Source organism: Panicum virgatum, chromosome 9N (assembly GCF_016808335.1).
Source record: "Panicum virgatum strain AP13 chromosome 9N, P.virgatum_v5, whole genome shotgun sequence".
Taxonomy (NCBI): Eukaryota; Viridiplantae; Streptophyta; class Magnoliopsida; order Poales; family Poaceae; genus Panicum; species Panicum virgatum.
This window is the reverse complement of record NC_053153.1, coordinates 49,627,734-49,688,757: the sequence shown is the minus strand read 5'-3', so window position 1 is coordinate 49,688,757 and position 61,024 is coordinate 49,627,734. Positions and strand designations below refer to the sequence as shown.

The 61,024-nt window shown below is 49.4% G+C and overlaps 3 protein-coding genes, 2 long non-coding RNA genes and 1 pseudogene across 6 annotated transcripts; 5 read left to right on the top strand and 1 right to left on the bottom strand.

Annotated features, from left to right (window-relative positions):
- The first annotated feature begins 2,287 nt into the window (after window positions 1-2,287).
- On the top strand, window positions 2,288-4,275 carry LOC120687510. Its single transcript, XR_005680766.1, has 2 exons — window positions 2,288-2,875; window positions 4,064-4,275. It is a non-coding gene; the product is annotated as an uncharacterized LOC120687510 (long non-coding RNA).
- Window positions 4,276-10,347: 6,072 nt separating this feature from the next.
- LOC120687511 lies at window positions 10,348-12,008 on the top strand. The gene is made up of 2 exons (XR_005680767.1): window positions 10,348-10,607; window positions 11,797-12,008. It is a non-coding gene; the product is annotated as an uncharacterized LOC120687511 (long non-coding RNA).
- Window positions 12,009-24,918: 12,910 nt separating this feature from the next.
- LOC120687507 lies at window positions 24,919-27,724 on the top strand (annotated as a pseudogene).
- Window positions 27,725-28,807: 1,083 nt separating this feature from the next.
- Window positions 28,808-31,919, top strand: LOC120687993 (ADP-ribosylation factor-like). Of its 2 annotated transcripts, XM_039970111.1 has the most exons (7): window positions 28,808-29,158; window positions 29,842-29,932; window positions 30,085-30,200; window positions 30,642-30,701; window positions 30,789-30,854; window positions 31,121-31,174; window positions 31,297-31,912. In XM_039970111.1, the coding sequence occupies exons 1-6, from the start codon at window positions 29,102-29,104 to the stop codon at window positions 31,157-31,159; spliced, it is 429 nt and encodes a 142-aa protein (XP_039826045.1). In that variant the 5' UTR covers window positions 28,808-29,101; the 3' UTR covers window positions 31,160-31,174; window positions 31,297-31,912. The 2 variants fall into 2 exon arrangements, with proteins under 2 accessions (XP_039826045.1, XP_039826044.1); XM_039970110.1 differs by lacking the exon at window positions 31,121-31,174 and having other exon boundaries at window positions 28,821-29,158; window positions 31,297-31,919.
- Window positions 31,920-32,018: 99 nt separating this feature from the next.
- LOC120687994 lies at window positions 32,019-32,922 on the top strand. The gene has a single exon (XM_039970112.1). It carries the CDS (start codon window positions 32,186-32,188, stop codon window positions 32,714-32,716), a length of 531 nt encoding a protein of 176 aa, XP_039826046.1. The 5' UTR covers window positions 32,019-32,185; the 3' UTR covers window positions 32,717-32,922.
- A 148-nt stretch (window positions 32,923-33,070) lies between these two features.
- On the bottom strand, window positions 33,071-35,079 carry LOC120687992. The gene is made up of 2 exons (XM_039970109.1): window positions 34,866-35,079; window positions 33,071-34,694 (listed from the first exon to the last, which is right to left on the bottom strand). Exon 2 carries the CDS (start codon window positions 34,650-34,652, stop codon window positions 33,399-33,401), a length of 1,254 nt encoding a protein of 417 aa, XP_039826043.1. The 5' UTR covers window positions 34,653-34,694; window positions 34,866-35,079; the 3' UTR covers window positions 33,071-33,398.
- Window positions 35,080-61,024: the final 25,945 nt, after the last annotated feature.

The following is a 61,024-nucleotide window of genomic DNA, read 5'->3' as shown; positions in this document are numbered from 1 at the left end:
GGACCTCCACGTGTCTCCCGGACCTCCTAAGTATGCACATCAGCACTCCGTCCAGGGGGTTCGGGACCGCCGCGTGCCCCGCTGCTACTGGAGTACACAAGATCCTGACCCACTGGGCCTACGGAACGCCACATCTGGAGAACTGTACGCCCTACAGCGACGACCACTCCGCCTACGGGGGTTGGCAGGACGCCGGCGCGATCTCCGCGAGACCAAGGACGATTTCCAGGACGATCGCCACGCCCAACGCCATGCCCCATAGCGTACTTTCTACAGTGTTTGACCACTGCACACCCGCGATTCGGGGGAGGACGACGACTTCCACATTCCCTCACTCATGTACGCCGCCCCTCCTTGTGACTATAAAAGGGGGAGGCGGGCTTCCTTTAAGGGGGGACGTTTTGTTGGACATCAAGGACCCAGTCATCCACACTCGCGATCATCGCACTCATCTCAACCAACTCCTTTCCTTGCAGAGACCTGGGAGCTTTCCTCCCTCTCTCGCCTCGCTTGTACCCCCTACTACAAGCACTCCGGGTGCAAGATAATACAGTGCACTCGCACACCCCCTTTGCTGGACGTACGGCCCCGTGGCCGGAACCAGGATAAACCCGTGCGTTACTGTGTTGCCTCTTGCATCAACATCTGGGACGAGGAAACACGTGGCATTTAATAGTTGGGGTCCCGACCCCCGGGTCAGGACACCGACAGTTGGCACGCCAGGTAGGGGCTCGCTGCGTGACATTTTCTCTTTTACTCCCATTTGATCTCCAGGGATAGCGGGCAGATCCAACCCATATCCCATGGGCGTTTCGGATCCGCTCCCAGCGGGGTTTGTGATCTGGTTCGGGAGTCTCGAGTTCCGAGCAACCGGCAACGATTACCTCATGCAGCTCCTCTCGCCCAGACGCAACCCCGTCCCTTCAACTTCACCAGCCCAGCGCATCAGGCGCTCGGGCCAGCGTTCACGACAAGCACACGCGGAGCGGCGCCGTGCGGCACGCCACAGCTCCCCCGCGTGGGTTGAGGCTGGCATGTCGCAGCTTAGCATCGCGGCCAACGGGGCCACCGCCTCGTCATCATGTGCCTCGGCGTCGTCCGCGCCGCCACCATCATCTACTGCAGCACCAGTACCTCCCAGGGGGGCTCGACCTCGCCTTCGCCCTTCCCCTTCGGGATGCACAACGCTGCCACCTACGCCTCTTCAATCAGCACTAACTTCACCGAGTATGAGGATCTGCCGGGTTATCATCTTCTGTCGGTCCGCAACCTCATCGCATCGTCTCCCGACGAATCCTACCCCGAGACGGCGAGCTCGATCGCCGATGACGTCAACTTCTTCATGAACAACTTCACGGCCGAGGAGGCCGAGGACTACTCCGGGGTCCGCGACCCCGACGCATTCTGCTCGTTCTAACTCGCGACGGCCTATTGCCTCACTTGCTCTGAGGACTCCAGCGAGGAGGATTATGATCCCGCCCGGGAGTGCTTCATGGCAGATCTTGCGGACGAGCAAAACGACAACGCCTTGGGCGACGACGGGGACGGCGGGGTGGACGCACAGGCGAACCCACCGGTGGTGCCGCTTGCGGCCCCTTCTTCTTCGTCAAGCTCAGCGGTGCGGCTGTAACACCCCAGGTGTTAATTACCTGTAGTTAAGGTTAATCATGTGTTTGTTATCGTCATTAACACTAACCGTGCATGCATAAAATATTTTTGATTAAATTTTGCTAGTACTTTAACACATGAAATGATGTCTAGGTTTCAACCCAATAAAACATGCTTTAAAAACAACTTTGAAATTCTTGTTCAAATCAACTTTTGCCTAAAACCAAAGTTGTAGAGTTTGGTGTGGTGAAAAACTTTCGTGTTATGATTTTTCAAGTTTCAACACAAACTTTGAAGAAAACTTTTGATTTCGCTTTGAAAAGAACATTAATGAGTTGGTTTCAAAATTTCAAATTTTAAACTATGATTTAATTTTCAAATGAAGTTTTGCCTGAAACAAAAGTTGGAGGAAATTAAATTTTGAACAACTTTCATTCTTGGAATTTTTCGTGTTTCTATATGAAATTTTGAGTTTTGGACAGTCAAAATCGAGCTGAGTTTCGTTGAATCATTTTTTTTCTCCAGTGTTTATCTGCTCTCGGCGCTCATGCCGCCCACGCGTCGCCGCCCGGCGATCCTCGCCCTCCATGCCACGCGTCGGCCGTCGCGGCAGACGTCGTCGCGCCTCGAAGCTTCGCCGCTCTCCTCGACGTTCCTAGCCTTTTTCCATTCAGTTCACCTCCTTTCCTCGAGCTCAGACGGAGCCGAAGTCGTGCAGCGCATCGCCGAGCCCTGCGCCGGCCACCCCTCACCGTCCTGCCGCCGATTTGCTGCGCCCTAGGCCGCCTCGCTTCGCCCCGCACCTGCTCCACTCCTTCTAGAGCCGGGCCGAGCCCCTGCTCGTGCGCCAGAGGCGCCGCCGCACGCCATCAGCGCCGTCGCGCCCCTGCTTCCGTGGAGACCCCCTCTCCGGCCGCCCCCAACCTCGTCCGAACCCACCAATGGGTAGCTCTCGACCTCCTCGTGCTCATCCACCCCTCCATCGCCGCCGGTGAGCACCCCACGGCCGGAATAGGCTCAGTCACCAACCGCCACCATTGGAGCCGCCCGGAGCTCCTGCTCCCCGTCGACCCTCCCCTCCAGACCACCTCCGCTCGAGCCGAGCCCCGGAACGGGTCCCTCTCGGCCCACTGAAGGTCCCCAACCCGTCCCTGCTCGCCCAGCCTCGCCGGACCGCCGCCCCACGCCGCCACCGCCGCCGCCAAGCTCCTGCTCCCGCCGAGGGCCCTCCTCCGGCCACCCCGGCGTCAACCGAGACCACCCGCAGGTAGCTCTCGCGTCCCTCGTACTCCCCCACCCTTTCCTCGTCGCCGGGAAACCCTCCCCTCGCCTGAATCGCTGCTCTCCATACTCCTCTGCTAAAAAATCGCGACCAGGGACCCCACGCAGCAATAGGGACAAATCCAGGGGGTTTTCTGCACAAGTATAGACTCAAAGGAATAGTGCTGCGAAGGGCTCTTTTGCAATAAATTGGCTGAAACTTTGAAAAATTGTAGTAAATCATAGAAAAATCAGAAAAATGCAAACTAAAATTTGTTGGATTTCTTGTTCTAAGATCTACAACTTTCCTTACAGGTTGATCTTCAGTTTCTAAATAGTTTTTGCTCTAGTTTAAATGTTAGTTTAAGTGGTTGCAAGCTTTGAAAATGCTTAGTAAATAGTAGAAAAATGGTAAAAAGGTAAAACCAGTTGGGTTAGCGTTTTTTTGACATGTATAACTTAGGAAAAATAATTAAGCTGCTAGTTGTTTAATGTTTCTGTGATATTTTGATTTAATCATGATTAATGCTTGTTTTAGCTTGTTTATTTAATATCTGCAGTTTTGGAAGTCGAAAAATTATGAAATTTATGCATTAGCTTACTCTTTGCATATTTAGTTCACTGTAAAAATTTCATGTCCAAAAGCTATGCACATGTGTGTAAATCTATTTTTTTGTTCAATTTGTCTTGTTTAGGCTAAAATTAATGCTTTATGTTAGCAATAAATGTTGGTAAATTGTTTTTACACTCTTTATCAGTATCTTGTCATGCTAATTAAGTTGTGCTATCAGGTTCTTGCTGCATGACAAGTTTTTACATTTATATGGTTCCTAGATATAGTTTTTCTTTTGTTATTGCTAAGAAATGTTTTCTTGCATAGATAATTGCGGCAACTTGTTTTGTTCATGTGCTAACCTTGTGAAATCATTTAGAGCTAGTATGTTGGTGGTTTTTATAAAACTTGCTTATGTTGGCTTGTTAGCTAAATAAAGTCTTTAGTTGCTCTCTCGTGCTTTGCTTACCATACTTGATGTTCCTTGCTATCTTTCTATGGAAGATTTGAGTAGTATCTAATTAAACACCTTTTGGTGCTTAAATCGGTGTGGTGTGACTCGGTTTATCTTGTATGCCTTTTAAATGCCTCGTGTGTTGTTTTCTTTACGTTCATGCATTTGCATCGTTGCATATCATATAGGTACGCTAGATGTACGACGCGTGGAGCTAAAGGATAAAGTCGGAGCCGAACCCGAAGATGATGTTTGGTTGACATATCCAGAAGATGGATGGATGGATCCCGATGTGCACGACCGAAGGCAGGTGCTCGTCAAGCGAGTGTCATCTAACCAACACTAACTAATTCAGTGTTAATCCCAGGCAAGCCCCGGAGCATAACCCTTAACTTTAGTATTTAATGTTTATTTATATAATTATTGTGCATTTACGTTCTAGGAGTTGATTGGAACCGTAGATGCATGATCCCTAGGTTTCCTCAGTTACTCCACTAGTGTGCAGGTCGTTAGTATTGCAATGCTTAATTAGGGCTCGGTAGAAGTCGAGTGATTCCTGTCACTCGCGAGCTATAGGTCCTGGTTGCTTATGGAAAAGTGGTTTGAGAATGAATCTGTGAGGAAAGAAAAATGGAGACCGGGCGGAGAGGAATTGGATTATGGATATGGAATGTTTGGAAAGTGGACCTCCGCCTGTGTCGATTGAGGACCGTTCCGTTGTTGGCAGTGCTGATCGAGGATTGAACAGTACTAACCACATACCGGGAGTAGAAGGTAGTCGAAACCGGTAAGCTGTGTACCACCTTACAGCGGTGATTTGAATTCCGCCATGCTACGCTGGGCGTGGGAGTTGGCGGGTGTTGGATAGGATGCCGCCTCCGGGTTCTCCGGGAGTTCACTGCGAGGGGCCCATCACCTGGGTTTTAGCAGGCGTAGTTCAGATGCCGTGGTAATGTGGAAACAGTTGACGCGCGTGGCCCGACAGGGCTTGCATGTGTCGTGTGAGTTAGGTCCCCCTTGCAAGGTTAAATTGGATCGATTCGCCGTGACTCGCGGTTATGAGAGCCTTGATCTATTTGTCACATCGTAGTAAGAAAATGGAATGAAAGAGGAATGGAAAAGATTGGTTTGTGAGTTACTGAAGAATAATCTGCTCCACCATGTGTGCTCTAGATGTTTAGGCGAATTTAGTTAATACTCGCTGTACTAAATGGAGCTAAAATATTGAAAGTAAGGATTCACTCCTAGCAGCATTTCAGCAAAAGAACTCCAGAGCCAAAAAGCCTGGCATGTCTAGATAATGGGCTAAGTATACCCAACGTCGGGTAAGCCTTGCTGAGTATTAGTATACTCAGGGTTTGTTGTCACCCTGTTTTCAGGTAACTGCTGCTGGTTGGAGCTAACCAGGATTCACATCGGTGGGCTCGATGTGACGTCCTCACGTCATCGTAGTAATCGTTCTTTTTCTAAACTCAACTTCTAATTAGTTTCCGCTGCATTTTGAACTCTGATATTTTACGTAAACTTGTGTGTAAAACTCCACTTTGTAAATTAACTTTGAGAAATTTTGTCTGCTTGTAATCATCTGTGCTCGTCTTCGTGCGAGACTTCCAGTGTTTTTCGATCCTTAAACCGACAGACGTCCGGATTACACCGTTTTAAGTGCACAATAACTTGATTAAACATTAAGATGATAGTTAGCGCACTTAAGCCGGTTTAATTTGGGCGGTCCTGTTACAGCTGGTATCAGAGCCGAAACGCACTGGGGATGATTACTTGCATGCTTAATTAAGTTTAAAACTAACTTTTTGGCTTGCAAAATGTTCGGTTTCGAAAGTTTGATGCTAGTTGCGCTAAGGAATAAGATAGATAGCTCGTATGCCCTATCTAGGTTTTATTAGTTATGGTGGCATTTATGTATCTATTTTATTCCAGCACTTCCAGCATTTACTTTCCGTTAAACCTTACTTTGGTGCACAACTGTTATTCTGTAACGACGCACCTACGCTGAGGTAAGCAAGGTGAGTGTTCTGATAGTTCTTAGAATAGCCCACGTGTTTCATACGTGCGCGGGTCCCGTATGTTGAGCATACGAGGAGGTGACAAGGCTCAATTCAAACGAGCCTGTCGCTATCTGCCGCCTGATATGGAGTGCGGATTTCATGCCGTGTGATTGTGATCACGGCCATTTCGTAAGGCAATGTTACGAGATGTAAACCTGTCATGCGGTTGGCCATGACCGTGACCCTTGGGACACGTCTACCCTTGGATGTCCCGTAAGGCGAGTGTACGGGAAGTGAATACGTTGTTATGACGTATGCAGCGCTGCCCATTCAGCGTCGAACGTCTGGGTTCCATCTCTATAGTGGATGGTAATGTATGTGTGAATATGTGGAAAACTGCATATGCGTTACCCGTGTGGCGTAGGACACATGGGGGCCGTTCGTGTGTGCTGGCACGAAGGGTCCAGAAATGGATATTTATATCTATCTCTGTGTTCTTTTGCAGGAAACTAACCATGTTAAGCGTGTTATAAAATCATTGATCGTAGGAACGACTAGTCTATATATAGGGAGAGAACGTAATTGTGCCACCGATTGTCCTCGTATACCATATTTTGGTACTTGTTTGGGTGAGAAACGCTAGAACGTGCATGCATCTTGGCATAATCTTGAGTTTGATTGATTGTCATGCTTGTCGCGTCGTTTGCTAAAATGTGATGCTTTTACCTTAAGGTTCATCTAGATTTTGTGTTGTTAGTAGTGAGACCTATACAATCTGCTAGTCTGACCCTGGTTGAGAAGATCTTTCTCAGCGGCTTTGGATCATGTGAGAACCTTTCCAGTAGATCTTAGCTTGTCATTCAAGTCAACCTCTTGATTCATGTCTTGGACCAATTCCAACAAAACCACTATTACTTTTCATGGCAAAGCCTTGAATTTGCCAACAAAGTCTTTCAATCCATCGTTCAATGATCGGCCTATCATTGATTTCGTAATCTATATTGTTGGCTATTTTGATTCTAACACCGGAACTTTGTACATTCCATTCTTGCTCAGTAGTTTTGGATAAATTAAAAAAAGTTTATGACAAAATAACTTTTTGAATACAGTCATTGCAACAATCATGCATCACGTCATTGGTCAGTGCATGGTGTTGCATCATCGTCGAGAATCCATAGATTGACTAACGGGAATACGTTCGAGTGTAACATCGTGGGTTGTCTTGGATTCCCTCTAACCTATCTTGACTCTTCTGGCCTGTTGGGTTGCTACTCTTGTTTTCTCTTGTGGTGGTGTTTAGTTGCATGACCCTGATGCCGCGACGGAACCTAGGGCCTCATGTGTGTTGCAGCCACATGATGGAGCCACTAGGAGCGCGCTGGTGTCTCGGTATATGTGACATACCTCACCTCAATCCATTCTTATGCAACCCTTACTAGTGTCCTAACTTCTAATACTTACTCAAGGGTATGGGGTTAACGCGAGTTTAGTCACGAGGGAACAGTCATAAGACGCGTGTTGCATTGTGTGCATCGCAAACTCACGTGTGTATGCATCATATTTTATGCATCTCATACATGCATACATCAAGAGCATCATCATTTTTGCATCATGGTGTATGCATCATTGGGCCAGCATCATGGCAAATGCATTGTGTCATATGCACCATTTCATCCATCATTTTATTGCACTGGCATTGCAATCATCCATCTCTAGGGTGCATCATTATCATGGCTATCGAGCATTTGCACTCTGAGTTGGAATATATTTTGTCATTATTCCTTGATTGCATCGGCATAAATGGACATGTTTTGCAACTAGTATCGTGCAACTCATTCAAATAATATAATTCTGAGCAAGGATGTTCCGAAATTTCCATTTAAACCCATCTTCCGTGCTATCCTCACTTGTTCTCCCAAGCCTTGTGCTGAATCTCACCGACATCCGCTTTCTTCATGTCATGATCTCAGCATTGTGAGAACTGACCATCTTGTCTCATCATCATTCCTTGTTCGGTTTAACTTTTCTTTTAAGATCTGAAAACCTTATTTTGACTCAGTTATCCTATCTAGCTGAAGAACCGTGTACGAAACGAGTTTGATGCTTTCTTAAAAACGATCATCGTCATCAGGAGGCGTCCCTGGCTGCATGCAAGGAGGAAGTTCCTTTCGCTTTAGTGGCAAAATCCTAGATCTGGAATGCGTTCGTAATCTTTGGAGTTCCATAAATGACCCTGATCAAGGTTTGGAGCTAGAAATCTTAAACGCAGTGCTAGTTACTGGTTGTTTGTGTTGTAAAAATCCAGGATCTAAGCGTCCTGTAGACATTTTCGTTGACCCGCTTACCCTAGCCAAGTTTCACCAAGTGCTTGTCTATGTCTGTGGTCTGCTCATGTGCCTGATGGTCAAAAGCCATACCTACAATCATGGTGGAACCTCTCTGTCGCTTATTCTAAAGATGAGCTAGTGCAATGCTAATCTCTTTTTCTACCTTGGCGTCAGAATCGTTCCCTTGCGAATCATACCATTGCTTTATCAACCAAATCTGTGGATGGTATCTCTATTTTCTTATATGGGTCATGCTTGTTTCATCTCTACTTTCCTCAGGCATCTGAATGGTTATTGGGCTTGATCTCATGTTGCTGTCCAACCGGACCAAATGGCATGTTGATCGTTTATCAGATAATTTCGTCGATGGACGCAAGCTGTATGTGGATCTTAACTTAAGCTAGAGTTTTATTTCCTGCAGTCTGCGGCAGCAAATCCCTATTGCTCTCATTTTATGCCTCTGTTTTTGGATCATCTCCTTGCTATCCCTCCGTCTTGTAATGCTTATCCGTGCATGATCTATCTGTGCTACAAGGGATTTCTCGTTGGAAGTATGCTTGACGGTGTCGCAAGGAAACCAAGAGCCTACGCTGAGCAATCAACACATGCTTATACTACTCGACACACACTAGGATTGAGGTTGCTAATCATGATCCCTTGTACAACTATGTCGGTGTGATATCTCATGGGCATTCCCCATATCTATCGTTCGCTGTTCTGCCTAGAAATCTCTAAACCGGACCTAAATCTAGTGTGTCTTTCTTCCGAAGTTACCAAAGGGATGATCTTGAAAGAATTACTAATGGACGAAAATATTAGAAGACTGCAAGAGGTGGTAGACCAGGGACCCTGGTTGATCTGGCGAGATGATCATGCAACATGTGCCATCACTGTGGGGACAAGAGGGCATAGAAAACGTAAAGTTGGACAAGTTACCAGTCGGACAAAATTTCGGAAGATATCGTGTTTCTTACACTTTGCTTCTTGAATTTTCTCTAAGTTCTCAATCCTTATTTGCAACGGCTCCTACCATCAACATCGAGCTTATCTGGTTGGATTGTTTCCTGCCGTTTTTGATGGTTGGTCTGCTCCTCTTCCCTTAAGAGTCTTCCGTTCTGAATCTCGGGACGAGATTCTTTTAAGGGGGTAGGGTTGTAACACCCCAGGTGTTAATTACCTGTAGTTAAGGTTAATCATGTGTTTGTTATCGTCATTAACACTAACCGTGCATGCATAAAATATTTTTGATTAAAATTTGCTAGTACTTTAACACATGAAATGATGTCTAGGTTTCAACCCAATAAAACATGCTTTAAAAACAACTTTGAAATTCTTGTTCAAATCAACTTTTGCCTAAAACCAAAGTTGTAGAGTTTGGTGTGGTGAAAAACTTTCATGTTATGATTTTTCAAGTTTCAACACAAACTTTGAAGAAAACTTTTGATTTCGCTTTGAAAAGAACATTAATGAGTTGGTTTCAAAATTTCAAATTTTAAACTATGATTTAATTTTCAAATGAAGTTTTGCCTGAAACAAAAGTTGGAGGAAATTAAATTTTGAACAACTTTCATTCTTGGAATTTTTCGAGTTTCTATATGAAATTTTGAGTTTTGGACAGTCAAAATCGAGCTGAATTTCGTTGAATCATTTTTTCTCTCCAGTGTTTATCTGCTCTCGGCGCTCATGCCGCCCACGCGTCGCCGCCCGGCGATCCTCGCCCTCCATGCCACGCGTCGGCCGTCGCGGCAGACGTCGTCGCGCCTCGAAGCTTCGCCGCTCTCCTCGACGTTCCTAGCCTTTTTCCATTCGTTCACCTCCTTTCCTCGAGCTCAGACGGAGCCGAAGTCGTGCAGCGCATCGCCGAGCCCTGCGCCGGCCACCCCTCACCGTCCTGCCGCCGATTTGCTGCGCCCTAGGCCGCCTCGCTTCGCCCTGCACCTGCTCCACTCCTTCTAGAGCCGGGCCGAGCCCCTGCTCATGCGCCAGAGGCGCCGCCGCACGCCATCAGCGCCGTCGCGCCCCTGCTTCCGTGGAGACCCCCTCTCCGGCCGCCCCCAACCTCGTCCGAACCCACCAATGGGTAGCTCTCAACCTCCTCGTGCTCATCCACCCCTCCATCGCCGCCGGTGAGCATCCCACGGCCGGAATAGGCTCAGTCACCAACCGCCACCATTGGAGCCGCCCGGAGCTCCTGCTCCCCGTCGACCCTCCCCTCCAGACCACCTCCGCTCGAGCCGAGCCCCGGAACGGGTCCCTCTCGGCCCACTGAAGGTCCCCAACCCGTCCCTGCTCGCCCAGCCTCGCCGGACCGCCGCCCCACGCCGCCACCGCTGCCGCCAAGCTCCTGCTCCCGCCGAGGGCCCTTCTCCGGCCACCCCGGCGTCAACCGAGACCACCCGCAGGTAGCTCTCACGTCCCTCGTACTCCCCCACCCTTTCCTCGTCGCCGGGAAACCCTCCCCTCGCCTGAATCGCTGCTCTCCATACTCCTCTGCTCAAAAATCGCGACCAGGGACCCCACGCAGCAATAGGGACAAATCCAGTGGGTTTTCTACACAAGTATAGACTCAAAGGAATAGTGCTGCGAAGGGCTCTTTTGCAATAAATTGGCTGAAACTTTGAAAAATTGTAGTAAATCATAGAAAAATCAAAAAAATGTAAACTAAAATTTGTTGGATTCCTTGTTCTAAGATCTACAACTTTCCTTACAGGTTGATCTTCAGTTTCTAAATAGTTTTTGCTCTAGTTTAAATGTTAGTTTAAGTGGTTGCAAGCTTTGAAAATGCTTAGTAAATAGTAGAAAAATGGTAAAAAGGTAAAACCAGTTGGGTTAGCGTTTTTTTGACATGTATAACTTAGGAAAAATAATTAAGCTGCTAGTTGTTTAATGTTTCTGTGATATTTTGATTTAATCATGATTAATGCTTGTTTTAGCTTGTTTATTTAATATCTGCAGTTTTGGAAGTCGAAAAATTATGAAATGTATGCATTAGCTTACTCTTTGCATATTTAGTTCACTGTAAAAATTTCATGTCCAAAAGCTATGCACATGTGTGTAAATCTATTTTTTTGTTCAATTTGTCTTGTTTAGGCTAAAATAAATGCTTTATGTTAGCAATAAATGTTGGTAAATTGTTTTTACACTCTTTATCAGTATCTTGTCATGCTAATTAAGTTGTGCTATCAAGTTCTTGCTGCATGACAAGTTTTTACATTTATATGGTTCCTAGATATAGTTTTCCTTTTGTTATTGCTAAGAAATGTTTTCCTGCATAGATAATTGCGGCAACTTGTTTTGTTCATGTGCTAACCTTGTGAAATCATTTGGAGCTAGTATGTTGGTGGTTTTTATAAAACTTGCTTATGTTGGCTTGTTAGCTAAATAAAGTCTTTAGTTGCTCTCTCGTGCTTTGCTTACCATACTTGATGTTCCTTGCTATCTTTCTATGGAAGATTTGAGTAGTATCTAATTAAACACCTTTTGGTGCTTAAATCGGTGTGGTGTGACTCGGTTTATCTTGTATGCCTTTTAAATGCCTCGTGTGTTGTTTTCTTTTACGTTCATGCATTTGCATCGTTGCATATCATATAGGTACGCTAGATGTACGACGCGTGGAGCTAAAGGATAAAGTCGGAGCCGAACCCGAAGATGATGTTTGGTTGACATATCCAGAAGATGGATGGATGGATCCCGATGTGCACGACCGAAGGCAGGTGCTCGTCAAGCGAGTGTCATCTAACCAACACTAACTAATTCAGTGTTAATCCCAGGCAAGCCCCGGAGCATAACCCTTAACTTTAGTATTTAATGTTTATTTATATAATTATTGTGCATTTACGTTCTAGGAGTTGATTGGAACCGTAGATGCATGATCCCTAGGTTTCCTCAGTTACTCCACTAGTGTGCAGGTCGTTAGTATTGCAATGCTTAATTAGGGCTCGGTAGAAGTCGAGTGATTCCTGTCACTCGCGAGCTATAGGTCCTGGTTGCTTATGGAAAAGTGGTTTGAGAATGAATCTGTGAGGAAAGAAAAATGGAGACCGGGCGGAGAGGAATTGGATTATGGATATGGAATGTTTGGAAAGTGGACCTCCGCCTGTGTCGATTGAGGACCGTTCCGTTGTTGGCAGTGCTGATCGAGGATTGAACAGTACTAACCACATACCGGAAGTAGGAGGTAGTCGAAACCGGTAAGCTGTGTACCACCTTACAGCGGTGATTTGAATTCCGCCATGCTACGCTGGGCGTGGGAGTTGGCGGGTGTTGGATAGGATGCCGCCTCCGGGTTCTCCGGGAGTTCACTGCGAGGGGCCCATCACCTGGGTTTTAGCAGGCGTAGTTCAGATGCCGTGGTAATGTGGAAACAGTTGACGCGCGTGGCCCGACAGGGCTTGCATGTGTCGTGCGAGTTAGGTCCCCCTTGCAAGGTTAAATCGGATCGATTCGCCGTGACTCGCGGTTATGAGAGCCTTGATCTCTTTGTCACATCGTAGTAAGAAAATGGAATGAAAGAGGAATGGAAAAGATTGGTTTGTGAGTTACTGAAGAATAATCTGCTCCACCATGTGTGCTCTAGATGTTTAGGCGAATTTAGTTAATACTCGCTGTACTAAATGGAGCTAAAATATTGAAAGTAAGGATTCACTCCTAGCAGCATTTCAGCAAAAGAACTCCAGAGCCAAAAAGCATGGCATGTCTAGATAATGGGCTAAGTATACCCAACGTCGGGTAAGCCTTGCTGAGTATTAGTATACTCAGGGTTTGTTGTCACCCTGTTTTCAGGTAACTGCTGCTGGTTGGAGCTAACCAGGATTCACATCGGTGGGCTCGATGTGACGTCCTCACGTCATCGTAGTAATCATTCTTTTTCTAAACTCAACTTCTAATTAGTTTCCGCTGCATTTTGAACTCTGATATTTTACGTAAACTTGTGTGTAAAACTCCACTTTGTAAATTAACTTTGAGAAATTTTGTCTGCTTGTAATCATCTGTGCTCGTCTTCGTGCGAGACTTCCAGTGTTTTTCGATCCTTAAACCGACAGACGTCCGGATTACACCGTTTTAAGTGCACAATAACTTGATTAAACATTAAGATGATAGTTAGCGCACTTAAGCCGGTTTAATTTGGGCGGTCCTGTTACAGCGGCAAGCCCAGCTGGCGCAGCTCAAAGAGCTCCAAGCCAAGCTCGACGAGCAGCGTCGGCAGACCCAGGAGCTGCGCACCGCGCTCGAGTAGCAGCGCTCCGCACGTGGTGCACATGCCCAGGCGGTGGCGCGCGTTGCCCGGGAGCGCATCCTGGCCGACGACAACATTGACAAACCTCCGGAACTGAAGACGGCTGGCGAGAAACTCGTCGCTGCGTCCTACCTACTCCAAGCCATGCCCGAGCCATCGACACCTTCGGGCCGCAACCTGCGCCGCGAGGCCCAGGCGCTAATCGAGCAAGCTGCTGTGCAGCAAGCCGAGAGCTCTGCGTCTCACATACGCTCGAAAGCCCTGCAGCAGCCTGGTGGGACTGCGCACCAGGACCACGAGGTTTTGGTACACACTCCACCAGCCGCGAAGGGCAAGGCAGCCATAGCGCCCGGTGCGAACGCACCGCCCGGTGCGAACGCACCCTCGGTGCACGACCACATTGGGAGGCCTCCCGCGAGGGAACGGCTCCTCGACACGCGCGGGCACGCCGAAGACAGGGTGGACGCTTCGACCCCGAGCACGACAGGGGTGAGTCCCCGGAGCCTCCGGGCACCCGGGTGTTCAGCCGGGAGATCCGAACTGCTGTTTTTCCCCCGCGCTTTCGACAACCCGCCACCCTCATCAACTACTCGGGCGAGACCGATCCTGCAGTCTGGCTCAACGATTACCGCCTAGCGTGCCAGCTAGGCGGTGCGACGGAAGACACGGTCATCATCCGTAATCTGCCTCTTCATCTTGCTGACGCCACACGAACGTGGCTCGAGCACTTTCCCGCGGACCAGATCCACAACTGGGCCGACTTAGTCAAGATCTTCGTGGGAAACTTCCAGGGCACCTACGTGCGCCCTGGGAACTCCTGGGACCTCAAAGGGTGTCGCCAGAAGCCCAACGAGTCCCTGCGTGACTACGTGCGGCACTTCTCCAAGCAATGCACCCAGCTCCCCAGCGTCACCCACGTCAAGGTCATCAACGCCTTCCTCGAGGGTACGACGTGCAGGAACCTGGTGCTGGGCCCCTCTTCGCTCGCGACATCACCAAACCCTCCGTCGAATTCAAGGATCCGGCGGAGCTGGGCCCCTCGACCGCCGAGCCCTCCGGCGGGAATCCCCCGGCGGACGAGGCCGAGTCCATGGACATTGACTCCGGGACCACCTCCGCGGATGAGGCCGAAGCAATGGAAGTCGACGAGGACCTCACTTCGCAAGATTGGCGCGTCCAGTACCTTGACTGGATGATTTGTGGGGTCCTGCCCTCGAACCGCGCTCAGGTGCGGCGCCTGGCTAGGCGGGCCAAGTCCTTCGTCCTGATCGACAACGAACTGTACAAACGCAGTCCCTCGGGTGTGTTGCAGCGATGCATCCCCATCCCCGAGGGCAAGGAGCTGATCCGCGACATCCACGCTGGTGTCTGCGGCCATCATGCCGCACCACGCACCCTCGTGGGTAACGTGTTTCGGCAAGGTTTCTACTGGCCCACTTCGGTCGCCGACGCCGTCGACGTCGTGCGGACCTGCAAGGGCTGCCGTTCTATGCTCGAAAAACACACCTCCCCACGCACGTTCTGCAGACCATCCCCATTACGTGGCCTTTCGCTGTGTGGGGGCTGGACCTCTTTGGTCCGCTGCAGAAGGCGCTCGGGGACTTCACCCACTTACTGGTGGCAGTCGACAAATTCTCTAAGTGGATCGAGGCTCGACCCATTTGTTAAGATCAAATCCGAGCAAGCGGTTCTATTCTTCACCGACATCGTCTTCAGGTTCGGGGTCCCGAACTCGATCATCACCGACAATGGCACCCAGTTCACAGGCAAGAAGTTCTTGGCATTCTGTGACAGTTTCCACATACGTGTGGACTGGTCGGCTGTGGCGCACCCACAGACGAACGGGCAAGTGGAGCGTGCCAACGGCATGATCCTCCAAGGACTGAAGCCACGAATTTTCAACAAATTGAACAAATTTGGCCGGAGATGGCTCACGGAGCTACCCTCAGTCATTTGGATCCTGAGGACGACACCAAGCAGAGCCACGGGCTTCACCCCGTTCTTCCTCGTCTATGGCGCTGAGGCCATACTCCCCACAGACCTGGAATACGGGTCGCTGAGGCTCAGGGCATACCAAGAGCAGCAGAACCAGTGAGCCCGCGAAGACTCGCTGGACCAAGTAGATGAGGCTCGAGACGTGGCGCTCCTACACTGTGCGCGCTACCAGCAGTCTCTACGAAGGTATCAGGCGTAGAGAGTCCGGCGCCGAGACCTCGACAAAGGGGACTTGGTGCTGAGGCTTCGACAGGACAACAGGGGCCGCCACAAGCTCTCACCTCCATGGGAAGGACCGTACATAATCGCCGAGGTACTCAAACCCGGCACGTACAAGCTGGCGAACGAAAAAGGCGAAGTCCCCTCCAACGCTTGGAACATACAACAGCTACGTCACTTCTATCCTTAGAATTCCGAGCTATTTGTACATCGTTTGTACTCGCATTTCCGATTTCCCGAAATAAAAAAGAAGTACGCTTTACTTGTTTATTTTTGGGAACCTTCCGGACCCTCGAAGTCTCGGATGCGCACGAACACTGAGGTACGCCTGGCTTTACCCGCGGCAAAGCCATGCCTCCCTCGGGGGCTACTATGGGGGGAACCCCCGAACGTCCCCAAAAATCGCCAATGTTTTTTCAAAATATTTCCGTCTCGACCCTAAGCTTCTCGTATCCTTGGAAAAAGCGGACGCGAGGCGTAAGCAACTACGGTACAGGGCCGGCCGGGTCGTGGGGCCGCCTACGCCTCCGGGATACGGCACCCCCCTCACCACCCCACGCCTACGTTGCTTATGAACGCGAAATTTCTCGCAGACGTTTATCTAAGTCGCATATGAGAACACGGAAATAAAGTAAAGAAAACGTAGGCTCGAACGCACAAGGCCTCGATGGGCCACACAGTCGATTTAACAAAAATAAATTTCTTATATTCATAAGGTACGATTACAAAGTGTGACTACGATAATCACTAATCTATTACATGGGCTTCGAGGCCTAGATTTCCTACAGGCTACCATCCCCCCATTGCGGGTCTTCAGTGGCGTCGAATTCAGCAATGGGAGGGATGTCGGCTTCAAGCTTCTCGGCAAGGATCGTGGCGAACTCCTCGCGGCTGCGTCGGCTTCGTCCATGATGGCCGACGCGGCGTCCGCATCAGCATCATCGGGAACGACGTACCCCGACGACACCCTCTGGAGATCCATGAGGTAGTGTGTTGAGGCCACAGCGAGGGCCCGCAGGACACCGAGACGGAAGGTGCTCTTGGCGTGTTTGGCAATCCAACCGCCTAGCGCGCGCAGGCGGCTGATCATCGAACTGCCCGAGACGGCACCCTCCCCCTCGAGCGCTTGACACACACTCACGGCGGTTTGCTCCAGCTCAGCAAACTCCATCTGCGCCGCCGTGAGTGCGGTGTGGACTGCTTCCTTCGCCGCGGACTCGTCCGCCACCTTCTGCCTCAGCTCTGAGCAAAGGAAATCAACGTGAGCTACGAAAAGAAACAAAACAACGAAAACTCGAAGGTACTGACCCGTGATGTTCCTCTGTGCCTCCTCCCTCTGGGCTCGGGCGGCCTCTTCGAGCGAGGACAAGGAGGCTTCCTTCTCCCTATGGGCGGCCCCACGTTCTGGAGGGCCACCTCCTTCCCCTCGAGGGCCTCGCCCTTTTCCCGGAGGGTCCCGGTGAGCGTAACTATGGCCACCTCCTTGTGGAGGAGCTCGGTCTTTTGCTGCTCGAGCGATGTCCCGAGGCGCTGTAGCTCGGCGCTTTACGCCTCGGCTTTCTGAGCCTTCTCCTCGAGTGCTGCCCGGAGGCATTGCAGCTCGGCAGCCTGCGCTTCGGCCTCCCGAGCCTTCTGCTCCGCCGCGGCCCTCTGGACATCCCGCTCACTGGTTACCCGCGCCAAGTCCTCCTCAAGCGCCTGCTGACGCGCTGCCAGATCTGCCATTTTAGTGTTGGCTTCGATGTTCTTGAGCACTAGCTCGGCATTGTGCTGCCCAAGCTGGCTCATCTGGGAGTACATCCGGGACATCTCCGTGCTCTTTTCGCGCGAGATTTCCCTCAGCCGCTGCAAGTGGAAAGGTGTGGGTAAAAGCACATTAAAACCGAAATCGAACCCGAACAATTTTCAGGGGAAAATATTTACCTGGCTGACCTGGTAATCCACCCCCTGATGGAGCTGGAATGCGCGGTCGAGGGCTTGTAGGATCTCGCGTCTGACGCTGAGTTGCGTGTTCCAGGCCTCCTCCTCCTCTTGCTCCTTGCGGAGGAACTCCGAGGGGAGCCCGGACAGGACGATTGCCCCGTGATGATGCCCCTCGGACGTCCCAGCCTCGAGCACGTCCGCGCTGGCCGACACGAACTCGGCAATGTGCGCGGCGGCGCTTAATGCAGCAGCGGGGTCGATGTCCATCGAATCCCCGAATTCCTCGCTGATGTCCGGTAGCTCCACCACCGCCACCATTCTCCCTTGCGCCGTTGGCGCTGGCACCACCGCGACGATACCCTCGTCCCGGGCCTCGGTGGGCTCCGAGACGGGGGCTCCTTCCACCCCCGGCGCCCCTAGCCCACGACCTCAGCCCTTGGGGGCTCGAGGACGAGGGTCTCCACCTCCACATGGTCGGCGGGGCGCTCCTGCGCGCCCCCACCAGTTTCTCCTCCTGTATCCGGTCAGGCGGCGCTGGCCGCGTCGCCCTGACCGGCCCTAACCTCGACGTCCGTCCGGGCGGCGCCATCCGCATCACCCCGGCCGGTCTCCTCGACGGCATTAGCCGGAGCGGCCGCCTCAGCACCGCTCTGGCCAACGCCGCCTCCATCCTCCTGGGCTCGAGCTTGCTGGGCCGCCTGGGCCCCTCGAGCCATTGCCTCCCGCAGCTTCGCGGCCTCCGCCACAAGGTCCACGGCAGGCCGGGGCTGCGGCGCCGTGTGTGGCGTACTGTGTGCCCCAGTCTTGAGGGCCTTAGTCGGGGCGAGCTGGACCGCGTCCTTGGCAATGGCCCTGGGGATGGAAATCGAGAAACAAGAGCTGAAGACAACGGGATCGAGAAATCGACCAAACACGCAACAGAAACGAAACCCAAGTTTACTGACCCGGATCGAGCACTCATACTTCGCTTCCTCGTGGCACTTCTTCGGGCCCGCGGCACCGCGCCGCCCCTCGAAGACTGCCCCGAGGGCGCCCCCCTCGTGTCGGCCTGGTGACTCGAGGCTTCCAGCACGGACGACTCCGCGCCCGCCGCAGACTCGTCACCACGGATCAGCACCTGGGGCGCGGGCGTCTCCTCACCGGCTGCCGGAGGGGACGACTCCCGCTCCGCACCCTCGAGGGACGGATCCGCCGATGACTCCACCACGGCCCTTGTCTCTTCCGGCACCGCCGGCGCCCCCTCGTCATCATCCCACTGGTAGGTCGGCGGGGAGCCCGCACCGGCTGCCGCCCCGTCGCCCCCCAGAGCGTGGTCCTCGGCATCCGAGGTTTCCTCCTCCTCCTCATCCTCCGTGGACTCGGGCGTGGCAGGCCGCGGCTTCCCCTCCGCGCGAGCAAGCTTGCACGCCTTGTCGTGCTTCGCCTTCCTCTTCCTCTCGACCTTTGCCTCGGCCGCGTCCTTTCGCCTTTTCAGCTTCTCCGCGTGGAGGCGGTTGATTTGGCGTTCTTCCGGGACCGGGGGCACTTCAACCCCTGCAAAGCATGCCCGAGTTGGATTCAGGAAAAGGGGCTACACAAGAAACAGCGGATTCGAAATCAAAACTTACCAGAGAAATGTACCCCGTCTCGGGGCGCATCTTGATTCTCCAAAGATCCTTGGGATCGTGGGGGAACTCCGCCACCGTATACTTCGCCCTCCGGGCGGCGGTGGTGCGGGAAAGTAGCTTGAACGATGTCCTCGAGCCCTCAACCTGGCTCCCGGGGGTGAGCTGGAAGATCGGCAGGGCCCTTTCCACGAGAGGGATCACCCTCTGCCGGTGGAAGTTTGCGATGACGGCCGCTGCCGTCAACCCCTTCCTCGCCAAATGCGCCAGCGCGTCGGTGAGGACTTCGAGCTTGGCTTGTTGCGCCGGGGGTGACACCCCCCAGTACCACTTCGGCGGTCGCTCCCGGAGAACTCTGTTGGTGAACGACGGGAGCGCGCCACGGTGGTTGCGAAGGTAGAACCACCCTCGGCTCCACCCGGCGTTGTTCGTCGTCATCTTGCTCGGGATGTAGAAGTTCTTCCGGGAGTGACTCACGTGGAACGTCAGGCCACCAGCTCGCGCGAATCGCCTCGGTTGGCCCCGCACGCTCTCGATGAAGAGTTCACCGCGGAACAGGTGGATCCAGAGATCCCAGTGCACTTCTATCCCAAGGTACCCCTCGGAAACGGCGACGAAGACCGCCGCCTGCGAGATGGAGTTGGGGCTGAAGTTGTGCAGCTCTGCTCCATAATAGTCGCACAACGCCCGCATGAACCTGCAGACGGGGATGCCGAAGCCCCGCTCGTGAAGGCGCACGAAGCTCACGACGTAGCCTTGCGGGGACTTCGGCTCGGTCTCGTCCGGATGCGGGGAAATCCACGCAGGCGCCCCCGAGTCGGAGTTCGGCGGCAGTAGCCGGTCGGCGACCAACTGCTCCAGAACCGCCACAGTGGCGGAGGACTTCCCCCACGGCAAAGGCTCCTGGACGTCAGACATCTCTTCATGTCGAGGGGGGGCGCGGGAGTGAAGGCTCTGGGATGGCCAAGGTTCTCTCTCTCTCTCTCCTTCCTCTTCCTCCTTTCGCTCTTGGCCGTGGGCTCAGGATGCAGGGGAGGCGGAGAAGGCGAAGTAGGATGAAGGCAAAATGGCCAGGTGAGCCCAAACAACCCTGTCCTCTTTGTTTTTATTCACCGCGATGGGCGAGTCCGCCACCACAGCCCGAATCTACCGCATTGAATGCGATAGATTTCACTGTCGCTAACGGCTGGACCCCACGACCACGGAGTCTCCCACGCGCGCACGCAGCAATAACTGCGGCACGGTAACCGGCGGGCGCGGCGCGACTGTTGCGCTATCCCATCCGTCAGCCGCCGCCCCACGCCGCTTCATCTGCCCGAGGCTGGCGCCTGAAAAGGCGCGCCCCGCACCGCACCGCACGAATCGGGCCACGTCGCCCACCACTAGCGGAAGACCCGCGCGCATGACTCGCGACTCTGCGTCGTTTTCGAATCAAGACGGAATATTCCTTCGGAGGTCCCTTTACCCTCGAAGGAATCGCATTCCGAGGCCTTACTGATAAGGGGTTCGAAGCCTGGCCCTTCGAGGGTTCGACAGGCGCCCCAGATCGCCAGAGTCAAGGACTGCACGGATGTGCCGTACAAGCCACCCTCGAACGCGGAGTTCGAGACATCCTACGCAGTGTTCAAGGCCAGTCGAGGGTGCCTAGAAGGGGGATTCCATCGAGGGAGAGCATCGAGCCCTCGGACCCTATCGAACGGGTCCGAGCCCCGCCTAGCGAACCCTCGCGAGCGCTTTATGAGACGTGTCCATGGACCACGAGCCGACCCTTATCGAACGGGGCACGGACGTCCGCTTGAACAACCCGCTAACAGCTCACCGAAGCAGCCATAGCTCGTGGCCCGGGCATGGGTAGCATGGTGCGCTTCACCCCTCCTCCCTGCGGAAGGGCAACGAGGGTCGTAATCAAAGTCGAGGGTTCCCCTGAACGCCTTCCCACGGGCCTGGGCTCGGGGGCTCCTCGCACACCACGGTTCCGATCGCACCCTCGAATAAGTCGACGACCGTCAACTGCGAAGCTCCACGTGTATAACCAAATCCCCCGCTATTAACGTGCGCTCTCCTAACGGTTAAGCTGAACGCCGGGTCGCTGTACCAGCACGGAGAATGCCAAGGACGGCTGAAAGAGTGCCGTTGCCAGCTGAAAAAGACGCTGGACGACCATCCCGGTGAGGCAACCTAGTGGGGCAATGTTTATAGCCCTTGGACGAGCACAAACTCTCCTCCAAGGCCTCGGGGGCTACACCCGCGGGTGCGCTGACGCGCCCCCGTGAAGGAGACTTCACACATATTCGAGGACTGTAACCCTCTGTATGTCCCTATACCCACGATCATACTTCCTGTAAAAAAGAAAGGGGGACTTTATTGCTCAATGCAAATAAAGATTACAAAGGGTTAACGGCGCGAAGCCGTCGAAAGATACAAACACATTGCCACCTGCGTGGCAATTTTCCCTGTCTTGGGGAGGAGCAAGTGGTGAAGAAAGGCACCGAGCCCCTGGCTGGAGCGACGGCCAGGCTGCTAGGGATGCGAGAGACAGCCCCCGGGCCGCATGGGTCCAGCGGGATGCTCTCCTCGCAAGCTTTCTTCTAGCGTCTCCTCCACCGAAGACTACGCGGGGGGTCGAGCTGCCGGACAGCACCCTCCGCACCGTCTCCCCGAGAGCAACCTTGTTGCCGGGGGGACGATGCGAAGAACAGCCGCCAGACCTGGCGCCAGTGCCATGGACAGGCGTCTCCCTCCCCCTTCAGGCTAGGGGACATCGCAGGAGTAGGACCCCATGGGCCCGATGCTCATCTGCTGATCCCACTTAAGCTGAGGGATGGTGCGCACGCCCTCTCCGATCTTCCCCCGCCACTCGCAAGCATTCTTCTAGCACCAAAGCCTAAAAAAGCCACGTCACCCCATCTAGGGGCTGGACACGAGAGGCAAAGTAAAACATTACAAGACTTGGGCAATGCTAGAAGAAAGAGCTGGGAAGATGGAGAGGAAAGGGAACCCAACGACCCCTATTTATAGTTGCGTCGAGCACCAAGCTTCAAGCCTGTCAGAAGGCATGGGCCTGGACCGCCCGTGACGGCGCAGCACTCCACGAGCACAAGATGCCCTCGGTTCCCACACCGAGACGCGACCGAACGAAATAAAGCGAAGTTGAGCCCCTGGACGCTAAGCGGCGCAGCATCGGCTCAGGCCGACCGCCCTCGAACGGCGGGCCCCAAAGCAACCAGGGAAGCCGGGGCCAAGGCCCTAAGCGCGGGACAGCGCGATGAAGGCACCAGCTGCCAAGCAGCGGGCGCCATCGTCACCCTGGCCCCCCTCAGCGCGCGGACACGTCTTGTCCCCGGAACGAACAAAACAAAAAGAGCAGGCGCCTCGAAGTACTCCCCCCGCGGGCGCACTACCCCGACCGACGTATTGTCACATCCGCCGGGCTGGCGCTCAGGCGCGTTTGTTGGGTGCGCGGCATTGACTGATCACGTCAAGGGGGAAATCGCCGAATCACCCTTTGGCCGAATCCTTTGACTCGACCAAAGCCTCGGGGGCTACTGTCGGGTACCACGATTAGGGATACCCTAACCGGGGTACTAAGATCGTTTAAAAACGCAAACACATGTTAAGGTGACTGGGCCCACAAAGGCCCACGATCTCCCTCCGATCTGGAAGAAAGAAAGGACTCAAAGAAGCCCAAACACGCGGCCCACCGACACAGTGCAGCCCATCCACGCTCCCCTCAGACCGCGGGGTGGTTTCCGCCTCGCTCGAGGGCTCCCGTCGAGACCCCTCGACCGTGCCCTACATCTCCGCCTCGCTCGAGGGTAGCGAACCTACCCTCGAGCGGGCGGCGCATCTCCGCCTCCCTCGAGGGTAGCGAACCTACCCTCGAGCGGGCGGCTTATCTCCGCCTCGCTCGAGGCCACCCCTCGGCGCAAGGGACAAACAACCCTGCTGCTCACCCGCCCGTCGTACGGAGGCTTTAAGTGCCAACCACTCCTCCACAGTGCCCAGGACAGATGGTGTCATACCGCCATTTCCCGCGATGGCTGTGACCGGAGTCCCATCCGCCAACTCCGGTCACTGCACCGCCATCCCGAGCGCTGCGGCGATACAGTGGGACTTGCGACGCGGGACGGAGCGTGCCCGGCCCTGCTCCCCGGACTATTCCGCCAACTCCGGCCGTCCGGACTCTACGTCATCACACGTATGGCCCCGGGACCACCTCCTTCTTGGGAGGAGGTCTAGTGCCGCCACGAGCCCCTCGGAGAGGGACGCCCATCACTCGTAGCCAGGAGCCCGGACCTCCCCCTCGAGCGGTCCGGGACCTCCACGTGACTCCCGGACCTCCTAAGTATGCACGTCAGCACTCCGTCCAGGGGGTCCGGGACCGCCGCGTGCCCCGCTGCTACTGGACTACACAAGATCCTGACCCACAGGGCCCACGGAACGCCACATCTGGAGAACTGTATGCCCTACAGCGACGACCACTCCGCCTACGGGGGTTGGCAGGACGCCGGCGCGATCTTCGCGAGACCAAGGACGATGGCCAGGACGATCGCCACGCCCCATAGCGTACTTTCTACAGTGTTTGACCACTGCACCCCCGCGATTCAGAGGAGGACGATGACTTCCACATTCCCTCACTCATGTACGCCGCCCCCCCTTGTGACTATAAAAGGGGGAGGCGGGCTTCCTTTAAGGGGGGACGTTTTGTTGGACATCAAGGACCCAGTCATCCACACTCGCGATCATCGCACTCATCTCAACCAACTCCTTTCCTTGCAGAGACCTATGAGCTTTCCTCCCTCTCTCGCCTCGCTTGTACCCCCTACTACAAGCACTCCGGGTGCAAGATAATACAGTGCACTCGCACACCCCCTTTGCTGGACGTACGGCCCCGTGGCCGGAACCAGGATAAACCCGTGTGTTACTGTGTTGCCTCTTGCATCAATATCTGGGACGAGGAAACACGCGGCATTTACTAGTTGGGGTCCCGACCCCCAGGTCAGGACACCGACAAAAATTTAATAGAAAGCATAAACAAATACACAATGCATTATAGGCAAATTAGTCTATGAGTAGGTAATCATCGATGGGAATGGAAGTACATGAGTCTAAGTCTCTCTTAGCATGTTATTGGACCTTATTTTGATACAAGGCCTTATGACATTGGTATTTTATGTTATATGTAGTCGGGTTTATTGTACCCACGGGTTTGCGAGTTTGAGTACTTGGAGAACAAACCCGCACCCGCAAACCCGACGGGTATGAAGTTTATCCTATTAAGAAATTCGCGGGTATAGAATTTAGTCTATGCCCACACCCTAATGGAGTAAAAACCCATCGGGTTTCAGATTTCGGATACCCATTGCCATCCTTACTAACTGGTTTCCACGAGTATTTAACTGAGGAAGAAAGAATCGGCCGGGGTGGTGGTCCCTCTCCTCCTAGTCGCCTAGCCTGCGTCGGAGCTCCGTCTCCTTGAGTAGAGTGATGTCGTGTTTAGATGAAACAAAAAAAATTTGCGATGAAATTTTACTAATTTGATGTAATAAATGAAGTCTATTTACAAAACTTTTTGCACAGATGGATTGTAAATCGCGAGACAAATCTAATGATGATAATTAATCCATAATTAGCGTATGGTTACTGTAGAATTACTGTTGCAAATCATGAATTAAGTAAGCTCATTATATTCGTCTCGCGATTTACAGACCATCCATGCAAAAAGTTTTATAAATAAACTTCATTTTCATTTAGTACTATATGCATATGTCTAAATATTTAATGTGACGTTTTTTTATTTACGAGATTTACGGGTTGTGATCTATACAGCGCCTGAGTGGGATTTTTCTACCTCGAGGTCGTTCTGGGAAGGGGACCCATGGGAAGTGAGGTCACACTCTCCTGCGGTCACCGGGTGCGTGCGTGTTGTTTGCGTCGTCGCCGCTGGAGGAGGAGGTCTCTTGCTAAACACAAATCTTGGATCTTGCCATCCCTGTTCTCCCCCCTGCGGAGCGGCATGACGCCCCCTCCCGGCGGCTCCAATGGTCACCACCACCACCAACGCCGGCAGCAGGTTTCCTCCATGGAGTCCGGCGACGACGCGCCGGCGGCGGCGGCGGCGAGGAGGCGCTTCAACTGGAAGGCGCCGGCGATCGTCCTAGGTAATAATCCAGGAGCCTGCGCTGCCGTTTTCTCGATCCTGATGCAGATTCGTGCGCCTCCCATTCCGGGATCCGGAATGATGAGCTGTTGCTGATTCCCTCCTCCTGCGCTGGCACTGGCATCTGCAGTGTTCGAGCTGCTGGAGAGCATCGTCTTCTCCGGCGTGGCGCTCAACCTGGTGGTGTACCTGGCCACGGTGCTGCACGGGAGCACCGCCTTCAACGCCGCCCACGTCGACACCTGGAACGGCACCACCTTCATCGTCCCCGTCATCGCCGCCTTCCTCGCCGACAGCTACTGGGGCAAGTACTGGACCATCCTCGCCTCCATCGCCTTCTACCTCGTGGTGAGTGAGCGCTCATCCGATTCTGCCGAATCCGGCGGTGGATGCGGCGACAAATTAATGGCTCGATTGATTGAGTGATTGATTGATCGATGGATGGCAGGGCCTGGTGCTGCTCACCGTGTCGGCGGCGGTCCCGTCGCTGCGGCCCGGGACGGCGTGCCAGATGGGGGCGGCGTGCGCGCCGGCGACCAAGAGCCAGTTCTCCGTCTTCTTCGCGGCGCTCTACCTGACCTCCATCGGCACGGGCGGGGTCAAGTCGGCGCTGCTCCCCTTCGGCGCGGAGCAGTACGACGACGACGCCGAGCGGCCGGAGCTGAAGCAGGCCTTCTTCAGCTGGTTCTTCGCCGCCATCAACCTCGGCATCTTCATCGCCGGCACGCTCATCTCCTGGCTGGAGCAGAACGTGGCGTGGGCGCTCGGATTCGGCGTCGGCACGGCCTGCCTGCTCGTCGCCGCGCTCGCCTTCGTGGCCGGCACGCCCTGGTACCGGGTGCAGATGCCGACGGGGAGCCCGCTCAGGTACATCATCCGGGTGCTCGTCGCCGCCTTCAGGAAGCGCGGGGTGAGGCTGGAACGGGAGGACGGCGCTGCGGCGCCGCTGCACGAGGACGCCGCCGCCGAGGACGAGCAGCGGCTGGCGCGCACCAAGGGCCTGCGGTGCCTGGACAAGGCCGCCGTGCTCGCCAAGGGGGAGGACGGGGCGGCGGCGGACGGCGCGTGGTCGCTGTGCACGGTGAGCGAGGTGGAGGGCGTGAAGATCCTGGTGCGGATGCTGCCCATCTGGGCGACGTGCGTGCTGTACGCGGGGTCGCTGGGGCAGATGACCACCACCTTCATCCAGCAGGGGATGGCCATGGACGCGCGGCTGGGCGGCCGGTTCAAGGTGCCCGCGGCGTCGCTGGTGTCCGTGGAGGTGGTGTTCATGCTGCTGTGGGTGGCGCTGCACGACGCCGCCGTGATCCCGCTGGCGCGGCGGGCGACGGGCCGCCCCGGCGGGCTGACGCAGCTGCAGCGCATGGGCGTGGGGCGGTTCCTGGTGGTGCTGGCTCTGGGGACCGCCGCGCTGGTCGAGCGGCGGCGGCTGCGCGGCGCCGCCGGCGGGGCGGCGATGAGCATCGCGTGGCAGGTGCCGCAGTTCGTGCTGGTGGCGGGCTCCGACGTGTTCTGCGGCATCGCGCAGCTGGAGTTCTTCTACGGGGAGGCCCCCGCGGCGATGCGCAGCATCTGCTCCGCCTTGTCGTTCCTGGCGCTGTCGCTGGGGTTCTACGTGAACTCGCTGGTGGTGACGCTGGTGGCCGCTGTCACCGGGCGCCCCGGGTGGCTGGCGCCGGACCTCAACGCCGGCCACCTCGAGTCCTCGACTACTACTTCTGGCTCTGGACCGTCATCAGCGTCGCCAACCTGCTGCTCTACATGGTGCTCGCCGCCCGGTACACGCCCAAGCAGGTCGCCGCCGCCATCGAGCCGGCACCTCGCCCCACCACCACCAGCTGCAGCGGCGACGAGTGATTTTGGGTTGGGCACATCGACCCAGCACGGCGAGTTCACCATACAGACAACCGAGACTGTCAGTCAGATGGAAAGCATAGGCAGCGAGTGAATGTTCTGAGTAGGATACACCACAACAGTGGTCCTAGTTCCCACTCCATAAACCCATAAACACAAACAAAATATCACATCGAATATTTCGATACATACATGGAGTACTAAATGAAATTTATTTACAAATTTTTTTGCATAGATGGGCTGTAAATCGCGAGACGAATTTAATGAACCTACTTAATCCATGATTTGCAACAGTAGTGCTACAGTAACCATATGCTAATTATTGGATTAATTAATATCATTAGATTCGTTTCGCAATTTACAACCCATCTGTGAATTTTTTTTTGTAAATAGACTTCATTTAGTACTTCAAATTAGCAAGATTCTATCGCAATTTTTTTTTCAAAGCCAGTGTCTACATATAGTACAGTGATGACATGCATGTTCTGTGAGATCTAATCGTGAGTTTGCGAGCACTGTTAGCAGCTAGCACCATCATCATTTGTACAAGTGATTCAGACAGTTTAGTGTAGCTGATTTTGTGATTTGTTCGTGTAAAGTTCGGCAAGACACGGAAGATCCATCATAAAGAAGCAAGACACTTTCGGGTCGTGTGCCACCAGCCAGCGTAGGCCAGCTGCGCTGTTGCCATCTCGATCAGCAGCGGCTGTAGTGACACAGCGATCCAACCAGACGAAAAGCAGTAGCAAGCATGTGATGGGTTTGAGGATGGAAGCGGTGGTCTCTCCCTGTAGAAATCCTATCGAAGCTACAAGTGCGGAATTTGTACCTTACCAATTTGGATTTGGTCGTCACCTTGCAATTGCATTTTGCATCCATAATTCCGTAGCATCACTCCATCACTTAAAATACATTTTTCATCCATGCCAGCATGGATGTGCCGATAACAAATAGGATCCGACACCACACGTTATTGAGTAACCTAACATAACCGACGCCATAGATGAAAAGTATCCCTGCATTCTAAATTTTATACCATTTTAGAATGTCCAGATGCATAGTAATAAATATATACTATATTTTGCTAGATATATAATAAATATGTATTTGCTAGATATATAATACAATTACGTATCTAGAATTACCAAAATGAAATGTAATCCGGAACGAAGGGAGTAAGTTCTTTGGTGGGGCTCTAACAACAACAGCTCTATCAACGGCTCTAAGTGGAGCTGTACCAAATGGAATGTATGCAATAGCACCTTGAAGTTTAATTTCTCTCTTCCCTTCTCTCACAAAACCATGAGGAGCCGGTGGAGCCATAAAATCAGGGTTCCACCGCTCTGGCTCCTCTTTCATGGTAGTGGTGGAGCTGGAGCTAGGTGGAGATCCACCAAAATGGAGTAGAGGTACGGGGCAACTGCAATGCGACAATCAATTGCTACCTGTACTTATCATCATCCAACTAACATCAGGAAAAAGCTGGTTCCTCTTAGTTGAAGATAGGCCAGAGCGGCCGGCGCGCGAGCGTGGCAAGCAGACGGACGGTCCAGATCGCTCGATCCGGCATCGCATTCGCATCCAGTGGACCAGAACGCTCTGGCCAGGCCAGGTGCGGCCCGTGCGCCCTGCGCAGCCTCCCCTCCCGTCTCCCTCCTGGTCTCCTGGATTCTCCCACAGCACGAGCCCTCGTCCTTGCCGCCGCCGATCCTTCCCCAAAACCTAGCCCGCCCGCCCTCGGGGCCTTCTAGAACCTTCCATCCGGGGCGCCGCGCCTCCCCGTCGCCGACCCCGCCCTCTCTTCGCCCCCGCACCCTCCCGCGCGGCGGCCTCGCAGATCCGGTTGGATCGAGGGCGCAGAAGGCTCCGGTCGGGGGCACAACTCGCCCAGCCCGAGGCCAGGAGATGGGGCAGGCGTTCCGGAAGCTCTTCGATGCCTTCTTCGGCAACAAGGAGATGCGGGTACGCTGCCCCCTCTTTCGCTCTTCCCCTTTCCGCTTCCCGATGTAGGACACTGCAATGAATCGGGGTTCCTCGGTGAACCGATCTGTTCGCAGGTGCGGGCGGGTGCGGGCATGTCGCGGTCTTATCGTAGCATTGATTTCACTTAGTACTGAATTGGTAGTGAATCATGTCTTTCGCCAACAATCTGCCAGCTTTGTATTGGTTGGCGACCATTCAATAACATCCAAAGGCGCGCGGAAATGATGAGTCATGATGCTGGCCGGCCATGGTGTCCTGTGCTAATCTTACCTGTCTGTGACAGTCATAGATTTGATTCTTGTACTGAATTAGTAGCGGATCATTACCATCCAAGGAGACTAGGAGAGGCAATGGATGAGTGACGAGCCAGGGCGCGCTGCGATCTTTCATAGACCGTATAAAATCATACTTATGCCCAATGATATCGATGGATTCTTACTTCACTTATTAGCTGGACTAAGCCGAGTAGGTGTTTTAATTGCGTGTGCAGTGCCACGCCACTTCAAGTGGGCCTAAGTGTTTCAACCATGTCTCTATCTTCCTAACATTGATTGATTATGCTTCCATGTTTTAGTTTCCTCTTCCGTATACTTTGAGATTGGTACCACCACCCTTGTTTAACGAACACGCATCTGATAGGACACCCGCTCGGTTGCTTTCAGGTGGTGATGCTTGGGTTGGATGCAGCTGGAAAAACCACCATACTCTATAAGCTGCACATTGGCGAAGTTCTCTCCACCGTCCCTACCATCGGTACAACTCTATTACCTGTCTGCTTGTGTTTCGTTCCTTTGGTTTTCAACCTTAGCCAACTATATATTTTTTTTTCCAACTTAGCAGCTATCGTATTGATAGCTTCGTTCATTCACGTGTTTGGTGACACCATGGCCTTTATCATGTTGTAGGCTTCAATGTTGAGAAGGTTCAGTACAAGAATGTAGTTTTCACTGTGTGGGATGTCGGCGGCCAGGAGAAACTGAGGCCCTTGTGGAGGCACTACTTCACCAATACAGATGCTCTGGTCATTTATTCTCATTTCTGTTTCTCTAGCAGCATAAAATTAAAATCTATTCACAGTAACAATTTAACATGGAGCTGCTTGTTCCATATTGTTTGTTCCACTTTGTTCTCCCGCTTCTAATTTAGTATTTGTAGTTCAGTTTGCAAATCCAGTACCACTCGCAAGAATAGGTCAACTGACTTCATTGTTGTGGATTCATAACTTGAGCCTATTTTGCCCTCTGAGCCTATTTTACTTTGGCATATTTATTGGTCTTGATGGTCTTACTTAGTGAAACCAGAAAGAGTAATATTGCCGTAAGTAAGCTCATGGTTTGTAGCTGTCAAGATCTTCATGAATTATGCTATAGCTCAACCTTGGTTTATTTACTTGGCATTGATTTGTAGTAGAGACTGGTTTCTTGAAATCTATGACCGTCCTCATTATTTGCTTAATTTGCAGATTTACGTGGTTGATTCACTGGATAGAGAGAGAATCGGGAGAGCCAGAGCAGAGTTTCAGGTTTATATCTTTTACTACAGGGTACCTCTGTACAGTGAAATTCTTTGTGATGTCTGTTCTAACCTGTTGGGATGTTATCTCTTTCAGGCTATAATCAATGACCCTTTTATGCTTAACAGTGTACTTTTGGTGTTTGCTAACAAGCAAGATATGGTATGTTAGCAATGCTTTCTCTCAAACCTTTGTTTTATATTGTGATTTTTTCTAATGGAAATGTGCGTTGTTTCTGAACTCCTTGAATTTTTCTGTCCAAAATCATGGTTTTCCCTGTTTGAGCATGGTTCTTTGTGTGTGCATGTAATGTTAATGAATAAGGTTCATCCATATGTATACACCTGCAAATTCTCATCCTTGCCAAAGTCTGCGGCCATGCCCATGACTGTTCTGACAATAGCTGCCCTGTGTTTCATTTTGAACAGAAGGTGTCAATATGTTGGCTGTCTGTTTGTTTGTTTTAACATAAAGTTTGCAGGGTATGTGTTTCACGTTGTTTAACATCCTTCATGCTATGATAGTATTTGGAGTCTGTTATATCTATGGTATTTTCGTTTTTACCCAACTGTTGCTCACTCTGGTGATGCGCCTGTTAATGCAGAGGGGAGCAATGACCCCGATGGAGGTGTGCGAGGGCCTCGGGCTGTACGACCTGACTAACCGCGTCTGGCACATCCAGGGCACATGTGCTCTGAAAGGAGATGGCCTGTATGAAGGGCTGGACTGGCTAGCGACTACCCTGGACGAAATGCGAGCCTCTGGACGGATAACCTCAACATCATCATCCTGAAACTACATGTAACAGGACGAACAGAAATTTGATCCTCGTGATTGATCCTCGTGATACGCCCATTGAAGGATCATCTCGCGATTCAGGCCATGCGCTTGCACTCTTTGTTTCCTTATTTTCATGTTTCCCCAATTGCTGGTTGGCTATTCCAGCTATGGAGTATGGACTGGGTGATGCATCTGGCAACCCTAGGTTGGCAGAGTTGTAGTAAGTACCGGTCGGCGATATGGTGGTGTTGGTGGTGATTTGCGTTTGGAAGAAAGGGTAGGGGTGGTGTTATCTGACTCGTCTGCTAGTTGAGACGGGAGAGTACATCATCATCATCACTACAATCCATTGTGTGGGAGTGACTGTAAATACTACCACTGATGACAATTGGCTCTTGTGGTTTGGAAACTGAAGAAATGGAACCCCTACGTGCTTTCCATGCGCTACTGCCTGTCGAAGTGTCGAGTGGCGAGACACGACTATGCACTATTCGTTGAGATGCAAGAGGAGTTGCTTGTCTCGTCTGTTCTGCTGAAATGATTGTCGTTTTCGAGCGGAAATGATGATCGTCTCATTGGAGACTTTGTGCCGAGTATAGAGGAATAGAGCAAGGCAGAAGAGACCCAGAGGATAAGGCGGGTCGCTTCTTCACGCTATAGCATAGGAACCAAGCCAAAGCACAGAAGGGAGGGAAAAAGAGAGGAGAGCCACGATGATGCCCGCCGCCGCCGCCACCAGCACTGGCGGGTTCCGCCTCGTGCTCCCCGCGGCGCACAGGCGGCCGCCTCCGCTTCCTAGTCTTGCAATCAGCTCCGCTAGAGGAGGACAAGGAGGAGGAAAGCTACGAGCGGCCGCAGAAGCGGCATCAGGAGACGTCGTCGTCGCCGGCGGTGGCGGCGGCGCGCTGCTGGGGCGGCCCCTGGAGGACGTGTACAAGGTGCGCGTGGAGCGCGGCGCGGCGGCGCGGGCGCGCGCGGCGGCGCTGCGCATGATGGAGACATGGTCGTTGTGGCGCACGGGCGGGCGGTGCCGGATGCCGTGGGACTGGCAGGTGGACCAGCTCGTGTACATCGTGTCCGGCGAGGTCAAGGTCATCCCCGCCGGCGCCGTCCACGGCGACGACTACATGCACTTCGTCGCTGGGGACCTCGTCAGGTACCCGCGCTGGTTCGAGGCCGACCTCTACTTCGACGGCCCCTACGAGGAGCGCTACCGCTTCCTCGCCTACGGAGACGACAACTAGGCCCCTAGTCTTCAACATGCTCATTGTCAGCAGCTTATCCTGTACTCTTATCATTTCTTGTTTCAGCTTTACTAGTTTTTAGGCTTATTGTTAGGTACCCTACCCGTTGGAGAAACATACGCAGTTAACTGATCCATGCATTAGTATTTGTGTGATAGAAGCGAATATGAATCAAACAGAATAAAAACTTAAACCTATCCTTCCAATGTTTGAAATCCAATTCCAGTGGACTAGCTCTCCAGACATTTGAATTGACCATGATATAAAGTGAACACAAAATAAATCAATTGGTTCCTGCTTCTAGTCATCACTAAGAAAAAAAGATCTGAATACTCATGCTTCCTCATAGAATTGAGCAGAAAGTACCGCCTGCTACAATTTTTTGCCTGCGCTGCAGAGTTAAATTAACAAGGCGGCTAACTCATGTATTAACTGGTCCAGTGCCAAAGCTTGACTCTAGTGCAGGTATCGAATGTACTAACAGCAAGCAGAGTATTTCAGCCAATCTACCACACATTCCATCAGGGAAAAGAAAGAAAATGCAACCAGTATGTTTACCAAGGCTGCACATAGCCACAGACTACAAAAGGATGAAGAGAGAGAAACGAAAAAAGAAGAAGGATTGACAACTTTGTTTGTTTATCTCAACCCTGCTGTCATCGAGCCTCACCGAATATTAGCATCAATTGTAATTTGTCCTCTGTCTCCTGCTATCCTGCATCCCTCCTCTTCCACCAGCTGAATTTGAATTCCTGCTGCTTCTTCCTCGTCTCTCAACCCAGCCGCCATTAGGCCGAGAAGAAGCACCTGCGGTAACATTATAACTGGCACCGTTGTCACGGTAGAAGGCACCGCTGCCACCCATCACCATCCCATTGGTGCTCAACTGATCTGCTGATGGCCTTGCACGATTACGGCGACGTCTCCCTCTGTTATTAGGGTTCGCACCAGGGTAGCCAATTTCTTGCTGATGATACATGCCAGTGGTAGTGCCAACAATGTTATTCCTAATATTGATCATATCAGCATGTGCCTGTGAAGAAATGGGATTGCCAGCCTCAGCCCCAGCAGATCCAAACACCGGAAAGCCCAGCCAATTGTAGTCATCAAAGTCATCGGTGTCATACTCATAAGAGTAGTCATCAAACTCTTCGAGTGCCATGTCTTGAAAGCTGGGAGGCATGAAGCTCATAACAGCATCTCTGATTGAGGTAGCTGTAGCTCCAAAACCAAAGTTCATCATGCCTGGGAAATCAAAGGGGTCTTCTTCATCATCATCCAAATATACGGTGGGAGGGAAAGTTGGCAGCAGCTGCTGCTGCTGCCTGGAGCTCTCGACTCTAGCTCCGGTGGGCCTTGGTGGTGCGTTGTCCACAGAGGCTGCAGAGCCACCACGGCCATAGATGGGTATGATAGCGTCGTCGGCGACCTGGCCCTTGCAAACAGGGCACTCACGGTGGTTGGAGTGAACATGGAGCCACTGATAGAGGCACTCCCAGCAGAAGAGATGGCCGCACTTGGTGACGACGGGTTCGGCAGCCATGTCAAAGCAGACGTTGCACTCAAAGTTGGCAGCACTGCGGGTAGCATTGTCATCGGGCTCCCTGGTGCTGGGAGGAGCCGCAGTTCCAGAGGCAGATGACTTGTCTGCCGCTGGGATCGGATATGTTCGCTGTTGGATGCGACTGGAGGCGGAGGAGGCCGCCTGTTGTTCAGATACGGGTTGGGCTTGGCGATGAGCAGCATCTACAGGGCGGTAGCAATAGTGAGGCTGCGGGGGCGGCCTCCCCCTCGACCTGTCTCTCCACCTGCCGCCGCTGCTGGAACCACCGTGCATCATGTCACTGGTATAATTAGTGAAGTGTCGATTCGTGAACCCTCTTCCTCCTGCTCCTCGCCCGCCGCCGCCGCCGGTGGAATTGCTCCAGCCGGCCATGGAATCGAATCGATCGGTCGGGGTGAAATCGTATTGGAAACCCTGGGCAGAAGGAAAACGAGATTCGTTACCAAACGTCCGAACCTTATTACAAGAAAAAAAATTAACGCCGGGGTGGGTGATGATCTGCCATATCCACAGGGGGGCGGGAGGAGAAGCGATTCGGGGGATTAGGGTTGGTGAGTTGGGAGCGGCGGCGGAGGAGGAACGAACCGCGGGACAGCCGAAGGTGGTCGGAGCCGAAGCCGTTCGGCGGAGACGATGAGAAAGAAGACGCGGACGAAGCCTACCCGCCGCTCGGCGAGAGAGGGAGGGCGTCGGATTTCACGCCCCCGGTCTGAGCTTGCCTGCCTTCCCGCACGGAGAAGGGGAGGAGCGGAGGAGGAAAAGAGGAGGGGAGGCGACCGACCGAAACCGAGCAGGCAAACAAGGCATGTTAGCTGGCAAACCGTAATAAAGGCATGAGCGCATACTTTAGGCGGTGTTGGGCCGCCTTGTTGCAGTTCAAGCCCGACGAATCCAGCCCAGGAACGGCCTTTGCAACCCCCCCGTACGCGCCATGGGCGAGAAGACCGATCCGGGGCTGGTTTCAAGTTCAGGGAGCCCGAGTCAAATTCCCCCGTTTTCTTTCTCAATCAATACACGCACGTGAGCATGTATAAACACCCGTACAAATATCTAATATGCACGCAAATTTTTGTAGGAACATGTGTCTGATCATCGATGTACATCACGGCCACACTATTAATTCCTATAACAAATTCAAAGAAAATACAAATACGAGCACCAGGGCTGAGAATTTGAAACTATATGACACAACATTTCCGGTACATATGCTAAGTTTGCAACCATTGTCAAATTCTACGCCAAATGACAAGTCAGATAACATTTCATTTTTTTTCAAAAATAATAAAGTTTCCTTTACGCAATTTATTATTCTATTGAGTTTAATTTTCAATCCAATTCAGGTTAGTTTTAGATGCACACGTGGAGTGGGTGCTTCCCTCTCATGCGGGGGGATGTTGTTGAACTCCAACCACATCCACTACGACCATAACTGTTACACATAGCATTATTTTCAATCATGTTGACGTGGAGGCCAAGAAAAGGCTGACTGGTGGGTGTTGCGTCCACATGTGCGCTTAAAATCAAGTTGAACTGGGTGGATTTGTTTGAACTGTTGAAGTTTGTGTAAAATATACATGAATAGGAACATGAATAAATTAGCAAATGCTACATCTGAATCTAAACTACAGACAGGTAGATGAACTTGAGTATGTCATATTGTCTGGAGCCGTCGGTGGCGGTATAGTCTTTCTCCCACTGTCTTCGTTGCACACAGATACTACACAATAGATTAGATCTTAACGAATGTAGACTAAAGTGGTTTTACTCTATGGAACTTCTAACACACAGGGATACAAACTAGCGGCGGAGCCAGCGTGGGGGCTGAGGGCTCAAGCCCCCTACCCCCAAGAACTCCATGGAAAATAGATGGAGGAAGGAGGGAGAGGAGGAGAAAAAAGAGAGATGAAGAGAAAAAGGAGGGGCCGGAGGAAGGAGAACCCTACCTCCAATTTCTGGACCTGCCCGTGTAGGGGGGGCAGCCGCCGCGACTAGAGGGCGGAAATCCTCCGTCATGATCTCCCTATTCATCTGCTCAGCCCAAACCGGCTTGGAGGAGATAGTCGATGGGGTTGGAGTTGTGGCCAGAGATTGTAGTGGTGAGGTTCACTCATATGAGATTAGGTTCGTAAGGCAGGCACAATGCCTAACCAAACTGCAGAATGAAAATTTCTTCTAACTAACAAGCGGCAAAACTGAGGGGTACTGGCAAGGGCCACAACCCACCTCAATAAAAAGAAAACCATTGTATATTGTATAATTTGTTGATAAAATTAGATCAAATTCCTATAGAAAATCAATGCAAAACGAAAAGAAAAGGCTACTTTTTTTTGCTACCCAAAAGTGCACTACAAACCTAAAGCAATTTGCTAGTATAAAATTCCAGATTGGCATGCACAAACATCAATTAGGAAAATGTTTTTTATTTGACAGTGATGTATTTGATGACAATAGCATTGCCAAATGCAATCAGAATCAGAGCATTTTACTCTGAGATATCAGTGATTAGGAATTCTAGAATGTTAATCTATTCTTCTATTGTGTGAGCAAATTATTTTTCAGTTTGAACTCCAATTGTTAGAACGTTGGTTCCAGGAATTGGCTTCTCTTGTTCCAGTTGCAGTTGGTCTATGTTGTTGTAATAAAACTTAGAAAGAATTATGCATATTTTAATCTCTATTGAAATCTACATTTGTTTCTGTTATGATGGTCATTGATAGGGCGCGCAACGCAAGCCTAATGTTCTAGTAATGTGTGTTGATATTTTAAAAGGGACGACTCTGCACCCCGCGCCTAAATACATAACTAACGTGCTCATCTTTTCCCGTCTGATATCTACGCGACATTATTCATTTAATGGAAGCACGAAACTATTCAACCTCCCGCCGCTAGAATTGCCATCGAGGCTGAAGGTTCAATATCAGTTAGATAATTCGTTGGTGGAATATCGAGCAGCTCCTCTGCTGCAGGTTGAATATCAGTTGGATACATCACGTTTTCAATTGTTATCGAGAGACACGTCTGAGCTGAGGGCATGTCTTTATACTCATTTCAATCTGTCCTAGTATAAAATATTGGGCAGCACACTGATAGCTCATTACGCTGACACCAATCAAAATGAAGTGAAACAGCTTAGGCCATGTTGCTAGGGCAGACATCCTAGTTGGCTTAGTCATCCTAGTCTTAAGCAAGATATTCTTTCTTCTCTACTGTGCGTGGAGGCGCTTCGGGGCCAAGAAGCTATCAGACGCTATTATACCACCACCACAACTATGTCCATGGATTTGGAGTATTACCGCGACAACTACTACAGGGGCAGTGGCGGAGCCAGCATACGTATATTATGAGGGTATGGGTACAAAATTTCTCCTGCAGGCAAAATTGGATTGGTACCCAAAATGAGACTAGTTGGGTGAGGGTATTCAATCTTATCTGCGGGCTGGGTACCCATCGGGTGTCCGAAACATACGTATATTGTGGTCTAGAGAATCCATATTATTATCATATTTAATCTCATTCTAGTGTCAATTATATGAACTACATAGAATTAGTATCTAAGGTTGTATGAGCTGTAAATGAGAGTGAGATTTTGCTTAATTATTTGCTAGCAGTGTACCTTATCATTGCTTGTTGCTTCTCATTTGAAATACTTAACTCGAAAAATTTGCTTGCATACAACTACAAAGTAGACCCAAAAGTTTTAAAAAAATTATGTTCGATGGAGTGTTTAGATATTTGTACTATAAATGTTTGCATTGATTTACATGTGTGGTTTATTCAAACAAAATTTATTTATATCATTACAATCACATGTTATTTATACTCTTATGAATAGACCCAGTTGGTACCCCAAACCTGTGAGGTACGCACGAGTATGAAATTTTACCCGATAGCTTTCCCCGGTATGGATAAAACTTACTTTCAGGTATGATGTGAGGAATGTTGAGTACTCTATCCTGCTTGTGATGAGTGAATTGTTAACCGAGCGGTGTGATTGTGCGCTTGGTCTTTGGATTGCAGGTACACGGGCGTCGAGTGTCGACGGGGAGCTACCGTGGAGGTGCTGTGGCCGATGGACCGTGCAGTGGACGGCGGTGAAGGGCAGCCGGGACCGGAGCTCGGACCGGGCGGCAGCTGTGGCGTCCACTCCTGGATCGAGGGCGCAAGCGGCGACGGAAGGCGAGTTTCTTTGTTTGCGCCACAAAACCAAGGAGGAGGACGGCGGTTGAAGACGCCAAGTCGTGGAGGCACGGGCGTCGGTCTCGGGACTGACGGAGGCGACGGGCGTCGACGGCGTCTAGGGCCTCGCTGCGGGCGAGGAGGTGACGGGCGTTGGGCGGCGTCTAGGGCCGTCAGAAGGCCGAGGCGGGAACGGCGTCTAGGGCCACGGCGTGGAGGCGGGAATCTTCACGCGCGTGAGGTTTTGGCGGTTTTCTCAAAACCGGCCACCTACCCGGGTTTCGCGGACCCTCCAAAACCGCGGACTAGATCTTCATCAAGACGGCGGCATCGCGGAGAAGACTTCGTTACGAAGAAAGAACCTCGGCCGTCGGATGAGATTGTGTACAGGGGGTGCTGCAGGCCAACCGGTCAGACCGGTCCCTGGCACCGATCTGACCGGTACAGCGTACCGGTCTGACCGGTCCCGCGGGTATAAATACCCCTTCACTTGTGTTAGGTTAGTGGCGGCTTTTGTAATCTGTTCGTGGACTCTTCTGTTCTCCAGGCCGCCGCCCCTGTGTTCCTCTCCCTCCATTCCTCTCTTTAGAGTAGGATTTGTTCATGGATTGGTGAGACTTTGTATTGGATTTGATTGGGAAAGGAGGCCCCATCCTCCTAGTGCCCTCTGGGCTTTTGAATCAATCCAATTCTGTCCCTCTTGTGCTTTTTGTGATGGATTTTTGTTTCGATTTTGATGCACTTGATTGCGACGTTTCGTAGAGCTCTTTGGAGTGATTCCCGTGTTTCTAACTTCGTCCCAAACCCTCTGGAATCACGAGCTCATCAGAATTGAAGTTCTTGAGTATTTGAGAAAACCCCAATCCCTTTTGATCTCCCTCATAATTCTCAAGATTCGTTGATCTTTAGGACGAGATCTTTTGGGGATATGTTCACGGGGTAGGGGCGAAGCAATTCCCCAAGTTTCATCGATTTTCGTGGTCGTTTGGTCGAGATTCACCATTTGAATCAAAGTTTTTCGGGGTTTTCTGGGTGCCACCGGTCAGACCGGTAGGCGGGACCGGTCAGACCGGTCTGCTAGTTCTAGAACAGACGTGACCGGTCAGACCGGTCCAGTTCACCGGTCAGACCGGTCCTGGCAGATCAGTTCTGCAGTTTTCCATTTCGCTTCCGATTTGCTTCGTGGTTTCGCTCGCTCGTTCGAGGCCTTTTGTGTTGGTTTAGCTTTTCAATAGCTACTCCAAACTTTGGTCAGAACGCTTGAGGGCTTGGGTAATTTTGGGACATAGGCCGACGATTCGAATTTCGAAGAAATTTTGATCGGCTCCCATTCACCCCCTCTGGTCGCCGGCTTCGGTCCCTCATGATGGCATACGGGTATTTAGTGTACCCGCATTAGACCTAACCCGCTGCTATCGTATCCCTACTTCCCGGAGTGATAGATGCGTGGCCGGCCACGGGTTGGGTCGCCACTGACGACAACTGCCCCGACTGAAAGAAGCCGTGCTCCGCCACTCAACGGGCGCGGGCAGCAATACCGGTGAGTTCAGGGAGCGGGTGAACTCGATCACTGCTTGAGGCCGTACGTCCTTCGCTGGCGCCTCCCCGACGAGTACAACACCGGCAAGGTACGGTGCTGCTCGCCTGGAGAAGGCAGCAGTGGCAGCTAGGAGGCTGCAGCGAACGTGAAGGCTGTCTGCAGATAGCCAGATATATAGATGTGGTGACCACTAATGACCATACGGCACAACATCGTCGTTATTCAGGTACATACATAATTGACAGCTGGCTGTTTTTACCAATGTACGTAAGCGTAAATACTCCATGTTTACAAAGGAGTTGGTGGTCAGGGTACTTTTGATTCAGCCTTGGTAAATTACAGTATGTAGGTGGAGAACCGGGGATCTGATGATGATGGGTTTAGATCAAAACAAGCACAGAACAACATGCACAGGTTCCAAAGATTATATATTTAATTAATTAGTTTCGCTGGCACATGAACATTGTAGGAAGGCAATATACGGTTGGGAAAAACTGATATCATCGCGATTTTACCGTGATGTATGGTGCTCTGCAACTTCACTGTTTTAATATATTTGGTTCCTTATTATAAATTTAATCTCGTTTTCGCTGTTATTTGTGTATTTGCACAAGCTACTAAGTTTGCCTAGCTATAGGAACACATTTCATAGTGCTTGCTCGATCGACATGTGCAGAATATATGTAACATGATGCCTAATGGTCTCATTCGATAGCAAATTGCAAAATGTAGCAGTGACTCGAGGGAGGGAGGGAGGGAGGGGGGGATATCAGACAGATATAAAAATTATATTAAAAAATCTGATATATATATATTCTAATTGAGATGTTTGGTTTATATGCTTAAGAATATTCAGATTAAAATATATGGCTTGTTTTTTCTATGGCGTAAGAGTTTTTTTTGTCCTTTTGTGATTATTGAAGATTTTATTTTATATGCTCAGGAGCTTATTAGTTTTATATTTGCAGGATCGTTCCATGTTAGCGAGACCAACACTACTGTTGGTGTGCTTTGTTGATGTAATATCCTACTCAATACTCACCATATTTATCGCAAGTCTGTTTTTAACAAGCAGCCTTCTTTCCCGAGATATCTACGATAGTGACTATGCGGCCTAAAATCTTGCCGTCTTCCTAGGCAGTTCCACCTGAAGGGAACACTTCTCTAAGGCTACGACGTTCTCTCAACTGCCTCGCACGACTCCAAACGAGAACTACTTCTCTACGGCTACGACGTTCTCTCAACTGCCTCACTCGGCTTCAAACGAGAACTGCTGTAAAGGTTTCTCCTATAGGGTCCTTAGCACATAGACTTAGAGTGCACAATCAGACCAACAAATACAAGGGAATTAAAGGAGAACTACTTTATTAAACAAACAAGCTTACGTATGGTTTCCCCTTCTGGGAACACACAAACTCTTAAAACAAAGAAGGAAAAAGATTACCTTACAATAGATATTTTACAACGGACTTGGTGGCTATCTTACAGGGATGGTATTAGGAATTTTATGGGTTTTAGGAACTCTCGCAGGAACTTCACTCTTGTTGGAGGCTCTGGCTTCTCCTTCTGATGCCTTCATTTTGTGAAGCATGTCCTCCTTATATAGTGCTGCAAAAACTGTGAGGCCTTCGCTGCTTCTTATCTTTCTGCGGCATGGCGTAGACTTCATCGGTATGGAGGGAATTTCTTCTGCATGACGTTAACTTGCATGGCACGTGGCCTTAACTGGAGTTGCTGCTTTAGTTTTCTAGAACAAGTTCCCATGTAGAATCTTCCATAGATCTGAGTGTAGGCTTATCCATGCAATGCTTCTACGGTGCTTGTTATATCACAATCTGAATTATTAGTATTAGTATTATTTTATTATATATATATATATGTGTTTTGAATTCTGCAGAAATTTTTAGGATTTTGTAGGATATGTCTTCCACGTTCAAAAATTTGATAGTTCCACGTTCAAAAATTTGATAGTACCACTATCACATTAAGGGGATGAGAATGTTATTGGCGCTTCCAACCATCATGAAATTAAACAGAGGTACTCGAATCTACTATTGGGTTTGCTGTAAATTTGGACCAGAAGCTATCATGCTAACTTGGAGCCACATTTATTGAACTTTTCCATGAAATTTTGGATGTAAAATTCTTTAAGCAGGGGCTCAGGATATATATAATGCAACACCCAATATATAATTTAAGTAATTCAACATCCAATAGAACACACTTTTTCATTTGCCAAGGGAAAAGAACTAAACCAATCCCGGGGTATCTTTCTCGTGTGCAGCAGTGACATGATTTTTTTTAGTTACTGCTCGTGTGCGCTGAACAGGGAGCCCGCCACCGCAACGCCTGCTCTCTGCCTGAAACAATTTTGACTCCCTCTTCTCGCAACGCAATGCATGCAACCATTCAAAATTGGATTCCCTGCAGGCCATGCACCAAGGCAACGGAAAGAGGCGAGGTACTGGTTACAATCCTGCCCGTGGTGGGGGTTGTTCCTCGTTCGTACGGGCCGGTTGTTGCAGCCGCCGCCAAGCCTCAAATCACCCCCGTTCCCGTGGCTTCCGGCGCGTTCCTCCCTCCCTCCCTCCCTCCCTCCCCATCTACTACTTCTTCTTGCTCGATTCTAAATAACCGGCTATAGCCACCGCTATTGGTAAGAGGAGAAAGTTAGAATATTCATCTCTTAGCTCCAAAAATAAAGATATAAATAGTACGAATATTTCCTGACCGACCGTCCAACCGAAACAAATGGATATCCATTTGGATAGTTTTTCTCGGATATTTGGGTACTGTTTAGGATATCGGATATTTAAATCGGATATCAGATTCGAATATAATATGACCAATTCAGTCGGATAATCCAGATAGTCAATTGGATACTAGATTTGAATAATTGTATTATTTTAAATATATATACTAATAAAAATCTGATTTAATCTCTAAAAATTCATAACTAATTCATATCTTATTGAAACCTATAAAATTAGTACCTAAATATTTCTAAAAATACAATCTATCTATTGGTACTATATTGGAGTTGAATCTTATTTATTCCTAGTTGGAGAATTAATCTTGCACTCTGGCAATATTTCAACAATAAAAATTAGGCTTATTCTATCTTTTTTTTTAAAAAAAACTCAATATAGTATAATAATTCGAACTCTAGCAAATAATTTGACCGCTTCACATATTTATGAATGTAATAATTTAGAGTAGAAATATTGTGTAATTGACTGCTTAAAATGTATGTAATCTTTTGTAAAATTCGATTAATCAAGCATGATTTTAGTTTGAATATGGCCTTCTTGAATAGATGAATTGATTCGATTGCTTATTAAGTATCATCAATGTGATAAGTATAATATCGTGAATTGAGTGCCTCTAATCTAAGGTATATTGCAAGTTAGAATGTCATGTAATTGAATCTCTCTCATCTACTTAGTAAGTTAGAAACATGTAATTATTTGTTAATATTGTTAAGCATAATCCAGTTAAAATTTGGGTTCATAGGGTGTTCGAATGTTACAACATATGTGATACGAGTAAATGTTACCTTTACTCGATATTTGAAGAAATATCCATATCTGATATTAACTGCATCTTATTTACTATGTATTCAAATCCAATAGAAAATATGAAAACAAATACAATATCAATGATATCCATCCGTATCCGATCCGTTTACATCCCTATCAAAAAGACTAAACCCGCTAATAGCTGCCTATATCCCGCTATAGCTGCTAAATTAAGGGTTATTTAGCCAACTAAATCATATAGTTACTCTTCATTTATTGTTAGTTTAGTATTGAACTTTGTTATTTACAAAATTTAGTATTTCGTTGGTGTAAGCATCTAGGCCCTCTAGGTTTGTTTCGGTGATTAATGACAACTATTATTGTGACTAATGAGTGTGTGCAGCTTAATAGATCATTATCGCTCATTTGGTCATATGTCAAAAGAGGCCCCTAAATTTCGTTATTCAAAAAGGCGATCTTGGTATTCAACTCAAATTTATAACAAGACTAAGGATCTTTCTAGTCCTAAGTGTCATAAGGTTGAGAAGGACACTTAGGTTAGTATAGGTTTTATAGTTTTGTAGTGATCGCACTATTAAGAGGGGTTAAGGTCAAGTAACTTGAGCATGGACATGATCATTTAAAAATGGATGCACATTATGGTCACTCAGGTTCCTAGAAGTTCAAATAAGTGGGTTTCAACTTATATCTCAAGAATATTTGGATTTCACTCAAGACTCAAATCAGAAAAGGCAAAATCAGAAAAAGTCTATACACTGGTTTAACCGACGCTTCCACTTTTCTATACGTCGGTTAAACGCAGTCAGCAGAGTCTGGACAGGTTCTATACACCGGTTAAACCGATGTTGTTTGAATTAACGTCGGTGCATTAGTCTAGAGTTGGTTTTTCTAGGGCATTTCAAGTTCAATACACCGGTTAAACCGACGCTGTTTGAAATGAGACGTCGGTGCAATTGACCAGTGAGATGGTTTTTCCAGGGATTTCAGAAGTTGTACTCACCGGTTAAACCGACGATGGATTTGAGTTAACGTCGGTGTAGTTGTCCAGAGACTTGGTTTTTCAGTTGATCAGTGGACAACTACACTCACCGGTTAAACCGATGATACGTCGGTTAATCTGCCCGAGTTGTAACGGTTAGTTTTCAGAATGGGCAGTTTACATTCATCGGTTAAACCGACGCTGGCTATTGGAGGTACGTCGGATTAACCGGCGCTAAACAGTTTTCTGGCAGCTTCTCTCCAACGGCTCTATTCGTGTGAGCTACCTATATATACCCCTCTAATGAGTCATTTTGCACTCTCTTGACACCAGACAACATTTCATACACTCATATATTGTTGAGAGCCACCTTGAGCTTCATCATTCACACATTTGTTCATTCAATCATTCAAGAAGCAAGACTAAGGACTTGAGTAGAGAGAAGCTTGTGTGCATCCGTTCTTGGTGATCGGTTCTTGCTCAAGTGAAGACCCTAGCTTGTTACTCTTGGTGATTGGCAGCTCCTAGGCGATCTTGGTGATTGAAGGTGTTTTTTCCGGAGCTTGCCAAGGATTGTGGGAGCCCGAAGAAGGTTGTACGTGGCTTGAGCTCCACCACGCCGGGATGGTGAACGGAGACTCTTAGTGAGCGCCCAAGTCTCGGTGACATGGGAGGTGACAAGACTCTTAGTGAGTGTCGCAACGTGGATTAGGGGTGTGTGCCAACACATCGACACCACGGGAAAAAATCCGGTTGTCTCTTGACCACTCTTTCATTCCAAGCACTTACTTTCTTGCAATTATTCTTGTGCTTGACCTTAGAGATCATAACTTAGCTCTACCTTGCTTAGTTTCATATCTTTGTTAGCTTGTGTAGTTTGCTTTGTTAGCCGGTTGGTGAATTGAGCCTTACTAGCATTGCATAGTTTAAGGTTGTTTTAATTGTCTTAGAAATTTGAAAAAGGCCCAATTCACCCACCTCTTGGTCCATCGATCCTTACAATTGGTATCAGAGCCTCGTTGCTCATTTGGATCATTAGGCTTCACCGTCTAGAGCTATGGCCAAGATGGGAGGTTCGCCGCCTCACTTCGAGGGTAAGAACTTTGCCTATTGAAAAGTTCGTATGGCCGCATACCTTGATGCGATTGCCCCCGAAGTGTGGTTGGCAACAAAGACCGGGTTCACCGGAACTCCCACCTCGGAGCAACTAAAATGGAATGCTAAGGCTAGAAATGCAATTTTCGAAGCCATTAGTGAGGAAGTCTTTGCTAGAGTAAATGACATGGACTTAGCAAGTGATATATGGAAAGAGCTAATTGAAATTCATGAAGGCTCCACAAAAGTCCGTGAACAAAAATATCACTTGTTTAGAGCTAAGTATGATTCCTTTAAGATGCTTGCTCATGAAAATTGCAATGATATGTATTCTCGCTTGAATGTCATTGTCAAGGACATTAATGCTCTTGAAGTTTCTAAAATTGACAGTGGCTCCATCAACCGCAAGATTCTCATGCTCCTTCCGAAGCTTAAGTACAACATTATCAATCCTATGCTTCAAAAGGAGAATCTTGATACGATGGAAGTGGGAGAGCTTGTGGGCGAAATACGCGCTCATGAAATGAGTATCCTTGGTATGTCCGAAGAGACAACAACAAGCAAGTCAATTGCTCTCAAAACCAAGGCCAACAAATCCCGCAAGCTCAAGATGATCAAGCAAGAATCAAGCTCAAGCAATGAAGAAGAAGATCATCATGAAAGCTCATCCGATGATGAAGAAGATGGAGAACTTGCTCTCATGATGAGAAAGTTCACACGCTTGAGTGACAAGATAAACAAGAAGAGTTACAACTTTGACCCTAAAAGAAGAATGTTCCGGCCAAGGGAAGATGTCAAGTACAAAACTTGCTACAATTGTGGAGAAAAAGGCCACATCTCTCCCGATTGCCCCAAGCCGGACAAGAGAAAAAAGGACAACAAAGGCAAACATCGCCATGAGTCAAGCGATGATGAAGAAGATGAAAAGAACAAGAACAAGAAGCTTGGGAAGAAGAAGAGCCATGATAAGAAGACCAAGCTCTTCCCAAAGAAGAAAGGGCACACCAAGAGAAGCTTCTTGGTGGAAAAACAAGAATGAGTGACCGATGTCTCATCAAGTGAAGATTCAAGTGATGAAGAGGACATCGTCACCATCGCCCTCACCAATGAAGAACCACCACTACCTCCGCCTCCCATGTGCCTCATGGCAAAAGGTAACACAAAGGTATGTGAGGTGGATAGTGAAGATGATAGTGATGAGGAGCTTGACTGTAACACCCCGGGTGTTTAAAACACTAAACATAAAATATTAAACATAGCATCATGCATAATCATCAAGATTTAATTTGATAATGCATTTCTTGTATGTTTACAAGTGCATGTGTATGTATGTGTATCTAGGTGTATGTGCAAGATATGTGTAGAATAGAGTGCTCATGTATTTTTCACCCTCACCATGAAATGACAAATAGAATGTAACGATATATATACCCTAGGTGATGTTTAAAATTTTTGCAAGAATAATCAAATTCAAATTTTAAAGTGGTCACATGAAATGATGAAATAATTCAAATCTTTACCAACATGCTTTAAAAATAATTTTCAAACCATAGCTCAACTAAACTTTTGCCCAAAACCAGAGTTGTATAGTTTCAAATGATGAACAACTTTCATGTTCAAAGTTTTTCAAGTTGCTACACAAAAATTGAAGAGAATTTCGAATTTGAACTCTAATAGGGCAATAATTCATATTCATTGAACATTTAAAATTTAATTCTTAAACTAGGCTTCAAACGAATTTTGGCCTGAAACGAAAGTTGTAGGAAATCGATTTTTGAACAACTTTCGTGTTCAAAATTTTTCGAGTTTCAATTGAAAATTTGGAGTTTAGGTCAAGTCAAGCAGTAGACTTTTCCACCTTTACTTTCTCTCTCTTCTCTCTCTCTCCCTCGCTCTCCTTTCCCCTCTCTGCGCGCGCAGAGCACGCACCGCTGCGCGCCGTGCTCGCTGCGCCTGCTGCCGCTGCGCTGCTGCCTCACTGCGCCGCGCCATCACGACACCACTCGAGCACGCGCCGCGCCCTGGCCGTCGCTGACGCTCCACTCCGCCCGCGCACGCCACGCTCCGACGACCGCAACGCGACGCGCCCACGATGCCGCTGGCCATCAATGCCGATCCCAGCACCGCGCCCTCTACTTCACCTGGCCGCGCTGCAGAGCTCTGCCCTTCCTCATTTGCATCGCGGACCAGCGCCTCGCCCCGTCCCCGCTCCACTCTCACGCTCCCAGAACCGAGCCCCTCTTCCCTGCGCACAGAACACCGCCGTTGCCCCCCCCATTGGCACCGCCAGCCAAGGCTCGCCGTGGAGCCCTCCCTTCCTCCCCTTCACGACCCCGAACGACCCCGCCACTAGCTTCGCCTCAGCCGGTGGAGCTTCCCGACCACCCTGTGCCCCCTCCCCTCACCGGAACGCGAGCGCCACCAACGGTGCCCGCCATGGCCGCCGTCCCTCCCCGGTGAACCCCCATCTCCGGCCTTCCTCCGCCCCAACGGAGCCCGGGAACGGGACCCCCACCTCCCACTGGTGCTCGCCAACCCCTTACCCATCCCTCACGGCCGCCAGAGCACTGCCGCCGTTGGTCAGATGCGCCGCCGCCCGCTGCTCCTCGCCGGCGCGCCTGCTCCAGCCGCCCCAGCTCGCCCCGAGGCCGCTACGAGGTCCCTCTCGGTCTCCTCGTGCTGTTCCCCCTCTCCTCCCTCACCGCCGGCGAGCTCCTCGCCGGGAAACGGGCCGCGCCGCCTCCTCTGTTCCTGGGCCGGCCAGGGGCCTCCTGTAAAAAGAAACAAAAGAGTCAAGGGTCAAAGTGCAAAAAGTACATGAACCTTAGAAAAGAAATCAGTGAACTTAGAAATACATAAAAATTCTTAGAAAAATCGTAAAAATGCAAACTCAATTGATATGAGTTCATTGTTACTAGATCTACAACTTTCATTACATGCACTTTCTCATTTGCTCACTGGTTATTGCTCTAGATTAAATACAAGTTAAATGGGTGTTTAATTAGATCTCTAGTTCTAGGTTCTTGCTGGTCCTCATATTTTACCAGTGGGTTAGTTTTGTAGAGTTAAGCTCCCTGTAAAATTTTCGGAACCAGTACTGCTTTCTAGCTATATATATTTTAATTAGCTCTTATTTTATGCCTAGTTTAATGGATCTAATTATATATCTGTGAGCACTATGATTCTGTACTTGAAATTTTTCCTGCATATATATTTTGATGCATGTAAGCTACAGAAAAAGTTTGGTGATTTTTTTTTGGTTATAGTACTCTGGTCCAACTAAATTTTCGCTTGGACAATCACACAAAATAAGAATAAATAGTTTAAGCACTTAGAAAAATGTGGTTTTATTTCTGGAAACTGGATACAAGTATAATGGCTTACTAGTAAAGTTTGAGCTACTAGAACTCAATCTAGCTCTCTGGAGAAATTAGTTTTGTCTTATGCCTTAGTAATTTAATTAATTTTTCATGCCCAGTAGAAGACTCCTTTACGGATGAAATTTTTATTGTAGCCTAAGAACACTTTTCCACACCTCCAGTAAATTTTAGAGGTCAGTATGTGAGTATAACTCTCTGTATAATTTTGGGTTGGTTTAAAAGGATGCAGTTTATTTTATTTTTGATAATTAGTATACTGCACCAAATGGGTTGAAAATTTTGCAGTAGATCTAGGGTCAAGTAATTCACATCATGTTAAACTTTCATGACCAGAAAAAAATGCAGAAGTTAAGTTGCACTTTTGACCAAATCAATACAATAAAAGTAAATACTAACCTCTTTAATTAATCAAAGAGTTTTTAGACAACCGCTCACTTTATGAGTTAAATCAGTCTTAAATATACTCTATAAATGAGTACCCAATAAAGTAGTTATGAAAGTGTTTCATTCTCCAATCCGGGTTTTGTTGGACTACAACTTTATAGTGAAAAAAATGAATAAATAAATAGTATCACCAAAGTAACTCATATGTATGCATTTCATATAGATTCGACTACTCTCCCTGACGGTGCGTACGAGTTGGTGCCGGAGTCCGAGAGTGAGCAGCGTGAAGCTCAAGTGAATCTAACTGAAGCCGCCGAAGACCCGAACCAAAGTTCGGAAGAGCCCAAGGCTAACTTTGCTTAGCAAGGCAAGCCCCGGAGCATGTCCTATCTACTGTAGATTTATGCAACTACTTATATTTCTATATACTTGTGCATTTACGTTTACAGGAGTTGATTGAAACCTTAGTTGCATGATCCTAGATACCTATGCTTGAACACTAGTTGGTGTAGGTTGCTAGTTGGCTAGGCTAATGGTTCGGTAGAAGTCGAGTGATTTCCTGTCACTCGCGAGAATTATAGGAATTGAATGTCCACTTCATACTGCAACTATAAGGCTCACGGGCGGGGTTGTGGTACTTAAGATACCCCGTCTGTTTAGTGAAAAATGGATAAGGCCGCAGTGTGTGGTAGTGGTGGTTAAGCTTTTGAACGTACTAACCACATGCCGAGAATATGGTAATCGGTAAGCTTAAGTACTGGATTGAACCGAGGCCGGAACATACTCCCCACCGTCTTGAACTTGTTCACATCTAGCTAATGGCGAGTACAGAGTCGTCGTGCTGCTGTACTTGAGGGCGGTGGGCCTGTTCCGTGAATCGGGAATTGAAGGGAACTGTTGCGTGGGTGACTCTGTTCCCATGCGTGTGTTTAGGTCTGCCTGGCCAGGTTAACAAATTCGATTCGAATCGTCCGCCTCTCACGGATATTGGGACTGCTTAACCCTTTTGCCACATAGAGTAAGAAGTGAAAGATGATGATGATGATGAATATGGTTGTTTGGATGATGAAAGATAATTGTTTCCCACCATGTATGCTATTGGATAGATGCTCACTTAGAATGGTTAATTGAACTAGAATTTTGAAGCTAAATTTTGAAATTAAGGATTCACTCTTAGTCGCTTTTCGGCGAAACAAACTCCTCCAGCCAAAAGCCTTGCATGTCTAGGTAATGGGCTAAGTATACCCTTAGTCGGGTAAGCCTTGCTGAGTATTAGTATACTCAGCCTTGCTTGTGGCTCAACTTTGTTTTCAGGTGTTACGTTTGAAGATCAAGTAGCTAGCTTGACTTGGCCGTGTACCTTTACCCCCTGGTTGGTCGGTGGAATGGGATACGACTACCGGCTAACGATGGCAGTGCCGAGTGATGTCATGTACGGGCTTCATCATGACATCGTGTATCATCGTTTAGATCTCGCTTTATTTCCGCTGCAGTTAAACTCTGAACTACTTTCAATTTGAATTTCAAGTACCTTTCGGAGATTTCGAACTTGGTTTGTAATAATTAAGTTAAGACTCTGTAATGTAATGTATCTGTGAACTGTTGTACTCTCGGGACTCACCTTCGTGTGGGTTGCATGTAAGCTTTGGGTTCGATCGACGCTCAGGTGGTTTTATCGGGACTTTACCCGACAGCACTGCCGGATTACTCCGTTTGAAGTGCGTGTTAGCCGGGATTATCTTTAGGGTGATGGTTAGCGCACTTGAGCCGGATTAATTAGGGCGGGGCTGCCACATTGACCCTTATGAGTTTACTAACCTCATTAATGAGTATACATCCGTCATCAAGAGGGAAAAGGGCAATGTCAAGATTCTTGAGAGCACTCATGCCAAGTTAGAGCTTGCCCACTCCGACTTGCTTGGCAAATACAATGACTTGCTCAAAAAGCACAATGAGTCACTTGTACTTGCTAAGCAAGTTGAAGAGAGCCACAAAAAGCTTAAACAAGAGCATATGGAGTTGGCTCACAAGTATCAAGAACTTGAATTTGCCTATGAAGCAATTGACCCAAGTCTTGAGAACTTTGTCAATGAAACCATTGAAAAGGTCAATGCTTCTACTTCATGTGATGACCTACTCATTAATGCAAATGCCACTAATATTGTGCCCGAGCTTGCTCCTTCTAGGGAAAAGAAATTGATGGATCAAGTGGCAAGCCTCAAGAGTAGTGTGGAGAAGCTCTCAAGAGGAGAATACATCCACAAGGAAATTCTCTTCAACAATGCACGTGACTATGGCAAGAGAGGTCTTGGTTCATTTCCGGAGCCAAATCAAGGCACCACTCCTTCTCCGGAGATCAAGACTAGCTTCATCAAGGAAGTTGGTTCATATTGCCAACATTACCAAGTCACCGGGCACCACACTAGGGAGTGCACCTTACCATCACGCCCTCTTCCAAATTTACCAAAGAATTACTCATCAATGTTTCAAAATAACCATTTTCTTTTGAGTAAAGTGAAGGGCAAGGTGAATGCCAAATTCATTGGCAAAATTACTAAGGAGTCAAAGAAGAAGCTCCCCAAGCAACTTTGGGTCCCAAAAGCTCTTGTCACACATGTGCAAGGCCCAAAGCTTGTTTGGGTTCCAAAAACTCAAAAGTGAATTCTCATGTGTGTAGGTGAACTACAAAGCCGATGGAAAACATTGGGTACTTGATAGCGGTTGCTCTCAACACATGACCGGCAATGATAGTATGTTCACCTCTCTTGAAGACCCCTGCGATCATGAACATGTCACCTATGGTGATAACTCAAGGGGGAAAGTCTTAGGTTTGGGTAGAATAGGTATTTCTAAAGATTTATCTATTTCTAATGTCTTGTTTGTAGAATCACTTAGTTTTAATCTTATTTCTATTGCTTAATTATGTGATCTTGGACTAACGTGTACCTTTGACAAGAATGGTGTTGTAGTAACTCTTGAAGAAGACAAGTCATTGGTGTTCACGGGGTTTAGGCATGGCAACATTTACTTGGTGGATTTCTCTTCAAAGCAAACAAGCACCATGACATGCCTCTTCACCAAGTCGTCTCTTGGGTGGCTTTGGCATAGAAGAATTGCTCATATTGGAATGAGCAACCTCAAGAAAGCCCACAAGAGAGGGATGTTCACCGGCTTGAAGGACGTCACATTTGACAAGAACAAACTATGTAAAGCATGTCAAGCCGGGAAGCAAGTTGCAACACATCATCCCATCAAGACGATGTTGTCTACCTCCAAGCCGCTCGATCTACTACACATGGATCTCTTTGGTCCAACTACATACAAGAGCATTGGTGGTAACCTCTATTGCCTAGTAATCGTTTATGATTTTTCACATTATACTTGGGTCATGTTTCTAGGCGATAAGGGTGAAACTCCGGAAGTCTTCAAGACATTTGCAAGAAGAGCTCAAAGGGAGTACAACTCCCCAATTGTGAAGATCCGGAGTGACAACGGCATCGAGTTCAAGAATATGAAAATTGAAGAATGGTGCGATGAAGAGGGTATCAAGCATGAGTTTTCCGCCACCTACACACCTCAACAAATTGGAGTGGTGGAAAGAAAGAACAAGACACTCATCACCCTAGCAAGAGCAATGTTGGATGATTATGGCACATCCGAGAAGTTTTGGGCGGAAGCAATCAATACGGCTTGCCATGCATCCAACCGAGTATATCCCCACCGACTCCTCAAGAAAACTCCATATGAGCTCATCACCGGGAAGAAACCAAATATATCATACTTTCGAGTCTTTGGTTGCAAATGCTTCATTTATAAGAAGAAAAGGCTCGGTAAGTTTGAGAGTAGATGTGATGAAGGTTTCAAGATTGGGAGGGTGGACACCACATTGTTCACAAAAGACGTCAACGGAGATCTTTTCATTTGTCAAATTTATGTTGACAATATTATCTTTGTCTCAACTAATGATTCACTAAGCCATGAGTTTACTACCATGATGTCTAGGGAATTCGAGATGTCCATGATTGGCGAATTGACCTTCTTCCTTGGTTTTCAAGTTAAACAATTGAAGGAAGGGACATTCATCCATCAAGAAAAGTATACTAAAGATATCTTGAAGAAGTTCAAGATGGATGAGTGCAAGCCCATCAAGACACCCATGGCAACCAATGGGCATCTCGACTTGGATGTGGACGGTAAACCGGTTGATCAATCCCTGTATCATTCTATGATAGGGTCTTTGCTTTACCTTACCGCATCTAGGCCCGATATAATGTTTAGTGTGTGCTTGTGTGCCCGCTTTCAAGCAAACCCAAAGGAATCACACCTCTCGGCTGTGAATAGGATCCTTCGGTATCTCAAGCACACCCCGAGCATAGGCTTGTGGTACTCCAAAGGCGCTAGCTTAGATCTCTTGGGATACTCGGATTCGGATTTTGCCGGAAGCCGTGTGGATCGCAAGAGTACCTCCGGGGGTTGCCACTTGCTTGGGCGTTCTCTAGTTTCTTGGTCGAGTAAGAAGCAAAATTCCGTGGCTTTGTCCACCGCGGAAGCGGAATATATAGCGGCCGGTGCATGCTGTGCCCAAATCCTATATATGAAGCAAACCCTTTTGGACTTTGGTGTGAAACTAGATAGGATCCCACTCCTTTGTGACAATGAAAGTGCCGTAAAAATTGCCAAAAATCCGGTTCAACACTCTCGCACAAAGCACATTGATATTCGCCATCACTTCTTGCGTGATCACGAAGCTAAAGGAGACATATCTCTTCAAGGTGTGAGATCCGAGGAGCAATTGGCGGATATTTTCACAAAACCATTAGACGAGAGTACTTTTGTTAAGCTAAGGAATGAGCTTAATGTGTTAGATGCGGCAAACGTCATGTAAGTTGCCATGTCATATTGAAAAATGCATACATATAGGACACTTGTCTAACCATGGTAAGATAGTGATGAGCAAGGGTTTAGCTAGAGGTGGGGGTCCACTTGTTTTCCTCTAGGCTTGTAGAAAGGCTCATCATGAAGAAGCTTCCCGTGGGTTCAAACTTGACAAGTAGATCTTAATTTCTTGTTATGCATTTCTTGTCATATAGATGTGCACTTCATGTTTACTCTTCTTTCGCATGTGGTTGTAGTTTGCATTATCATTGCATGCGTAAGGGTCACAAAGGAGATCACTTGATGAAAATGAGACTTGTTTCATATGCAAGATCTTAATTCATGAAAAGTGAAAATAGCAAAGTATTAGGTGTGTTATTGCCTAGTGAGTCATGTCATGATGAGTTTGAAGCTCTCTATCTTCAATATTCCTATGACAAGGCTCATACATTTTTTTGGCGCTTTGTCTCGCTTTGCGGCTTTTCCTTGTGTTTGAAAAGAAAACTATTTAAGCTAGTGTGCTACCCTATTTATTTTGAGGGGTAAAGTCGCCTATGCAAGTCCATTAACTTGAGTTTAGTTGAATTTTGTAAGTTTATTGGACTTAGCATAGAAGAGTGAGCTGAGTGAAGGGTTTGCGGGTTCACCGGTTAAACCGACGCCTAATGGACCTATACCCATCGGTTTAACCGGCGTTACTAAGATTCTGCCTCAGCTCAGTCAAACCTGGCGTTCAACCGGCGTATGCAAATATTAGAACATCGGATCAACCGGTGAATGCAACACTGATCTGACCTAACAATCAACCGGTGCTTGCAGAGTTCAACCGGCGAGTTCAAAGTGCATATCGTCGGATCAACCGGCGTTCAGATGATTTTCTGCTGGAGTCTCGGGTGAACTGAACCGATGCAATCAACCGGTGTTCTAAACCTAAGCATCGGTTTAACCGGCGTTAAGGAAAATCACGGGGCCCACTTGTCATATATGTGTCTTGCTCGTGCCGCCGTTCTCTTTTCCTTCTCTGTTTCGCCCGACTTCTCCCGACTCAAGCCGCCGCCGCTCGCCCAAGATCTCGTCCGAGCTCGCCTGCACGCCGCCGGACCGCGACACCACCACCGCGCGTCTTCCACACAGCCCGCACCGCTCCATCCACGCGCTGCCACTGCCGCCCGCGTGTGCCACCGCTGTGTACCGCCGCCGCCTTGCGCCCGCGCCGCTCCGCGCCTTCACCGCCGCCGCCAAGCGCCACTGTGCGCCTCCACGCCGCAGCCACGCGCTCAGAAACGCCTCTGCATACAGTCCACGCTGCCTGTGCAGCAGTACCTCCACGCCATTCACCTCGCCCACGCAGCCCTCACACTCAGTGCTTGCAGGGTGCTCGACGTTTTGCCCGAGCCGCTTCTTGCGCTGTTTTCGCACCGCGTTCGCGTTCCGCACACTCCCGCGCCACGCTCTAGCCACCGCCAGTCGAGATGGGTCGCGAGAAGAGAAAGGGAAAGGAGGTTGTTGTGGAGAAGCCCGTCCGCAAGCGGACCCGCGCAGAGAGAGAGGCTGAGAGGGCCGAGATGGTGCCCAAGGACGCCGAGGAGCAGGCATCAGGCCGTGCTCGACCGTTCAGTATCAGGGAGCAGCCAGCCAGGGGCAGGGGCAGAGGCCGAGGCATGGGCAGGGTCAGAGGTGTTAGGGCCACCAGAGCCACGACTGAGGCAGCAGCAGAGTCAGATCGCTCAGATACAGCTACAGATTCAGAGGCAGAGCAGTTTGAGCAGTCTCAGGGGCAGAGCACACAGGGGTCACCGACTCTACGACGTTCTGGCCGCACTCGGCAGACGTCCCCAGTAGGAGAGTCTTCTCCGGCGACCGAGCGTCGCACTGGACCGAGGACGCGAGGAGGTCACCAGCCACAGGAGCCTCGCAGGTCCGCAGCAGTAGCAGCAGCAGCCCGTAGAGCTGAGGCCCTAGAGGCCGAGCGCGCAGTGTTCCGTATGGACACTGTTGTGCGTCTGGAGCCAGGTGTGCTGCTCCAGAACTTGACCAAGGCCAATGCGGCGAAGGTCAAGAGGCTCAGGTGGAGTGTTGGAGAGGAGGACTGGTTCCCCGTGACCCGTGACAGCAGGGTCGACCGTAGATTCTGGACACTTCTTCAGGCCAGCTTCTACGAGACCTACCAGAGGCGAGGGCACAGGATCTTTCCGCACAGGGTGCTTGACTGGGTTTCTCTGAGGACATCTGCAGGGGGAGCTGATATTAGAGAGCACTTTGCCCACTTCAGAGGTCTGCCCAGGCTACTGCAGATGGAGCAGAATAGGTACATAGAGGACTGGGTCAGAGTATTCTATGCCACAGCCTGGATCGCTCCTGAGCGCAGAGCCGTACACTTCGTGTTTGGAGGCCATGTCTTTGGTCTGTCCAGGGCGACGATAGCAGGGATACTTGGAGTTGACTTGGTTGATGTCTCTCTGCATGAGATGGTATACGGAGACACAGATCCACCGCGCAGAGCTATGATTGGTGGGATTGCACCTTCTCACGAGGCGATCTCTCAGTGCTTCCGCCAGCCGTTTCTAGTGTCGTATGCCAGAGTACCTAGCTTGCTGACCCCAGAGGCGTACGCTATTCACATGGCACTCCGGAGGACTCTGTTACCGAGGAGTGGCTACCCAGAGGGGTTTACAGGTCTACAGCAGCTACTGCTTCTTCACATACTCACTCACGAGCCGTTTGACATTGTTGACTTCATTTTAGCTGAGATTGAGGATGTGATCACTGACGGGATGGGGGTTGTACGCCAGTTTCCTTATGCTCACTGGATCAGCTACATATGCTCTATGATTGTGCCAGCTGAGTCACCTGTCAGTGCAGTGTACCGTCAGGATGAGGCTCCCCGGTTCCCAGTTTACCGTCCGACAGCTCCCCAGGACCGGAGGAGGGGCAGACAGGCAGAGAGGGCTGCCATGGTACAGTTGTCACCTGAGGCACATGCTCGAGTGGCACAGGAGGATGAGGCACTGCTAGCTGCTGAGGCACAGCTTCCCGGAGGAGATGATGAGATACACTGGTCTGAGCTTGAGTCAAGACTCCTCCGAGGATGCCGAGTACTTTCCTGCAGCACCCGCCAGTCATGACCACGAGGCAGGAGGGTCCCGAGAGCCAGCTCCAGAGTCACCGGCAGCTGCTACTGTTACAGAGTCCCAGGTGACTCAGCCGTCCGAGCTTACCTCTCTACTTCAGCAGCTTGTCACTCAGCAGCGAGAGGGTCGGATAGCACAGGAGGAGGCCAGGAGAGCCCATGAGGCTCAGCTTGGAGCGATTCAGAGGGAGGCTGTCCGAGAGCGGGCTGCAGCCGAGGAGCATTGTCGGGCTTATCGACAGAGTCTCTCAGAGGACAGATGCTCAGTTCCAGCAGATGCAGCAGGATATGATGGCGATGTTCGGGATGATTACACAACTTTACACTCACACCGGACTCGCCCCGCAGCAGCCTGGACAGCCAGGAGTTCAGGGTGTTGGAGCACCTCAGCTTGCAGTCACTCCAGCTCCAGCCCCTACTGTAGCTCCAGCTACTACGGCGACGCCGGAGACCACGTTCTCGATGTCAACACTCCTTGGGTCTGCCGGTCGTCCGCTCTTCTCACCACTGCCAGCGACTACACTCTTCCAGGACTCACCGTCGGCAGTACAGTCAGTCGCCCTCCCCGTTGTACCACAGACACTACCTTCAGGGGGAGGAGCAGAGGAGTCTATAGTTCCACAGTCGACACAGCCGGCAACTTCAGCACTCACTACTTCAGATGTTGACACTTCTTCTGCTGAGTCGGCTACCACTTCTACGGACCCTCTTCCAGGCAGTGCCAGCACGAGAGCCTCCACAACAGCTACACCTCCAGTTAGCTCAGACCCTCAGCTCCCGTCCGTCACCGAGGGTTCTCCGTCCGACGACGACGACGACGACGACGATGACCCGGACCGCTTCCTCGCCGTACCGCGACAGCCGGACCAGTAGCTCGCCTTTTTGGTACTTTGATGCCAAATGGGGAGAGAGTTAGGGGGAGTTGGAGTCAGGGGGAGGGTAGAGTTAGAGAGAGCTCGTAGTTACAGGACCTTGATGTTATATCTCATTTGATGTTAGTTCATGGATATGTACATTTGACGCTTGAGTTTGTTGTGGTTTGAGACATATCTATGGATTTCGTTTGAGCCGTTGAGTTCCTTGGTTCTCTTTCGAGTTTGCTTGAGTTTATCCTGTTTTTTCTTTCTCGCTCTCTCGTTATATTTATGTTTGTGTTGTCATCAATCACCAAAAAAGGGGAGATTGTAAGCATCTAGGCCCTCTAGGTTTGTTTCGGTGATTAATGACAACCATTATTGTGACTAATGAGTGTGTGCAGCTTAATAATCATTATCACTCATTTGGTCATATGTCAAAAGAGGCCCCTAAATTTCGTTATTCAAAAAGGCGATCTCGGTATTCAACTCAAATTTATAACAAGACTAAGGATCTTTCTAGTCCTAAGTGTCGTAAGGTTGAGAAGGACACTTAGGTTAGTATAGGTTTTATAGTTTTGTAGTGATCGCACTATTAAGAGGGGTTAAGGTCAAATAACTTGAGCATGGACATGGTCATTTGAAAATGGATGCACACTATGGTCACTTAGGTTCCTAGAAGTTCAAATAAGTGGGTTTCAACTTATATATCAAGAATATTTGGATTTCACTCAAGACTCAAATCAGAAAAGGCAAAATCAGAAAAGGTCTATACACCGGTTTAACCGATGCTTTCACTTTTCTATACGTCGGTTAAACGCAGTCAGCAGAGTCTGGACAGGTTCTATACACCGGTTAAACCGATGTTGTTTGAATTAACGTCGGTGCATTAGTCCAGAGTTAGTTTTTCTAGGGCATTTCAAGTTCAATACACCGGTTAAACCGACGCTATTTGAAATGAGACGTCGGTGCAATTGACCAGTGAGATGGTTTTTCCAGGGATTTCAGAAGTTGTACTCACCGGTTAAACCGACAATGGATTTGAGTTAACGTCGGTGCAGTTGTCCAGAGACTTGGTTTTTCAGTTGATCAGTGGACAACTACACTCACCGGTTAAACCGATGATACGTCGGTTAATCTGCCCGAGTTGTAACGGCTAGTTTTCAGAATGGGCAGTTTACATTCATCGGTTAAACCGACGCTGGCTATTGGAGGTACGTCGGATTAACCGGCGCTAAGCAGTTTTCTGGCAGCTTTTCTCCAACGGCTCTATTCGTGTGAGCTGCCTATATATACCCCTCCAATGGGTCATTTTGCACTCTCTTGACACCAAACAACATTTCATACACTCATATATTGTTGAGAGCCACCTTGAGCTTCATCATTCACACATTTGTTCATTCAATCATTCAAGAAGAAAGACTAAGGACTTGAGTAGAGAGAAGCTTGTGTGCATCCGTTCTTGGTGATCGATTCTTGCTCAAGTGAAGACCCTAGCTTGTTACTCTTGGTGATTGGCAGCACCTAGGCGATCTTGGTGATTGAAGGTGTTTCTTCCGGAGCTTGCCAAGGATTGTGGGAGCCCGAAGAAGATTGTACGTGGCTTGAGCTCCACCACGCCGGGATGGTGAACAGAGACTCTTAGTGATCGCCCAAGTCTCGGTGACATGGGAGGTGACAAGACTCTTAGTGAGTGTCACAACGTGGATTAGGGGTATGTGCCAACACACCGACACCACGGGAAAAAATCCGGTTGTCTCTTGACCACTCTTTCATTTCAAGCACTTACTTTCTTGCAATTATTCTTGTGCTTGACCTTAGAGATCATAACTTAGCTCTACCTTGCTTAGTTTCATATCTTTGTTAGCTTGTGTAGTTTGCTTTGTTAGCCGGTTGGTGAATTGAGCCTTACTAGCATTGCATAGGTTAAGGTTGTTTTAATTGTCTTAGAAATTTGAAAAAGGCCCAATTCACCCCCCTCTTGGTCCATCGATCCTTACAGTTGATGTAACGAGGGAATGAAGCCGAAGACGTACTTCAATACATGAAATTTTCTTGATTTCATGTTTATATGCAAAATTACTCATAGATTTATGCATGGTGTTGACGTAGAAATACATAATTGTGAGAAGCTTCTAGAAGATTAGAGAATATACATGAACCATGATTATCATGCTTCAATAAAAACTAGATATTTGTATGGTTAGATAAGTATGAGGAAAATTCTAAAGTTAGATATTTTGTAAAGAAGTGTGTAGACAATGGACACATGACAAAACTATATGAGCCAAGGAGTCCTATAAATAGGGGTACCTCTCTCCCCTCTTGCCATACCATAGCATAAGAGGTCTCAAGTAGGAGATGGCAAGATTGCCATATAGGATCTGATTGGTTAGATGCCAATTTTTGCCAAGCCAAAATCATGGCATACCTATATATTGTCTTAACAAAATCAAGGCATGCCAACGTGTTAGCAAAAAATTTATGTACTCATTCAGTTTGGTGCCAACCAATACTATCTTCACTTGTAAGGTTTCAGAAGTTTCCAGTGACTTACCAAGATTTTGGTCACAATGACCAATTTGTAGGCATGAACCAATTGATAGCCAAATCTTTTTGACATGTCAAAATTTGGTAACAAACCAAGCAAGCTCGTAGTGTAGTAGTCTTATGATAGGGTAGCCACATAAAAAGTGCAAGAGTCTTGTGTTGTCCTAAATTATGGAGAATAAATAGTTAAGTTCTCATGTTTTTCAAAGAGGATCGACACCAATAAGGCCGACGCGAGTCCA

Coding starts and splice junctions, on each gene's coding strand:
- LOC120687994 (XM_039970112.1), top strand. CDS start 32,186: ATGATGCCCGCCGCCGCCGCCACCAGCACTGGCGGGTTCCGCCTCGTG.
- LOC120687992 (XM_039970109.1), bottom strand. CDS start 34,652: ATGGCCGGCTGGAGCAATTCCACCGGCGGCGGCGGCGGGCGAGGAGCA.
- LOC120687993 (XM_039970110.1), top strand. CDS start 29,102: ATGGGGCAGGCGTTCCGGAAGCTCTTCGATGCCTTCTTCGGCAACAAG. Junction 30,201..30,641: donor TCACCAATACAGATGCTCTG/GTCATTTATTCT, acceptor CTTAATTTGCAG/ATTTACGTGGTTGATTCACT. Junction 30,702..30,788: donor GAGCCAGAGCAGAGTTTCAG/GTTTATATCTTT, acceptor TATCTCTTTCAG/GCTATAATCAATGACCCTTT.